Genomic DNA, 72,089 nt, shown 5'->3' with positions numbered 1-72,089 from the left:
CTTCATCTGGCACACCATTGATCTTCACAGTGTTGCAAATCTCATTGAATGTGGTTAGATGCTCATATGGACTTTCATGTGATAACCCATTAAATTGGTTGCTCTTCACCATATCAACGCCGGTTTCACCTCAATGTTTGCAGCATTGACCCTCGGCCTAGCAATGCTATTAAAGTGATGGGGGTCAACAACACTGGTGTAATCCGCCAGAGAACGTCTACCATTGTTCTCTTCGACCATCTCTTCAGTACTTTGGTTAGATCTTTGTGGTGAGGGTTGTAGAAGTGTCTCCGGAGAAGGAAATAATTCTCTAGATGTTTAGATTCTCCTTCTCCGTCTACTCTCGTCCAATACTTCAAGAAGAGGTTCCGAAATTTTCTTGCTCCTAGTTCGAATTGTATCCTGCATACACAAGAAAACAGGACCCTAGAAACAATTGTTAGCACAAAAAGATAGAAAAGATAAACTAAAAAGATAACAAGATAAAAAGATAAACAAGATAAAAAGATAAAAAGATAAAAACAAAAAGATAAAAAGATAAAAAGATAAAAAGATAAACAAAAAGATAAAAAGATAAAACAAAAGATAAAAAGATAAAAAAATCAAGACAAAGCTAATCAATAATCACACAAATAGAATAGTTAAACCACGAGTCCCCGGCAACAGTTCCAAAAACTTGTTAACACTCGACAAGTGTACTGAATCGTATCAAGTAATATAAAATGGTAAGACAAAGTATCATTTCCCAAAGGACTCACGGCCTAGACAGTTATGTGATTTCTTGGTCTTACCATTTATTATTACTTTGGGAAACGATACTTGGTCATACCATTTATTATTACTTGATACGATTCGGTTACACTTGCCGATGGTTAACAAGTTTTTGGCGTCGTTGTCGGGGACTCGTGGTTTAACTATTCTATTTGTGTGATTATTAATTAACTTGGACTTGATTTTTATTTTTTATTTTATCTTTTTATTTTATCTTTTTGTTCTTTTTATCTTTTTAGTTTATCTTTTCTATCTTTTTGTGCTAACAATTGTTTATAGGGTTTTGTGTTCTTGTGTATGCAGGATACAATTAGGACTAGCAACAAGAAAACTTTGGAACCTCTTCTTGAAGGATTGGACGAAAGTAGAAGGAGAAGGAGGATCCGAACTTCCAGAGAACTATTTCCTTCTCAGGAAACACATTTACAACCCTCACCACAAAGATCTATCCAAAGTACTGAAGAGATGGCTGTAGAGAACAACGGTAGACGTACTCTAGCGGATTACACCACTATTGTTGGCCCTCATCACTTTAATAGCATTGCTAGGCCGAGGGTAAATGCTGCAAACATGGAGGTGAAACCAACGTTGATACAATTGGTTAAGAGCAACCAATTTAATGGGCTATCACATGAAAGTCCATATGAGCATCTCACCACATTCAACGAGATTTGTAACACTCTAAAGATCAATGGTGTGCCAGATGAAGCAATAAAGCTTAGTTTGTTTCCTTTCGCATTGGGAGGCAATGCCAAGTTATGGTTGAATTCTTTTCCAAAGGAAAGCTTTACTGAATGGGAAGCCGTGGTTTCAAAGTTCTTAAACAAGTACTTCCCACAATCTAAAATCAACAAAGGGAAGCAAGAAATTTCTTCTTTTAGACAAGGCATGGAGGAGACGTTAGGTCAAGCCTGGGATAAATACATGAGCTTGTTGAGAAAGATGCCCACTCATGGCTTTGATGAAGCAACTGTAGTCATTGTTTTCCTTGGAGGTCTTGGTTCACAAACCAAGTTGATGCTAGATGCCTCAGCTGGAGGTAATATTAAATGCAAGACTCCAGAGGAAGCCACTGAATTGATTGACAACATGGCTACTAATGATAATGGGATGCATAATGAAAGAGGAGCTTCAATTCAACAGAAGGGGGTTCTACAATTGTAATCTCAAGACGCCTTGCTTGCACAGAACAAAATGATAACTCAACAGTTGGAGAATTTGACAAAGACACTTGCTCAGTTGCCAAAGGAGTTAAAGAATGTTGCACAGGTTCAACAAAAATTTTGTGAACTGTGTGGTGGTGACCATATCAATGGTCAATGCGCTTTTCCAATGGAGGCTTTAGAAGATGTCAATTTCATGGCAATCAGTTTCCATACCGCCAAGGGAACTACAACCAAGGGTGGAAACCACACCCAAGCATGGGTCAAGGTCAGAAATGACAAGCTGGACAAGCAGGACAGTTTAATAGACCATAGGAACAACCATCAATATGGCAACAAGTATCTGCATTAAATGAGAAATCATCAAAGGTTGAAGAAACTCTTCAACAATTTATTCAGGTGACCATCTCCAATCCTAAAAGCACTGAAGCTGCAATTAGAAATTTAGAGATACAGATGGGCCAAATGGCTAAGGATTTGAAGGATATGCCTAATAAGTGTTTTGGGGCTAATACTGAGGTTAACCCTAGGGAAGAGTGTAAAGCTATTGTAAGTGTAGATGACAAGAGGGTGGATGAGAAATAGAGTGTTGAGTTGAAAAAAAAAGTGGAGAGAAAAGAAGATATAATAGGTGAGGATGAGAAAAGAGAGAATGAAAAGAAGAGGGGAGCGAAAAAAATTGAGAAAAGTAATAAAATTCTTCCTTATCCTAAGGGGAGTGAAAAGATTGAAAAAGAGAGATAATATGGACGCTTTAAAGATATCTTTAAGCAATTGGACATTACAATACCTTTGAATGAAACATTGCAACAAATTCCAGCTTATGCAAAACACATGAAGCAAGTCTCCACAAAGAAGAGATATTTAGATGAAAAGGGAGATTGTAGTGCTATTGAGAAGAAGCCACTTCCTCCAAAAGTGAAAGATCTAGGAAGTTTTACTATTCATTGCGTCATAGGGAAGGAGAAAGTAAGGAAAGCCCTAATTGATTTAGGATCAAGCATTAATTTGATGCCTTTATCTCTGCTTGAAAGGATTGGTGATCTTGAAGTCAAACTAACAAAGGTGACTTTGTTAATGGCGAATGGATCTTCCAAGAAACCTTATGGTGTGGCGGAAGATGTGATGGTTTGCATAGACAAACTAAAATTCCTGGTAGATTTTGTGGTGATGGAGATGAAGGAGGATGAGAAGGTCTCAATCATTCTTGGAAGACCGTTTATGAAAACGACAAAGGTAATAATCAATGTGGATGATGGGATGATAGTGCTTCAAGACCGAGGAGAAAAGGTGATCTTTAATGTCATCAAAGAGGAGCAGCAGATTCAAGAGAAGGAGGCTAGTCATAAAGCTGCATGTATGGATGCACCCGTGACTAGTTCAAAAGCTGCAAAGCCAGTCTTCAAAGGTAAATGTTGTTTCTTGTCACAGGTTAGGGAAGAAGAAAAAGATGGCAAAGGAAGGAAGGTGCATGATGACTTGATCCAGGCACAACTCAAACTTGGTACACCAGTAAGATTCAAGAACAAGTTGTGGGTTGTGAAAGACTATAAAGAGAATGGAGTGTTAGAAATTGAAGCTCCATATTCAAGGAGAGTCAAAAAGGTGGACCGGAAGCAGTTGATGAGTTGGTGTGATGAAAGAAAAAGGAACACCAATAGTGAAGATGGAGCATGAGCATATTGGGTCAAGCTAGTGACGTTAAAAGAGCGCTTAATGGGAGGCATCCTAGTGATTTGAGAACATTAATTTCTATGATTTTGGTTATGTAATTTTATAAACTTTGGGACATTGATTTATGTTGTTTGAGATTTCATGGTATAGCATCTAGTGATGGATACTAGGTGGTTGAGTATCTACTGAAGGATATCAGGTTTGTTTACACCTACTGATGGGTGTGGGTAAGAAAGATTTGCACTTACTGAAGGGTGCTGGAGGATTTTGGGTCAGGCTCGTGACGTTAAACAAGCGCTACCTGGGAGGCAACCCAGTTGATTCACTTTATTTGTGTTTGTTTGTTTTGATTCTGCTTTAGATGCATGATAGGGATGAAATGTATGAGTGATGTGAAAACATAAATGCATGAGGTGAGTGAGAGGCATGAGTATAAGACACCTAGGGCAAGCTAGGAAGAAGGAGAGGAGGTGCCGCAAATGCCGCTCAGCGAAAATTTCCGCTGAGCGCCAACACTGCAGAGTTGGGTGGACTGGTTTGGTTCAATTGGGCTCAGCGGGAATGGCCCATTTGGGTAATTTTATACCTAGGGTGCGGCTTTGCTTCTATTTTCATATCTCACTCTTCCCACACACTCTTAAGCACTCTCCAAAGAGTTCTTCTCACTTTTCCCTTCTTCCCCCATCACAAAACCTCTCTTCCACTCACTTTTGCACCAAGTTTTAATTCAAGTTTGGCATTTGGTGAGAGCATTGTTGTTGGGGGTTGACTTCTTCACATTCCTAGAGCATTTTTCACTCATTTAGCATCTCCACCCAAGTAAGTACAAGCATTATTTTTCCATTCTAGGTTTTTGAAAGCATGAATTGGTATGAACATGGTTGTCTAAGCATGATTCTTGAGGAATTTTGATTTTTATGCATGATTAGATGAATTAACTGTTGTTTGGAACGATTAAACTGCTGGATTTGGGTCTGGAACAAGGAAGAACACATGTGGGTGGAGATTAGGAGCATTTAAACAAGATTGTGAAAAATCTGTAGAATTGTCGCTCAGCGGAAATTTCCCCTGAGCGCAATTCTAACAAAATGTTTTTTCTTACTTCTTTTGGCTGCTGACTTGCTGTATAAGTTGCGCTGAGGGGTTTTGATTGCCCTCAACGGTGATAGGACTGATCTTAAGGTGTTGTTTGTGGTTTTCTAATGCTTAACAATATGCCTTGTGGTTTTGTGAATTGTGTTTGATGTAGGGATGACCTCTTCATCGGGCAAGAGAATCAAGACTATAGGATCCAAGAGGAAGGATAAGGAGCCAGAACGCTCCTATGCCAACAAGTTCCTATCTTGCAAGCATGAGCGCCACTTTAAAATTGTCCAAGATAGGAGGCTACTGATGGAAAGGAAGGCTGGACTAATACCTGACTTTGCTCCACAGTTTGGGGAGCAACTGAAGAACAGGAACTAGGGGAGGCTAGCCACTAACCCTGCACCAGCTAACATAGCAGTGGTGAAAGAATTTTCACCAACGCAAGAAGGTTCAGTGATCATCCTGCTGAGGATTATTTGAGCTATGTTAGAGGACACGCCATTCGGTATGACCCTGATTCCATTAATAGATTTTTAAATACTGAATGGGTTGGTGAACATGTCAATTTGCGCTCAATATGGAAGAAGGAGCAGACTTTGGGGATGTGGAAAGTGTGCTATGTGTGTCTGGTGGACACTTTAAGAGAAACAAGAATGGTGTTGTAGTGACCATCAGGAGAGTTGATCTAAATCCTCTAGCAAAGTATTGGATGGCATTTTCTCATGCTAACATCCACATGTCTCAGACATAACTGTCAGCAGGGCATTTCTCTTGTACTGTGTGCTTAGAGGGATAGCATTAACATTGGCCAAGTCATAGCTAATGAGATACAGGTGTGTGCCAACACTATGAATAATAAAGCACCTCTGGAGCATCCCTATCTGATTACACACTTATGTGAGCTAGCTGGGGTGAATATCTCTGCTCCACCATTTGAGAGGCCTAGGAAAGCTATTGATGAGGCCTATTACAGACAGTATAGTGGAGGTGATGAGGCAGCTCAGCCAGTACCACCACGCTGTCCTCGTAGAGGAAGAGGAGCCCCATAGGGCCACGCATCTGCAGAGACTCCAGAGGCAGAGCCATTTCAGATGAAGGACATGTATATGTCTCTTATAGATGCTAGGATGCAGTCCATCCACAGAGGGCAAGTGGCCACAGCAGAGATGATTATTGGGATGTATGATACACCCCCAGCACATAGGTGGACCATGGATGAGTTTCATAATGTGGTGGCATGGCCAGAGGAGCAAGCTCAGGACAGTAGAGCTTGAGCAGCTGAAGCTTCAACTATGGATGATGAAGATGCTTTTGAAGATGCTGAGGATGATGAAGAGGAGGAAGACACAGATGACAACATGGGTTAATGAGTGATGGACAAATTTATGATCACCAAAATATGATGTCACAAACTTGTTTTACAATCGGCAAGTATGACCGAATCGTTTCAAGTAATAAACTTGGTAAGACCAAGTATCGTTCTCCCAAAGGACTCACGACCTAGTTTAGTTATGTGATTTGTTGATTAGCTAAGACTTAAGAACAAAATAAGTGGAGTTTAATATGCAAAAGACGAAAATAAACATGTATGCATGAGGTTGATCAATGGCTAAAACAAAAGACAAGCACTTTCAATGAAATATATTGATGAATATGTTGTTGGGGGTCAATTTCATCTTATCCACTCTCATATATTTTAGGAATTCAACATTCAAGTCATCATTGTTAATGCCACTCTCTAAATTACCTTTCAAGAAGGCTTCTCCCTAATTACGAGTTCATACAATTCCTAGCATTCCTAATAATTAGTTTTTTTAGCACAGGAGCTTAAGGCAACCAATATACTATTGGGAGTAATTCCCCAGATCTAGACTTCCCCGTACGTTCCGTATCGACAAAATCAATAATCATGCATTGAATGAGTTAAACAAAGCAAGCATTAGGCAAAGAGGAAAAACCCTAACTAATGATGAAGGAAAGCATAAATCTTAGATTAAGATGCAAGCACAAATTCCATATATGAGAGCTTCAAAAGATTACATTGATTCCCCAACAAACATACAAGGTTTAGTTCACCATATTCATGGTGAACCTAGATGAACAATAATGAAAGAATGAAAGATAAAACCCTAGAAAGGTGAAGAGGTAGCCTGAGCATCCAAGATCCTCCTTCAAAGGGGTGGAAGAGAGAGTGTTTGCTTTGTTTCTGCCAAAGATACCAACCCTAAGACATCTAGGTCTTTAAATAGGACATAAAAATAATAGAAAACGGGTCCAGGCCCAAACAGATCATAAAATCGCATAAAACTGGCCCAAAACTCGTCTGGTTGACTTTTTTCGTATTCTGGTTGACTGGTTGACTTTTCTGGTTGACTGGTTGACTTTTCTGGTTTTTGATTGACTTTTTTGATTCCATCTCTCTCCTTTTTCACTTCTTTCACTAAATTCACCTTAAAACCTGCACAAAAACACTGAAATCAAGCATAAACCTGTCCAGCTCTCTTATTTATGAAAATATGGATAAAAACATGATTTCAAGCTAGTTTCTAAGTGTAAAGGTTGCTTTTTGTGTCAATTTTAAGCATGAAAATAACAGTTTTTCAACTGTTATCACAACCCCAAACTTAGAACTTTGCTTGTCCTCAAGCAAACAAGATGTAACTCAATCTTCAACCAATTCATATGGTGGTTCACTCATTCAAAAATCCTCTTTTTCAAGATAAGTAACAACTTCACTCAAACTTATGACCAAGAGTTCAATCAAGATGTGCACATGCTTTAGTGTTCACAAAGTCATTTAAATTCCAACAAATGCTATTTTTCATGAATGATCAATCAATTAAGCATGGATGTTCATGTGCTTATGAAATATTTCCTCACTAGGTAAAGTGTTTCACTCAACATACAAGTGTATAAGAGGTAAAGTGTTTCACTCATTCACTCCACTATCACAATGTTACATGAATCAACTTTGCCTTTCATTTTACCACAATCAAAAACATTCACAAGCATGCATCATCACAAGGACTTTTCAATGGCTTATAATGTGGCTGGGCTAACAAGAAAATTGGTTTTTCTAGATCACAAAATCCTTGAGTTAAGAGAATCATAACAACACAATTATTCTTATTCTTCCCAACTTGCCTTTGCATTTGCATTGAGCTTTGCTTCTTTTTCTTTTCTTTTCTTTTTCTTTTTTTTCTTTGCATATTCTTACTTTTTAGCTCTTAGCTCAATGCTTTTCCTTTTTCATGTTTTCCGAACAACCCCAAACTTGAACATTTATCAATACCACACAAGATCTTCTACTTAACTCAAGGTAAAGATTTTCAATCAAGGGTTTTCAGTGTATGTTCAAGGCTAAGGGTTCAAAGGATAGAACACAAAGTGTTCTCTTTTAGTGGGCTAATTTTATGAATTTGGCCAATAAAAAGGGTTCCAACAAACAGCCTTGATCATATGATGCAAAACAAGCAATTGATTCAATCATAGAAAACCTGGGCAAAGTCATTCATGCTTTCAAAGTAATAACATTCAATCATACCAAAAACTCTAGAGCTCAAAACCTCACATATAAGCTCATTCACATTTGACATACACATTCTGCTTAATTTCACAATCACAATCATGATATCCTGCATTTGTTCACAAAGCTTATAAATCACCTGTATAAGCATTTTAATGTGCACATCTATCTCAACATCAATCAATCACTAATCATCATCAAGCATTACTTATCACACAATCACAATTAATAGCAAATCATCATAACAAACCAGGTTTTCAATAGAGTACATCAAACCCTAATCTAAAACAAAAAATAAATAAGTTTAGAAAACTTAAACCAACAAAAGCATAAGCATATGATAGCATTCATCCGTAAATGCTATCTCAACTCCTCATCAATCTGAGTTGTCCTCTGTATCTTCCTCTTGTTGGATCTTCTAGTCTTGATTCTTTTTGCCCGATGAGGAGGCCATCCCTGCATCAAACATAATTCACAAAACCAAAAGATACATTGTTAAGCATTAGTAAACCACAATGAAGAAATCAGCCCCTTCAATGATGCTTTCTCCCAACCCCAAACTTAGATGGAAAACTAGTGAGCAAGTGAGTGGAAGGGAGATTTTCTAAAAAGGGATGAGGGAAAAGTTGTAGAGAACCTTTGTAAAAGTGTTTAGGAGTGTGTGTGCAGAGAAGAATCTGGAAATAGAGGCCAAAGCGTGACTTAGGGTATAAAAATACCCTAATGGGCTCGGGTTCCGCTAAGGGGCAACCTAAGCCCCTTTTACGATACCACCGCTCAGCGGCACTTTCGTGTTGTGTTTTTCTTCTTCCTAGCTTACCCTAGGTGCCTTCTACTCATGCCCCTCACTTGCTCCCTGCAATTAATTTATCAGATCACTCAAACATTCAATCCCTATCATGCAACTAAAGCAGAATCAAAACAAACAATACAGATAAAATCAATCAACTGGGTTGCCTCCCAGGTAGCGCTTGTTTAACGTCACGAGCCTAACCCAAAATCCTCCAGCACCCTTCAGTAGATGCAAATCTTTCTTACCAACACCCATTAGTAGGTGTATACAAACATAGTATCCTTCAGTAGATACTCTTCCGCCTAACATCCATCAGTAGATGTAAACCCTGTAACAAACTTATAACCAAAACAAAAATATCCAAAGGTTCAAAATTACATCACCAAACCAAAAATTAAAAGTTCTTAAATCACTGGGTTGCCTCCCAGCAAGCGCTCTTTTAACGTCACTAGATTGACCCAATAAAGCTCATGTTCCATCTTCTTTTTCTTCTTTCTACTGAACTTCAGAAATTTGATCAAACCAGGAACCTGTTGCAGTGTATCAATCATAGGAACTTTAATCTCCAATTTCTTGAAGATTTCCATAAAGCACTTAAATTTCTTTTCCTTCCTATGATACTTCTTTGGATGAGGAAGAGGTTTTTCATATGATTCTTTCTTTTTTTCTCTCGTCCTCTTTTTCTTTTCTCTCACTTTCTTTTTTTCTTTTCTTTTTCTACTCACTTTCTCAATCTTCACACAAATTTTCTCTTCTTCTTTCTCTTCTCTCTCTTTTCTCTCTTCTCTCTCTTCTTTTTCCAACTCAACTTTTTCAACATTTACACTCACTAGCACTTCACACTCTTCCCTGGGGTTAACCTTAGTATTAGCCCCAAAATTTTTGTCAGGCCTTTCTTCCAATTGCTTGGTAATCTGACCCATTTGAATCTCCAAGTTCTTAATAACGGCTTGAGTGCTCTTTTGAGAAGATTCAATTTTCTGTATGAATTGCTGAAGAGTTTCTTCCAACCTTGTTGATCTTTCATTAAGTGTAGACATTTGTTGCCATAAGGTTGGTTGTTGTTGTTGTTGCTGTTGTTGCTTGTGAAATGGCCCTGATTGTCCAGCTTGCCCACTTTGTCCTTGACCAATACTTGGGTGTGGTTTCCACCCTTGATTGAAGTTCCCCTGACAGTATGGAAATTGATTGGCCATGAAGTTAACATCCTCTAACGCTTCCACTGGAAAGACACATTGACCATTTATATGGTCACCACCACATAATTCACACATTTGTGGTTGAACCTGTGCAACAGTCTTTAACTCTTTTGGCAGTTGTGCAAGTATCTTTGTGAGATTCTCCAATTGTTGAGTTAGTATCTTGTTTTGTGCAAGCAAGGCATCATTGGATTGCAACTGTAGAACTCCTTTTTGTTGAATAGGAGCTCCTGTTTCATTGTTCAGCTCATTATCATTAGTAGCCATGTTTTCAATTATTTTCGTAGCTTCCTCTGGAGTCTTCCATTTGATATTACCTCCAGCTGAGGCGTCAAGCATCATCTTGGTTTGTGAACCAAGACCTCCAAGGAAGATTAGGACTACTTCTACCTCGTCAAATCCATGTGTGGGAGTCTTTCTTAATAGGCTTTTGTATCTGTCACATGCATGACCTAGTGATTCCTCCATTCCTTGCCTGAAAGATGAGATATCTTGCTTTCCTTTGTTGACCTTGAAGAATTGAGTGCCCATATAGTTAAATTCTTGACCGAATTGCATCCTGCAGGCATTAGGCACAAAACCCTAAAAACAATTGTTAGCACAAAAAGATAGAGAAGATATAAAATAAGAGACAAGTAGATAAAAGATAGAAAGATAAAAGATAAAAATAAAAAGAATTGTTAGCACAAAAAGATAGAGAAGATATAAAATAAGAGATAAGAAGATAAAAGATAGAAAGATAGAAGATAAAAATAAAAATAAAAACAGAAAAAAAAAAAAATAAAATAAAAATAGAAAATAAAATAAAATAAAATAAAATAAAATAAAATAAAATAAAATCAAATCAAATCAAATCTAATCTAATCAAATCAAATAAAATCTAATCTAATCAAATAAAATAAAATCAAATCAAATCAAATAAGATAAAATAAAATAAAATCAAATCAAATAAAATCAAATAAAATCAAATAAAATAAAATAAAATAAAATCAAATAAAATCAAATAAAATAAAACCAAATCAAATAAAAACGGAAAAAATAAAAACAGAAAATAAAAACAGAAATTCAAAATTAAAGTAAAAGATAATCAATAATCACACAAATTAACCAGTTAAACCAGAGTCCCCGGCAGCGGTGCCAAAAACTTGATGGACAAATTTATGATCACCAAAATATGATGTCACAAACTTGTTTTACAATCGACAAGTATGACCGAATCGTTTCAAGTAATAAACTTGGTAAGACCAAGTATCGTTCTCCCAAAGGACTCACGACCTAGTTTAGTTATGTGATTTGTTGATTAGCTAAGACTTAAGAACAAAATAAGTGGAGTTTAATATGCAAAAGACGAAAATAAACATGTATGCATGAGGTTGATCAATGGCTAAAACAAAAGACAAGCACTTTCAATGAAATATATTGATGAATATGTTGTTGGGGGTCAATTTCATCTTATCCACTCTCATATATTTTAGGAATTCAACATTCAAGTCATCATTGTTAATGCCACTCTCTAAATTACCTTTCAAGAAGGCTTCTCCCTAATTACGAGTTCATACAATTCCTAGCATTCCTAATAATTAGTTTTTTTAGCACAGGAGCTTAAGGCAACCAATATACTATTGGGAGTAATTCCCCAGATCTAGACTTCCCCGTACGTTCCGTATCGACAAAATCAATAATCATGCATTGAATGAGTTAAACAAAGCAAGCATTAGGCAAAGAGGAAAAACCCTAACTAATGATGAAGGAAAGCATAAATCTTAGATTAAGATGCAAGCACAAATTCCATATATGAGAGCTTCAAAAGATTACATTGATTCCCCAACAAACATACAAGGTTTAGTTCACCATATTCATGGTGAACCTAGATGAACAATAATGAAAGAATGAAAGATAAAACCCTAGAAAGGTGAAGAGGTAGCCTGAGCATCCAAGATCCTCCTTCAAAGGGGTGGAAGAGAGAGTGTTTGCTTTGTTTCTGCCAAAGATACCAACCCTAAGACATCTAGGTCTTTAAATAGGACATAAAAATAATAGAAAACGGGTCCAGGCCCAAACAGATCATAAAATCGCATAAAACTGGCCCAAAACTCGTCTGGTTGACTTTTTTCGTATTCTGGTTGACTAGTTGACTTTTTGGTTGACTGGTTGACTTTTATGGTTGACTGGTTGACTTTTCTGGTTTCTAGTTGACTTTTCTGATTCCATCTCTCTCCTTTTTCACTTCTTTCACTAAATTCACCTTAAAACTTGCACAAAAACACTGAAATCAAGCATAAACCTGTCCAGCTCTCTTATTTATGAAAATATGGATAAAAACATGATTTCAAGCTAGTTTCTAAGTGTAAAGGTTGCTTTTTGTTTCAATTTTAAGCATGAAAATAATAGTTTTTCAACTGTTATCAATGAGGAGCTGAGATAACATTTATTGATGGATGCTATCACCTCTAGAGCAGGATTTGTTATCTTTTGTTTTGTACTGTGAACTTATATGCTTCAGTTTTTAGAATAGGGTTTGATGTACTCAGTTTGAAACTTTTTCTGCTATGATGGTTTGCTTGTGATTTATGCATGATGAGTATTGCTTGATGATGGTTGGATAATGATTGATGTTGAGATTGTGCACTATATGCTGATATACAGGTGGTGGTTCATGAGTTATGTGAACAAATGCATGATGTTGTGATTGTGATTATGATGCTAAGCAGGATGTGTATGTGGAATGTTGAATGAGCCTATATGTGAGGTTTTGAACTCCAGAGTTTGTGCGAATGAATGCTATTACTTTGAAAGCATGAATGACTTTGTCCAGGTTTCTATGACTGAATCACTTCCTTGTATGTATCATATGATCAAGGCCATCTGTTGTTACCCTTTATTAGCCAAATGCATGATTTTAGCCCAATAAAAGAGAGCACAATGTGTTCTATCCTTTGAACTCTTAGCTTTGAACATGATAGAAAATCCTTTTTCAAAAGCTTTACCTTGAGTTGAGTTGAAGATATTTTGTGGTATTGATAAATGTTGAAGTTTGGGGTTGTTGGGTGGTTTAAAAAGGGGGATATGAAAAGCATTGAGCTAAGTATGTGAAAAGTAAAAGAAAAAGGAAAAGAGAAGAAAGAAAAAGAAAGGTTCAATGCAAAAGAAAGTTGGGAAGAAGGAAGTATGGTTGTGTTTAGATGATTCACTTAACTCAAGGATTTTGTGATCTAGAAAAACCAATTTTCTTGTTAGCCCAGCCACATTATAAGCCATAGAAAAGTCCTTGTGATGATACTTGCTTGTGAATGTGTTTGATTATGGTTAAATGAAAGGCAAAGTTAATTCATGTGACATTGTGATAGTAGAGTGAAGGAGTGACCTCTTATACACTTGTGTGTTTTTGAGTGAAACACTTTATCTAGTGAGGAAAGATTCCATGAGCACATGTTTACATCTATGCTTAGTTGATTGATCATTCATGAGAATAGCATTTGTTGTATATTATTTGATTATGTGAACACTAAAGCATGTGTGCATCTTGACTGAATTCTTTGTGTTGAGCTAATTTAAGTAATTACTTATCTTGAAAGAAGGAGTTTTGAATGTGGTGAACCATTGTATGGATTGGTACAAGATTGAGTTACATTTTGTTTGCTTGAGGACAAGCAAAGTTCTAAGTTTGGGGTTGTGAAAACAGTTGAAAAATTATTATTTTTAGACTTAATTTTGACTTTAAAGACAACCTTTAGGACTTAGAAACTAGCATGTAATCATGATGTTGCTTATGTTTTGGAAATAAGAGAGTTGGATGGGTTTTATGCTTGGTTTTCCTTGTTTTTGCAGGTTTTAAGATGAATTGAATGGAAGAAGTGAAGTAGCCATAAGTTGGAGTCAGAAAAGGAACAAAAAGTGCATAAAAGAAGAGCCGCAAGTACCGCTCAGCGGAAATTACCGTCGAGCGGCACTTTGAAGTCTCGTAGTCACCGTTGAGGGGTAAAACTGCAGCTGAGCGTCAAATAGAAGAACCACACTTACCACTGAGCGGTAATTACCGCTGAGCGCCATTTTAATGGGCCTTGGGCCACTTTTCTGTAATCTTTAGGAGTCTATATAAGATTTTAGTCGACCTAGGGTTAGTATCTTTTGGCATAACAAAGCAAAATCACAGTTTCTTCATCCCTTGGAGGAGGATTTTGGATGCTCAAGCTCCAATCTTCAAGTTCTAGGGTTTTATCTTTCATTCTTTCGTTATTGTTCATCTAGTTTCACCATGATTATGGTGAACTAAACCTTCATTGTTGTTGGGGAATCAATGTAATCCTTTGAAACTCTCATATATTGAATTGGTTCTTTAATTCATATGCTCTCTTTCATTAATTGTAAGGATTTTTCTTCTATACTATGCTTTGTTTAACTTATTCAATTGCATGATCATTGATTTTATTTGTATGGACACATATAGATAAATTTAGACATGAAGAAACTCTCCCAATAGTAATATTGCCTATACATTGGGATAGGAGGATTGGTTGCCTTTAATAATTTCTAGTGAGACAAGACATTGTAAACTAGTGATTAAGAGTAGGCTTTCTTCACCAAGACATTGGGTTTAAGGTAAATTAGAAAGTGGCATTAACATTAATAAAGAAATATGAATTCTTGAATACATGAGAGTGGATAGGATTAATTGAAAACCCCAACAACATCATCATTCTATAATTTCAATCACTTTTGCTTCTTTTGATCCAATTGATCAATACATGCATTCATATTTAATTTTCAGTATTTGCATTTAAACCTACAGGAAGTTACTCACAAGTCTAATTTAATCAACAAATCACATAACTGTTTAGGCCGTGAGTCCTTTGGGAAACGATACTTGGTCTTACCATTTATTATTACTTGATACGATTCGGTTACACTTGCCGAGGGTTAACATTGGATGATGCTGCAAGAAACTCTCAAGGCTCTATTCTTGAGGTTGAGTGGAAGAAGAAGATGAGGGTCCAGCTACAGCTGATACAAGAAGGCCTAGCACCATAGGACCCATCACAAGAGGGATGGCCAAAAAGCTCCAAGATGAGTATTCTCCCCAAGGTCAAATACTATTTGCTATTTTTGGATGGAAAATTGGAGAACAAGAAGATGTTACAAATTTGCCAAAACATGGAGAAGGGTAAAATAGACATTTCCACACAAGAAGGGGTGTGCTTATCCTTCTATGGGGTGGCATTAGTAATTGTTTCTTTTCTCCACATGTAAAACTCATTTGTCACGTGTTTCATAAGGCTTTCTAGAAGCCACACATTTAGCACATGGTTAGCATTTCAGATCTAAAAACGTGTAAAAGGCTTGCTTAAGCTTTGAGATTGATCTATAAAATCTCATAGGCAAAGCTTGTACCTCACTTTTGATGAATTGAGAGAATAGATTTGCTGATGCAATTTCCAGTGTCTTCTCCCACCGAAAGTCACTCCTGTGCTTCCTACCAAACCTCCTCTAGCTTCCTTCCATTGATGAAGGCTGTCTGAGCTAGCTCCATTTCCCCAAAGCACCTCATCCAAACTCTTCTTCCACATATTCATCCGCTGCTACTGCACAGTCTAGACTGTTTTCATCTTGTTCTTCCGCTGTCACTGCCTTTTTTCCCTGGAAGCTCACGGATCTGCAGAATAGCACCAAAGCTGGAGCTATCATGTGGTATTCAGACCCTGGTTCGAAATGCACCAGTGAGCTAAGTGTTTCTTTTTAAATTCCACACTGTCATCATGCTCTTTTGCTGTCTTTGAATCTGTTTCATTGTTCTATTCATTTTCTGGTGTTATTAGGTTCTGTTTGAGTCTGTTCTTGTGTGCTCGTTTTATTTTGATTGTGTCTCATCATTTTAATCGGTCCATTTGTGTTGTTTGAGTATTTTTTTTGTTTGAGCATCTTTTCCTGTAATGTTCAGTCATGTGTGTTTACATTTCTGTCTTCAAATCTGGTTTAAAAATTGTGTGCTCTGCTATATCTGAATAAACTGAAGAAGTTGTCATTATCTGCACATTAAATGAGCCATGACAAACTCAGTGGGAGCTCAAGTGCATGATTTGTGACACCAATTCCAGTTTCAGAATTTTGAGGAGTAGAATAGTTTTGTGTGTCTATTTGAAAGAAATTGGTGAATTAGATCTGTGATTGAATGCCCAAACTGAGTTAGTACTTGATGCACATCATCTAAGCACTGAATTGCTTCTGCAAAAGGATTAGTAGCATCATTGGAAAACTCACATTGCATCTAATCTGCAGTTGGCCGAACTGCACTGCTTTGCTTAGTCCAGTATTTTTTTATTATTCTGTTTCAGTATTAGATCACTGCTGAACATCTTTGCAACTATTTCCAGCGCTTTTAACAAGTTTTAAATGTTGTATATGGACACATTTCAGTGTTCAAAGGTCGTTTGATTCAGTGCACTAAAATCTGGGTGGTTGAGTTCTTCATTTTGCTGCATAAAAAGGGTTGAATGAGTCAAAAATCTGTTATCATAAGTCTCTGCATCAAATTTCAGTATCAACACGTTTGATTTGATGAATTAAAATTGGTTATGCAAAGAAATTTTACATTGAAATAACCCTGCACAATTTTATTCTCTAAACCACCAGTTTTAGTCTTCTTTTGTTGGTGCAAGCTGCATACTACAAAGTTATTTGTACAAACTGTTTTGGTGCAATCCAATAATCTAAACTTGTTAGCAAAAGCTTGGTCAAACGTATTCAATGTTAAAAACAATATAACAGAAACAAATATTGCAAATTAAAAAGCTGATTGGCCAGTGCAAGTTGAATCTGCAAAATTTGGTGCACCAAACTGATTGTTCATTCAGACAATTCATCAAACAGTTTTGATCAATTTCTAATTGTCTCCGAATTTGAGTCCATTGCAGCTTGTTTTGATTTCTTGCTTTATTAATATACTCTAGAACTTTTCCTAGGTTCTTTTTGTTGTGCCTCCATGTTTGCATCTCCTTTTCTTGCTTTATTCTCAGTCATTGGCTTTCTGGCCTACCACCTGTTTGATAAAAGGTGTTGTAGTGCAGTATTTTTCCTGAGACAATTATGTGCAGTTGCTTCATTTCCTTTTCTAATCTCCTGCTGATTTATAATCTGTTTGAGGTATAATTACATGGGATTGGGCTATCTAGAAATCCTTCATCATTGGTAGCCTCCTAGGAAGTGGAGATTCGACGGAAACACAAGGCATGGTGACTACGGTGCTGCAGAAATTGACTTGCTGGAAACATAGCTGCTGCTGATACTGTAATAGCAGTTTAATTGCTGCCAATTAAATTCCGCCTAACCCGCAACTGTGAGCCTTGCGTGATTGCATCCAGAATCACTCAGTTTTATTTGAGAGAAGCAAAAGTTGCATTGTCAAACCTTTTTTCTCTTTTCCTTTTTGCAAAGTCTAATTGTATTAGCAACTTTCTTTTTTTTTTGTGTGTTTTTTTGTAAGTTGGCCATTTCAAGCAAGTGAAGTGGAAGAGCTCATAAGTGTTCTTCCCTCATTTGCTAACTTGACTAAAAGTATCATCACTTTAAAATTGGTAGACGGTGAGTGTGTCTTAGATCCAAAGTCTAAGCCTCACCTAGGAGACCTCACTTTAATTGCTTTTCCCATTCTGGATTAAATAGTATATATCTTGTGCGAATAGGAAGCTCTCTTAGGGGTCCGAATTTAGAGTTTAGGTTGTGTATTTTCTTTGCTTTGTGTTTTCTTTGTTGTCTTTAAGACTTAAGTGGATTTAAGAGTGATTTTGATCTAAGGACTCTAGTAAGTAGCCAAAAGCATATTTGGCAAGGATAAGGCTTGGTACTTAAGCATTCCTAGTGAATCACCTCCCTTACCTGGAATATTGCTTTCAAGCGAAAATCTCTAGTCTTTACTTCAAGAATAACATTTAAGTCCATCATAATGTCTAGAAGGCATTCTCCTAGGATTAGTGATAGTGAAAAAGAACATTTTTCTCTTCAAACTTTAGTTAATGAATTCAAGGAAATAAGAAGAGAAATGAATGAAGAGAAAGCCAATAGAGAGCTTCAAAATGCTGTTATTCAAGATGAGTTGAGATTGATAAGGAAAAGTAAGTCTAGGGGAAGTCAGAGTGAAAACTCTCAAGAGGGAGGGATGTCTTTGAGTCTGGGTGATTATTACCCTCATCAGCCTTCTACTTCTAGGAGGCATAGGAGAAATTCTCATGCACCCCCACCCCCTAAAGAAGTCAATGTTGTGTTGCCTCACTTCCATGGGAAGGACAATGTAGAGGCTTATCTTGATTGGGAGATGAAGGTAGAATAATTGTTTGAATGCCACCAAGTGAGTGAAGAGAGGAAGGTCTCTCTAGCTACCCTAAGCTTTCAAGGGTATGCAATGTATTGGTGGACTGCCTTGGTCCAAGAGAGGGTTAGACATCAAGCCCCTCCCATCCACTATTGGAATGATCTCAAGTCTGCCCTTAGGAGGAGACACATTCCCTCCTACTACAATAGAGAACTCATGGATAAACTCCAAAGGTTACAACAAAGGTCTATGACAGTTGAAGAATATAGACAAAAGATGGAGTTGTATATGATGAGGGCAGGCATAGTAGAAGGTCCAGAAACTACTTTAGCTAGATTTTTAAGTGGGCTCAATTTTGACATAAGAGATAGGGTTGAACTTCTACCTTATAGAGATTTGAATGATCTTGTTCAAATGTGTATAAAGGTAGAACAACAAAACTTGAGAAAATCTTCTTCTAAAAGAATTCAAGTTCAACCTACTTTTGAAAAGAAAATTTTTAAAGAAAAAGAGCCATTTAAACCTCTAGCCAAAATAGAAGAGAGACCCAAGAAAGAGACACCCTCACACACCAGAACAAGTGAAATCAAATGCTTCAAATGTCTAGGAAGGGGTCATGTAGCTAATCAATGTCCTACAAAAAGAAACATCATTTTGAAAGGCAAGGACATTTATAGTAGTGAAAGTGACACCCCAACTAGTCAAAGTGAGAGTGAGGAAGAAGAAAGGGAAGAGGAAATATATGCTGATGATGGACAACTTCTCATGGTGAGAAGGATACTTAGCAACCAACCAAGTCTTGAACACCTATCACAAAGAGAGAACATCTTTCACACAAGATGTAAAATTCAATAAAATCATTGTTCTCTCATTATTGATAGTGGATCTTGTTGCAATTGTTGTAGCACAAGGTTGGTTGAGAAGTTGAAGCTTGATATTATACCCCATCCAAAACCTTATAAACTTCATTGGCTAAATGAAGATGGGGATATAATAGTCAAGAATCAAGTGAAGTTGGCATTTTCCATTGGGAACTTCAAAGATGAAGTTTTATGTGATATAGTTCCTATGGAAGCATGTCATGTGTTATTGGGGAGACCATGGCAATTTGATCATCAAACTATCGATCATGGCCTAACCAATACCATCACTATCCATCAAAAGGACAAGAAGTTTGTGCTTCATCCTTTGACTCCTACCCAAGTGGCTAAGGATCAAGCACAAATGAAGTTGTCAAGAAAGCAAGAACATGATCAAAAGAAAAAGTCAAAAAGAAAGAAGGGTATAGAGATAAGTGTACCACCTAAGGTCACTCAACATGAAGTTCTTTTAAACAAAAAGACTCTAATCAATACACTTCAAGTTGAGCAACCTTCATACCTTCTTCTTTGTCAAGGGACACTTACATGCATATCTAGTGATCCAAAGACTTCAACTCCTTGTCCACCCATTCAAAAACTTTTGAAAGAATTTGATGATCTATTTCCAAAAGAAATTCCAAAAGGGCTTCCACCCATAAGAGGAATAGAACATCAAATTGATTTTATTCCAGGGGCAATTCTTCCTAATAGGCCAGCCTATAGGACAAACCCCCAAGAAACTAAGGAGATTGAGACACAAGTCCAAGAGTTGCTAGATAAAGGCTTAGTTCAAAAGAGTCTAAGTCCATGTGTTGTACCAGTGTTGCTTGTACCAAAAAAAGATGGGAAGTGGCGCATGTGTTGTGATTGTAGAGCTATCAACAACATCACAATCAAGTATAAACATCCCATTCCTAGGCTTGATGATATGTTGGATGAATTGCATGGAGCACAAATATTTTCAAAGGTAGATTTAAAAAGTGGCTATCACCAAATAAGAATTAAAGAAGGTGATGAATGGAAAACTGCCTTTAAGACCAAGTTTGGATTATATGAATGGCTAGTTATGCCTTTTGGTCTTACAAATGCTCCAAGCACATTCATGAGACTTATGAATCATGTCCTTAGGGATTGCATTGGGAAGTTTGTAGTTGTCTACTTTGATGACATCTTGGTATATAGTCAAAATTTGCAAACTCATGAAAATCATTTGAGAGTTGTTTTAACAATTCTTAGAAAACACAAATTGATTGCAAACTTTGACAAGTGTACCTTTTGTGTTGATAGTGTCATATTTCTTGGATTTGTGGTCACCAAAAATGGGGTTCATGTGGACCCAGAAAAAATAAAGGCCATCCAAGATTGGCCTCCTCCAAAGAATGTAGGAGAAGTAAGGAGCTTCCATGGGTTGGCAAGTTTTTATAGAAGATTTGTTCCTAACTTCTCTAGTCTTGCTTCACCCCTCAATGAGTTGGTGAAAAAAGATGTTACATTCCATTGGGGGGAGAAACAACAAAAGGCTTTTGAGCTACTCAAAGAGAAGCTCACACAAGCACCCATTCTAGCTTTGCCAAATTTTTCCAAAACTTTTGAGCTAGAATGTGATGCTTCAGGATTTGGCATAGGTGCAGTATTATTACAAGAAGGACACCCAATTGCATACTTTAGTGAAAAACTTCATGGTGCCTCTTGTAATTACCCCACCTATGACAAGGAACTCTATGCACTTGTGAGGGCTCTTCAAACTTGGGAACATTACCTTGTTGCCAAGGAGTTTATCATTCATAGTGATCATGAATCACTTAAGTATTTGAAGAGTCAACACAAGTTACAAAAGAGGCATGCTAAGTGGTTGGAATTCATTGAATAATTCACTTATGTTATTAAATACAAGAAAGGAAAATCCAATGTGGTGGCTGATGCTTTGTCAAGAAAAATTAATCTATTAGCTACATTGGGAGCTCAAATTCTTGGATTTAATAACATTCTTGAATTATATTCACAAGATCTTGATTTTGCTCATATCTATGAGGAATGTCTCAATAAGCCTCAAGGAGGATTCTATGTGAAAGAGGGGTATCTTTTTAAAGAAGGAAAAATTTGCATTCCCCAAGGTTCACATAGAAAACTCCTTGTTAAAGAGACACATGAGGGAGGATTAATGGGACATTTTGGGGTAGAAAAGACCCTTGGCATGTTGAAAGAAAAATTCTTTTGGCCTCACATGAGAAGGGATGTACAAAGGCATTGCTTTAAGTGTATAACTTTTTTAGAAGCTAAATCTAAATCAATGCCTCATGGACTTTATACTCCTTTGAATGTTGCTTCCACCCCTTGGGAAGAGATAAGTATGGATTTTGTGTTAGGTCTTCCCAAAACTTCTAGGGGTTTTGATTCTATCTTTGTGGTGGTAGATAGATTTAGCAAAATGGCTCATTTTATACCTTGCCACAAAGTAGATGATGCAAGCAACATTGCAAAGTTATTCTTTAGAGATGTGGTTAAACTTCATGGGTTACCTAAGGTAATAGTTTCGGATAGAGATACAAAATTTCTTAGTCACTTTTGGCGGACCTTATGGTCTCGATTAGGGACTAAGTTATCTTTTTCTACTACTTGCCATCCTCAAACAGATGGTCAAACTGAAGTAGTCAATAGATCTCTTTCCACTTTACTAAGGGTAGTTCTTAAAGGAAATCACAAATCTTGGGATGAGTACCTACCTCATGTTGAGTTTGCCTACAATAGAGTAGTTCATGGAACTACTAAATTGTCTCCTTTTGAAGTTGTTTATGGTTTTAATCCTTTGACACCCATGGATTTAATACCCCTTCCAAATTCTATTGATTTTATTCATCAAGATGGGGTATCTAAGTCTAAATTTATCAAAGATTTACATCAAAGGGTTAAAATTCAAATTCAACAACAAAATGAGAAATATGCCAAGAAACATAATAAGGGCAAGAAAGAATTAATCTTCAATGAAGGAGATTTAGTTTGGATTCATCTTAGAAAGGAAAGATTTCCTCAACTAAGAAAATCCAAACTCAATCCTAGAGGAGATGGACCTTTTAGAGTGATAAGGAGGATTAATAACAATGCATATCAACTTGATCTTCCTCCTGAATATGGTGTTCATGCTACCTTCAATGTATCTGATCTTAAACCTTTTTCAGGATTTGATAGTGAAGATGAAGACCTTTTGGATTTGAGGGCAAATCCTTCTCAAGAGGGAGGGGATGATACAAGAAGGCCTAGCACCATAGGACGCATCACAAGAGGGATGGCCAAAAAGCTCCAAGATGAGTATTCTCCCCAAGGTCAAATACTATTTGCTATTTTTCGATGGAAAATTGGAGAACAAGAAGATGTTACAAATTTGCCAAAACATGGAGAAGGGTAAAATGGACATTTCCACACAAGAAGGGGTGTGCTTATCCTTCTATGGGGTGGCATTAGTAATTGTTTCTTTTCTCCACATGTAAAACTCATTTGTCACGTGTTTCATAAGGCTTTCTAGAAGCCACACATTTAGCACATGGTTAGCATTTCAGATCTAAAAACGTGTAAAAGGCTTTCTTAAGCTTTGAGATTGATCTATAAAATCTCATAGGCAAAGCTTGTACCTCACTTTTGATGAATTGAGAGAATAGATTTGCTGATGCAATTTCCAGCGTCTTCTCCCACCGAAAGTCACTCCTGTGCTTCCTACCAAACCTCCTCTAGCTTCCTTCCATTGATGAACGCTGTCTGAGCTAGCTCCATTTCCCCAAAGCACCTCATCCAAACTCTTCTTCCACATATTCATCCGCTGCTACTGCACAGTCTAGACTGTTTTCATCTTGTTCTTCCGCTGTCACTGCCTTTCTTCCCTGGAAGCTCACGGATCTGCAGAATAGCACCAAAGCTGGAGCTATCAACAGCCCTACCATTATTTAACAAATCCAAATACTGCCTCTGAGAGGCCTCAACAGATACCCGGGCAACCTCCTTTTGTTGCACTGTTGCAGAATTTTGTTGAACTAAAGCAGTATTTTGTTGTTGCATCGCACTAATCACTGATTCCATCATCCTCATCATATCAGGTGCATCAGGATTAGTGGGTGGGGGAGGAGGAGGCCTAGGTGCCATCTTCTGCTTACACAGAGAGAAAAGCCATCAGTCCAACTCAAAGAGACAAGGATTACTACTAGACATAGCTAAGAGTACATAAGCACAAGCAAGACACACTCAAAACCTACAAGATTCCTAAGGAAAGAACGGCTCTGATACCATTAATGTAACATCCCAAAATATAGTATAAACTATAGAAGAGAGACATCACATACATGATAAGATAGGACAATTATCCGGCTAATATAAAGAATTTCCTTTATACTCATCCAAAAACAACTATAAATTTAAAACTTCATATGTACAATAGGATACTCAAAACTATCTACAAGATTAGACTAAATTAACTACTCTGCAGCATCCCCTCCATCCAATGCCTGCTCCAGAGACACCTCTTCTCCCGCTGCTCACACCCAAAGGATGATCATTGCAGAAGAAAGAACACCAATACATACAAAACACAAGCACACAACAGGGTAAGCTAGTTTAAACAAAGATTAATCATATACTCATTTACTAAGTTTCATACAATCATACTTATTCATTCACATCCCATAAACTCTTCACACATGACACCACACTGACTTTGACTGTCCGGACTTAGAATGATTGTCGAGCTATGACGGGTTGTGCACTCGTGGTGGTTTATACTGCTTTGTAAAGCCATTGCCAATGGGTTTCACCCTACCACACTCATAAGACCTCCTGCTACTCCTCACGACATGGATCAATCCTCTCTACTTGAGAATGAAAGACCATTGGAGTTTCAGAATAACCACCAAGACTGAGCTCCTCCATTTATTCTAAACATACTTGAATCTCAACAAGAGAATTCACTTTGAATCATAATATAGGGCACCACCATGTAACCTCTCCATGAGGTTCATGGAATTACGTCCATCAACCATACTTTGAAATCACCAACTTTCAGTTTGGAACACAACTTACAACAATAATTAGTGATATAACATAATACAACTCAAACATACTTCATAAGGCACTCAATAGTTCATTTAAAACAACTTAAAACCAAAAGAAAAGAGTGAACTAAACCTGAACCATTCGCACAACGCACACATTTGCAGAGCGAGACCAGAGGCTTCTCGCACAGCGACCCAACTCGTTGTGCGAATCCTCAGATAGAGACCCACTCCTCAAGACCATTCGCACAACGGTTAAACTCACTATGCGAATAAACTCCGTATTGTATCAGACCCTAAACCCCTCGCATAGCGCCCTAAATCGCTATGCGAGAGCCCCAAACAGTGGCTCAGACTCCCTAAACACTCGCAGAACACACCTATTCAATGTTCGAATAAATTGACAATAGTCCCAGACCCTAACCAGTCGCATAGCGACCCGATTCGCCATGCGGATCATCAAATAGAGAAGAACCCTCTCAACCCATTCGCACAACGCACTCATCGCTGTACGAATGCCTTGGCAGAGAAAATCTTACCAGGATGACTCGCTATGCGAATCTATTCGCACAGCGAGTCTGCATAATTTGCAGAACGTAATTCTGGAGAATTATGTAACTCAACCACAAATTACCAATTCTAACTATTTTTTCCAACTTCAAACACCTCTAGATTGTTTTATAAACCTAATTAGACTTGACTAAGTGATTCTAAACCTTCCTAACATTAATCTAAGTTGATTATGAACCAATTCCTACTCTAAAACATCAAATTTATCAACTTAGGGACCCAAAATCAAATCAACCACTTTGAACCTGTTGTTGACCACTTTGATGACTCTAACCAGTCACAATTGACTTCCAAAAGTTGTCCACACAGTCTAATTGAGTCCATAACCCCTAACTCTCAAATTCACTACTCCACTTCCTCTAAAAAGACTAAAAACATACATAATTTACTATACTTTATATCTAATTAACAATACAACATATTTCTTACATCAAGTACCTCTAATATGTTCAATCACAACAGTTAAATTCATCTAAATTAGTTCATAAGCATCACACTATAGTTTCACAGATTAAACATTCCAGCACATACCACTCAATCTACTCAACATATAAATAGTGACCCAAAACAGTATGCCAATTCATAATTTATCATACATACATATCATGCAACCAATTGAAAGAAAGTATCTAGCTCCCCTTACCTCAGAGACAACCTGCCCAACTCATGAGATTACTCCAACAATACCTTGCACCGTAAGGAAACTCGATAGAATCCTATAAACCACCAATTGGTGATAGAGAATAGCTCTTAAAACCTAATTTGAGCTGAGAATTGAAGGATAAAACTACAAGACACATGCAACTAGCAAAAATTGATCCAGGTTTAAGAACATGCGGAGAATTGGGAAAAATAGCTTACCAGCTAAAATCAAGAAATTGATCGATCAGTTGTGTAGCCCTCTACGCCTTGAACGTTTGGACACCTCTGATCGTCAATCAGACAACTCAGTTGAGAGAAATCCTAGAAAGAAACGAGAGAAAGATGAAGTGTTTTAAATAATAAACCGAGCTTTAGAAAGTTCTATTTATATTATCAAATTATTTTTAAATTAAAAAATTTGTCTTATTATTTTAATACACCTATCTACTTCAACACTCTATTTTCTAGATGCTTGCACAACATACTAACTTTTAATAAAGTTTATAATTGTTTATTCATTATATCTTTAAGATTTTATTTGAAAATATCTAATTGGAACTTGTTTATTTTACGCTATGAAAGTACGAAAATGAATATGTCAAACAAATTAGAAAAAATACACTTTCTGTGAAGTAAAAGGTTAAACCTATCATAAAATTTATTACTTTTTATGATAGATTTGACATTCACCATCATAAAAAATAATAGAGTCTATGATGATTAAAATACCGCATTTCATAAAAAAATTAACAAACACAAAAATATGACATATTTTAATGTTTTCACTGTTACATATATTCTAGAACTATATTAAAAAAAAAGAAAACTTTCTTATGCATTTTTCGTAAAATATTCAGACTTTTTATATCATAACAATTCTAAAACTAATATAAAAATTCTGTTTTAACCGTCACAAAAATTGATTACTACATTAATAAAAGATTATCAACAAAAAGTTAAGATCAATATTTAAAATATATGAAAATTTATTGAAGTTTATCTAATGATATTATATATAAAAATTTAAAAAGTAATAATAGATAAAAACTAAAATTATTTATAATTAATAATAAAACATAAAAGTTATTATTATTATTTTATCAAATATTTTTTATTCTTTTGTGTTCAAGAATTTCATGGAACAATCTTCTTTACATGGCAAATTTTTTTCATATATTTTATATTAAAATGTATTTATTTTAATACTTTAGTATTTTTCTTTTTTATTTTTACTTAATATTTTATAATAACTTATACAAGTCAGTTAATTTAATATTAAATGTAACATCCTGAACATCACATGAATAATGACAAAACAAGAACTACAAATTTGGTGAATAAATATTTTCACCTATATAACAAAAATAACTACCTATACTACAAGCTTCTCTTTCCCCCTTCAGCTGCTCCACTGAAAAGACTCCATCCCTAAGCTCACACCATTAAGGTGATCATTGCAAAGGAGAAACAACATACAAAGACAAACCACAAAAAAGCAAGGGTAAGCTAGTGTAATTTAACAATCATGTTAACATACAATTTAATAAACAGATACAACACTCATACACATGCATAAAACTTATATACACATATTGACCGACCACTTTACTTTGATTGTTCGGACTGGTATGAATATGTAGGTTTGGCCGTTCGTGCACTCGTGAGTGTAGTAATTGTAAACCCATCAGTTGCCACACGAGGTTAGCCCGTTATGCCTCACCTAAGGTCTATCCCCTTAGACTAGGGCCTCCTGTTATTCTTACGACATGAATTACCCATCTCTACTTGAGAATTGGTAATCATTAGAATGTCAAGATGAACGCCGTGGATTTCACTGTCCATATTCATACTTTACAACCACTCTGATAACCAATTAATGAGACATTCCTCCTTGGAATTCTCTTTCATACCAGTTTGAACATCATACCTCATTTGAATATTAATACAATTTCTCATACATAGTAGATCAATGCAACTAAAATAAGCAATCAGAGCCAAACCATGAAATCAACATTTGAATACCAAATAACATTTCGTAGAAGAAGACTGAACGAAACAAAACACAACCCTTGAGTATGATCGAACGAAAAAGATCAATATAACCTACGAACAAGACCGAACAGGAAAACACTCACAACACGCGAACATGACTGAACGATCATTTAACGAGTAAGGCTTAAACATGAGCCTAACACAGTTTGAGAATCGAACACTATAATTAAACCGAACACTTATAGATTACGCCGAACACTTAGAACTTAAATCGAATACTAAGAAGTTAGATAGAATCCTTATGGCCTAGACCGAACATTTAGATTGTAAACCGAATAATATCATAAAACCGATTACCAAAGCATGACCGAACGATTATTAACAGAAGACCCAAAAGAAGTCGAACGTAGTTAAGACTGAACACCAATACAAGACCGAGCACTACTAAGATCGACCACCCACATAAGACCGAACGATCATGAATGGGTAATAAGACTAAAGAGACCGAACCCAGTTAATGATCGAGTACTTGAACATGACCGAGCAGTCAACAACGAACGCTCAACTTTCTGCATAATTTTGCACACTACAAGAAATGCGTTAATTACCGAAGGCTTATTACCGAAGGCCTTTAGACCGTCGGTAAATAACGTTTTCCGAAGGCTTGTGAGCCGCCGGTAATGTATTCGATTAATTAGGGCCAAAAATAAGATATTCCCATTCTCAAATTTATTTCGCACCAAAGTAATAATCTTCGTCTCCTCTCAAAGCTGGCCACGAAAACCCCCTTCCCCCTTTGCTCGAAACCCTTCGCCCACAAAACCCTTGTCCTTTGCATCAATCCTAAGCACGAAACCTTGGAGGAGTGATTTGCAGTCATCCCTGTCCCAGCTGCCAGTGTGGTTTTGGGCTGTATATCGCAACGTGGTGGGTTGGGAGGCTCTATTGGAGTTCAATCATGAAGAGAGGGTTAGAAATAGACTAATGCAAGTGATTGTAGAAACTAAAGAGTAAAGAAAGGTGCGAGTGCAAGCTAGGAAGCATTTCGGGTTGAGTGCGAGACGGGTGAGGTTACGGAGTTTGGAGGAAACATTTTGCGGAGAGGGCAAACACATTTTCCAGGTATGGAGAGCTCTTAATTTCTTGTTTGGATTAAACGTAATGGATGAAATCTGGTTTGAGTTGGACGAAACTAAAAATCAAATTTGTATCTTTTGAGTTTAGAATATTGTATGATGGCTGGTGATTATTGAATTTAGTTATACTCTTAGTTATTGTGCTGATAAGATTAAATGTAACCAAGTAGTGCAAATGTTGTAGTTGCAAGGGATATTTAGGAAATAAAGATGCAGAGAAGTTTTTGTAATATGGTCATGAGCATGTGATTTTGAGGACTAAGTTAATATGTAGGAATGTTAAATACTGATGCATGAATGTATCATATTTGGGTAATGGGGTTAAAGCTATTTGTTAATTTGTTTGGACTATTTAATAAGAGAATGAAAGTTTATTTTGAGATACTTAACTGCTATTAAGATCAATTCAAAAATAAATCTATAAAAATCATTCAAAAACAGAGGTAAAATCCATTTAAACAAATTTTGAATGACTAAAGAAAGCTATAAATCAACTTAAAAATTAAAATCTTCAAGAATTCAATACTCAAAACCTACCAAAGCACTCTAAAACTAGGCTAAACAAGGTAAAAGTAAGAACTAAACTAAAACAGAAACAAACTTGTAAAGAAACTTCCTAATAAAGTCTTAAATGTCTAAAGAAAACTAAGAGCACTTCAAAAGTCACTAATTCTAAGAGATTCTAAAACTCACTAAAGAAAGCCTAAAAGTACACTCAAACTAGTATAGAAATGAGGACTACACTAATTGCAGTGCAGTAAAATGCACTGCAGCTTTGTAAACAAGTTTTAAATGTTAAAAGCAAGTTAAGAAACAACCTAAAACCTACCTCTCTACAAAAACTCAAAAATTGACTATTGAGAACCTAAAACTATGCTAGAAATCTCAAATCATGAAAAATTCTCTAAACTAACAGATGAAGTTGTAATGTAACTATCTAAACATGTTTTAAATGGTACAAGACTATTGAAAACTATGGTAACTAATGAAAATAGGAAAGAAATCAAAATCTGCTTATGAAAATCGGAAAGATGCACTAGAAAGGTCAAAAGTTGCAAATTGCACTAAAGTAACCTAAGAATGTGCAATGTTCTTATCCTAACAAGAGTAAAGTAGTCAAATGAAGCTAAGAAAGATGTCAAATTGTATCAAGTAGCTAAATATCAAAATTTGGCTACTTAAAACCTAAAAAGTGTACTAAATAGGTGAAAAAATGGGAATTCACCTAAAGTAACCTAAGAATGTACAATCTTCATATCCTAACAACTTTAAAGTACTTAAATGAAACTAAGAAACATGTCAATTTCAAAGTAGTACACAAATCTCAAAATTAAAGTACTTAAAACCTAAAAAGTGTTGTAAATAGGTGACAATTTCGAAATTGACCTAAACTAACCTAACAATGTGTAATGTTCTTAGTCTAACAAGTTTAAAGAACTTAAATGAAGCTAAGAAAGATGTCAAATTGTATGAAGTAGCTACATATCAAAATTTGGGTACTTAAAACCTAAAAAAGTGTACTAAAAAGGTGAGAAATTAGGAATTCACCTATGGTAACCTAAGAATGTGTATTCTACACATCCTAACAAGTATAAAGTTGTGAAATGAAGCTAGGAAAATACTCAAAAGCAATAAACTACCTAAAACTCAAAGTTTGAGTAGTTAGAACCCAAAAAAGTGTACTAAAAGGGTGAGAAAATGGCAATTCACCTAAAGTAGACTAAGAATAACTAATGTTAATATTCTAACAAGTCTAAAGTAATGAAATGACACTAGGAAACTACTCAAAAGCAAACAAGTACCTAAAACTGAAATTTTGAGTAGTTAGAACCTAAAAAAGTCTACTAAAAAGGTGAGAAATTTGCAATTCACCTAAAGTAGACTAATTTTAACTAATGTTAATATCCTAATAAGTCTAAATTAGTCAAGTGAAGATAGGAAACTACTCAAAAGCAAACAAGTACCTAAAACTCAAAGTTTGAGTAGTTTCAACCTAAAAAGTTCACTTAAAAGGTGACAAATTGCCAATTCACCAAAAGTAGAGTAATTTTAAGTAATGTTAACATCCTAACAAGTCTAAAGTAGTGAAATGATGGTAGGAAAGTGGTCATAAGCAAAAAATTCCCTAAAACTCAAAATGACACTACTTAAAACCTTAAAAAATGTAGTAAAAAGTACCTAATTGAGTCATTACAGGTCAAATTTCGTTCTGCTGTGATTTTGTGATATTTGGAAGTTTAAACAAGTCCAAATTGATGTATTAAAGCTGTTAGAACCATTGATATGAAGTTAGAATGACCTATATGCAATTTAGTATGTCAAACCATCATATTTGAGCCATTTTTGGAACTTGCAAAGTGAATCTGAGTTGCATTTCTGTTTTATGCATAATTAGAGTTCAAATAAGTGTATTTTGATGACTTAAAACTGTTAAAATGATTAGCAAATTGTTAGAATGGCTTAGGCACAAAATCACTTTCAAAACCACCAATTTTGAGTCAATTTTGGGAAGTAGAAAGGTGATTTTGAGTAGCAGTTTGGTTTTGAGTTAAATTTGAGTTCTAACAAGTTTCAATTCACCAAACAAAGTTGTTGAATTGGTGAAAAGCAAAGAATAACCTAAAACTCAAAGTTTGAGTATTTAGATTATAAAAAGTGTACTTATAAGGTGAGAAATTGTCAATTCACCTAATATAGTCAACATCCTAACAAGTATAAAGTAGTGAAATGAACCTAAGAAACTAGTCAAAAGCAAAGGATTAGGTAAAACTCAAAGTTTGAGTTGTTAGAACCTAAAAAAGTGGTTCCAAGTTGGTGAAATGCTGTTGAAAATCAAGCCAAATTGCTACTTTTAGAGCTACTTCTTTGTCCAATTCAGCAACCCTTCCATTACCTAGTATGCTACCCCCTTGGAGCAAGAATTCTGGACCTTGGACGCCTCACCAAAACGTCACAACACCCCACCACACACTAAACCAGTCACAGCAAAAATCTACACTGCACCAGATTTTAATTTCAAGTAACAGACTTTGTAGCACAATTTGAAGGCCAAACAAGTGGATTTCAAATGATTTTAAGCCTTGAATCAATAGAGGGACACAAAAGGAACCTAGGAGAGGCACTAGATCAGATTAAGCACGCAAGAAAAGTAAAAAACGAAGAGCCAAAAGTAGTGCAGTAAGGTGTTTGATAAAAATGCAACTGTTTGATGAAAGTCTCCAAAGAAGTGCAGATTTTGTGATTTTCGGTTTTTGGGGTTCAAAACTGGATTGCTTGGTTTTCAAATGATTTTTATGATTGGATTATACTTTTTTGATCATATAATTCCATTTTCAAACATGTAACCAGCTCTTGCCAACCCATAATTGAAATTTAAAGAATGTACAAAATTAAACACACTAAAAATGAAAACTGCACCAGAAAAATGGTTTTAAAAGTGTGCTTTCAAATCCAAAAATGAGTGGCAGTGTTTCTAAAGCTCAAGTGATGATTCAAGCAACTTTATATCATCAATTTAAAGGTGTTTAAACATTGAAACAACAAGGAATCACACTACACTCAAAAATCACTAATTCACTTCCAAATTTAAGCAAAATTGATGGTTTAGGAAGTGATTTTGCATGTAGGCTCAAATTTGACGAAATGAACAGTGCACACAGGTTTGAAATGGTAAAATAAACTTGTTCAAACATTCACAATGGACAGAAACAACCAGATGCTTCAAATCACACTTGCTATAGCCAATTATGCAGCATTTTAAACCCAAAATTAGCACTAGAATTGAAAACACACACTGGAATCAAACTGTACAGCATAAACAAAGCTAAAGGAAGTCCTAATTCACCAGATCTAGGTACAAAATCTTAGCTAGGAGATTTTAAATGGCCTAAGACACAACAAAATTCTGATGCAGTTTTGGTGACATTTTCATACATATTTGTCTATAGTAACTATGATTTGTTGAATCTTGCTGTGTTTGTGCATATACAATGTTTGAGCAAGTTTATTTTGCCATTTTAAAGTTGTGTGCACTGTTGAAATGATCATTTTTATGCCTATATGTAGAATCATGTCTTAAACCATCAAAATTGGCTTTAAAATGGAAGTGAACCAGTGAATTCACATTACAATCTGTTTTCAAACTGTTTGAGAGTGTTTAAATATCTTTAAAATGATGATAAAATTCTGCATTGCTGCATTGCTGTATTGCTGTAAAATTCTGCATTGCTGTAACGCTGTAAAATTCTGCATAAAATTCTGCATTGCTGTATTGCTGTAAATTCTGCATAAAATCTTTGCTGTTTTGGTGTAAAATTATGCAAAAATAGCTTACTATTTTGCTGTATAACCTGCATAAAAATCTGGTTGTTTTGATGGTATATTCTGCATAAAAATCCTTGGCTATTTGACCATGTGGGAAGAGGATGCATGTGGAAGGATTTCTTATTTTATTTCTATAAGGTGTGGGTGATGTGTTTCAATAGAAGAGCCACAGTGTGGTGGTGATGTGAAGAAAACAGAAGAAGAATAGACAAGAGTGTGTGGTTGTGAAACTGTAGAGTAATGGTGTGTGAATAAAAAGAGAAAGGAGATAGAAGAGGTTATGGCAGCTGTAAGTGCTAACTTTAGTTCAAAAATATACAATCTGTGAGTTTTTTTTATTCATGTCATCCATAATGAATTTCCTACCATTCTAGCTCTGCATTATTGAACTTGATCATTCTTGACTATTGAGGTTGAATTTTAATTATTTGTTATGATTGGTGTTTTTGCTTCTGGTTCAAACATTCCTGTAGACATAGTGAGGGCAACACGTGAATGTAAACAAGGTATAACAACAACCCAACCTTTTAACATTTAAGTACAGTCAATTTCATTACACCAATTCATGATGTAAGAAGGTAATATACCTATGTTGATGTTGGTTTTAGTTCTCTTCAAGTTGCAGTAGTAAAATACATAATCCAGATTGAGGTTTATATCTCTTAATTTTATTGTATAATATCTCTTAATTTACAATCATATGTTTAACACTCTAGCATCACATTCTGCAGCAGCCCAGCGCCCTGTTTTTTTTTTCGCCCTTCAGAAATTACCGAAGGCTTTTGGCCCTCGGTAATTACCGAAGGCTTTTGGCCCTCGGTAATTACCGAAGGGCGAAAGCCCTCGGTAAATGTTAGCGACAAGGGATTTACCGAGGGCTCTTTGGCCGTCGATAAGCCTTCGGTAATTACCTTTTACCGACGGTTTTGGGCTGTTTCCGAGGGCTTCTGGCCTTCGGTAATGCCCATCTTTTTTGTAGTGGCAGAACTTCTGCAGAATTATGAACAAGCTAGATTTTACCAAAACTAAACATTTTTCCTAACTTCTAATCCTCTAAACATATATCATACACATCTTTACATTTAACTAAGAGTACCTAAACCTTTCTAACATCATTTAGAGAGTTTCATCTCAGATTTGAGATTCAATTCTGCAAAATCATGAACTCAAGGACCGAAAACCAGATTTCTCTGTTTTAGTACAGTTTTGAGTGACTTAAGGATCTCAACAAGTCGTAAATAACTTACCCAGATTCTCTATACAGACCAAACTCACACCGAACACAAATTCCCCAATTTCACCATCACACTTCCTCACAATTCACTCGGCTATTGAACCAAAATTATGCAGAAACCCAACCCTCATGAACATAGCATCTACTAGTCCACACAAGCATCACCGAACATCAAATCATTCAATTTCACACACATGCAGAATCATCAACAACATTTTCATACATCATCAACCAAACAATTAAATTAACTAGCTTCTGTAAGGACCTGAAAAATGGGCCAAGAGCAGTTGGGCCTTATGTTGAGGCAGTCAGGCCCGTAAAACTAAGGACATCATGACCTTAGAAGGGACCTTTCAAAATCTGAGTTCATTAGCCAACTTTCCCTTCTCTCTCTAGAACTCTTATTTTCCCTAACCTTGCTATGCCTTCTCTCTACCATTCCCTCACATTCAGCCATTGCATGTTGGATTAGGTGGTGCTCAAGTGACCGCGGCGCAGTGAGCTTCGTAACCATCCGATTAGATTTTCCTTCTTCAACGGGGTTTGGTCGGGTCCTTGCTGTGTGAGGCACTATTAGAGCATTCTAGTGGACTGTACTGCTCAACTCCAAGGTAAGGGGAGCTAGAATACTTCTTTGAATTGCTTGCATGAAGTGTATGTATATTGGATTCTGAATTGGTGCACTGTTTAGAGTTATATTTTTGCGTTTTGGGTATGTTGTAATGTATGTGTGGATATGTGAAATCCATGAAACTGTGTTGAGCTGTTTGGAATTGATTTGGATGTGTTTGAATTGCTATAATTAACCAATTGGAAGTGATTTAAGTGTGAAATCTGGTATATTTTTGGTTGGATAGAAATTTGGAGTTTTGTGGTTTTAGGTCACTTTGAGAGGAAGTGATGTAGTGATTTTGGACATTTGAGGTCTAAAGCGCAACTGGGCTGTTGGGGCAGTCTTAGCTAGTGTATTGTGACTTGTTTGAGTCACTAAATTGATCAAAATAGGTGCAAAGCAGTAGGATTGGGTTTTGGATCCCTAAGTTGGGAAAATTGGTGTTTTAGAGTTGAAATTGAGTCTTAATCACTTTAGAATGGTAGTAGGAATGTTTAGAATCATTTAGATGAGTTTAATTAAGTATAAAACAAGAATTAAGGGTGTTCAAAGTTAGTAAAAATGGTTAGGAATGGTTATGTTAGGCGTTGTTCATAATTCTGCAGAAATTTTGTAGAATTATGCAGTTTCGCCAAAAGTGAACTGATAACCATTCGGCCATGCGCTATTGAGTGTTCGGTCTTAGCGTTCGGTCTTAAGTAGCGTTTGGTCTTAGTGCTCGGTCTTAAGTAGTGTTCGATCTTAGTGCTCGGTCTTAAGTAGCATTCGGTCTTAGTGCTCGGTCTTAGGTAGCGTTCGATCTTGATAGTGCTCGGTCTCAGGTAGCGTTCGGTGTCTATGGTAGCATTCAATCTTGATAGTGCTCGGTCTTGGGTAGTAGTTCGGTCTCTCAAGTAGCATTCGGTCGTAGTAGCGTTCGGTCTTAGTGGGTGGTCTTAAGTAGCGTTCGGTCTTAGTGGGTGGTCTTAAGTAGCGTTCGGTCTTAGTGGGTGGTCTTGGTAGCGTTCGGTCTTAGTGGATGGTCTTAAATAGCGTTCGATCCTGTCTTTGGGAAGAGAGATATCGTTCGGTCTCCACCATTCACAGGGTGTTCGGTCTTGCTCATTATGTGTTGATGTTTTCCGTTCGGCCTATATTCCTATTTATTCCAGTATGCTATTTTACTTAATTGTTCCAGTTGTTTTAAGGGCTTATGTATGCATTATCATGTTGGTGTTTGATGGACAAATTTGTAAGCACCAAAATATGATGTCACAAACTTGTTTCACAATCGGCAAGTATGACCGAATCGTTCAAGTAATAAAACTTGGTAAGACCAAGTATCGTTCTTCCCAAAGGACTCACGGCCTAGTTTAGTTATGTGATTTCTTGATTAGCTAAGACTTAAGAAAACAATAATTGAAATTTTAATATGCAAGACGAAAATAAACATGTATGCATGAATTGATCAATGGCAAAGACATAAGATAAACACTTTCAATGGATTAAATGAATGAATATGTTGTTGGGGGTCAATTTCATCTCATCCACTCTCATATATTTTAGGAATTCCTCTTTCAAATCATCATTGTTAATGCCACTCTCTAATGTACCATTCTAGATGGCTTCTCCCTAATCAAATAGTTCATACAATTCCTAGCATTCCTAATGATTAGTTCATGTGTGCAGGAGCTTAAGGCAACCAATATAATGTTGTCAGTAAAATATTGGGAGAAATTCCCCGGATCTAGATTTCCCCGTACGTGTCCGTATCAACAAAACCAATAATCATGCATTAGAATGAGTTAAACAATGCAAGCATTGAGCAAAGAGGAAAAACCCTAACTAATGATGAAAAGAAAGCATATGTCTTAATTCAAAGATGTATTCAACAAATCCATATATGAGAGCTTCAAGAGATTACATTGATTCCCCAACAAACATACAAGGTTTAGTTCACCATATTCATGGTGAACCTAGATGAATAACAATGAAAGTATGAAAGAATAAACCCAATAAAGGTGAAGAGGTAGCCTGAGCATCCAAGATCCTCCTTCAAAGGGGTGAAAGAGAGAGTGTTTGCCTCGTTTCTGCCAAAGATACTAACTAAAGGACGTGCAAGCCCTTAAATACTAATCTAGAGTTACAAAAGATTATAAAAGTCCAAGCCCAAAAAGTGCCGCTCAGCGCCATTTACCGCTCAGCGGTGGTTACGCGTCTTCTTTCTTCCCCTCAGCGGCCATTTGCCCCTCAGCGGTTCCAACGCCACCTCTTGAGTGCCGCTCAGCGGTAGTTTGCCGCTGAGCGGTGCCTTCGACTTCTCCTTTTTGCACTCTTTCTTGTCTTTTCTAATGTCCTCTCTCTCATTCTTCACTTCTTTCACCAAATTCACCTCAAAACCTGCACAAAAACACTCAAATCAAGCATAAACCTGTCCAGCTCTCTTATTTCTGAAAATATAAACAAAATGCATGATTTCAAGCTAGTTTCTAAGTCTAAAGGTTGCTTTTAGTATCACTTTTAAGCATGAAAATAACAGTTTTTCAACTGTTATCACAACCCCAAACTTAGAACTTTGCTTGTCCTCAAGCAAACAAAATGTAACTCCATCTCCAACCAATTCATATGATGGTTCACTCATTCAAAATCCTCTTTTCAAGATAAGTAATAACTTTACTCAAACTTATGACCAAGAGTTAATTCAAGATGTGCACATGCTTTAGTGTTCACAAAGTCATTTAAGTTCCAACAAATGCTATTTTTCATGAATGATCAATCAATTAAGCATGGATGTTCATGTGCTTATGGAATCTTTCCTCACTAGGTAAAGTGTTTCACTCATCACACAAGTGTATAAGAGGTAAAGTGTTTCACTCATTCACTCCACTATCACAATGTCACATGAATCAACTTTGCCTTTTATTTAACCACAATCAAATACATTCACAAGCATGCATCATCACAAGGACTTTTCAATGGCTTATAATGTGGCTGGGCTAACAAGAAAATTGGTTTTTCTGGATCACAAAATCCTTGAGTTAAGAGAGTCATAACAACACAATCTTCTTATTCATTCCCAACTTTCTTTTGCCTTTGCTTTTGCATTTGCATTGAGCTTTGCTTCTTTTTCTTTTCTTTTCTTTGCATATTCTTACTTTTTAGCTCTTAGCTCAATGCTTTTTCCTTTTTCATGTTTCCCCAATAACCCCAAACTTGAACATTTAACCATACCACACAAGATCTTCTACTTAACTCAAGGTAAAGATTTTCAATCAAGGGTGTTCAGTGTATATTTAAGGCTAAGGGTTCAAAGGATAGAACACAACGTGTTCTCTTTTAGTAGGCTAACTTTATGAATTTGGCCAATAAAATGGGTTTCAACAACACGGCCTTGATCATATGATGCAAAACAAGCAATTGATTCAATCATAGAAAACCTGGGCAAAATCATTCATGCTTTCAAAGTAATAGCATTCAACAATAATAACTCTGGAGCTCAAAACCTCACATATAAGCTCATTCACATTTGACATGCACATCCTGCTTAATTTCACAATCACAATCATGATATTATGCATTTGTTCACAAAGCTTGTGAATCACCTATATAAGCATTTTAATGTGCACATCATCTCAACATCAATCAATCAATAAGCATCATCAAGCATTACTTATCACACAATCACAGTTAATAGCAAACCATCATAACAAACCAGGTGTTCAATAGAGTACATCAAACCCTAATCTAAAAACAAAAACAAATAAGTTCAGAAAACTTAAACCACAAAAGCATAATCATATGATAGCATTCATCAGTAAATGCTATCTCAGCTCCTCATCAGTCCGAGCTCTCTGTATCTTCCTCTTCCTCTTCATCATCATCTTCATCAAATGCATCCTCCTCCTCAGCTTCATCTTCATCCATGTCTCGGGCTGAAGCTTCAGCTGCTTCAGCTCCTCCATGCCATGGTTCTTCTGGCCAAGCTACCACATTATGGAATTCATCCATAGTCCACCTGTGTGCTGGAGGGGTATCATACATCCCCACTATCATCTCAGCCGTGGCCACCTGCCCTCTGTGGATGGACTGCAACTGAGCACCTATAAGAGACATATACATGTCCCTCATCTGGAATGGTTCTGCCTCATGAGTATCAGCAGAAGTCCTGCTCTGTGCTGACCTTCTCTCTCTACGAGCCTGGCGTGGTGGCACTGGCTGGGCTGCCTCCTCACCTCCACAGTACTGTCTGTAATAGGCCTCATCTATAGCTTTTCTTGGCCTCTCAAATGGTGGAACAGAAGTGTCCACCCCAGCTAGCTTGCAAAGGTGAGTGATCAAAGAAGGATGTCCCAGTGGTGCTTTGTTGTTTGAGGTGTTAGCACACACACTAATCTCATCAGCTATCACCTGCCCAATATTAACATTCAAGTTTCTGATAGCATAGTAGATGAAGAGTGCCCTGCTGAGAGTAATATGTGAACATGGCTGAATGTTGGCATGAGAAAATGCCATCCAATACTTTGCAAGAGGAGTCAAATCTGTCCTCCTAATATTAACCACTGAGCCAGATCTATTCCTTTGGAAGTGTCCTCCAGGTATGCACAATACTCTCTCAACATCCTCAAAGTCAGCACCTTCCTCCATGCTAAGAGCAAACTGGCATTGCTCACCAGCCCACACAGTATCCAGAAAGTTATTGATGGAGTCAGGATCATACCTGATAGCATGGCCTCTAACATAGCCCAAATAATTCTCAGCTGGATAATCACCAATCTTCTTTGCATTGGTGTAAAATTCCTTCACCACAGCTATGTTGGCAGGTGCTGGATAAGTGGCTAGCTTTCCCCAATCATTCCCTAACACTTGCTCTCCAAATTGAGGAGCAAAGTTAGGTATCATTCCAACCTTTCTCTCCATTAGAAGTCTCCTGTCCTGAACCACCCTAAAGTGCTTCTCATGTTTCCTAGAGAGGAACCTGCTAGAGTGGGGTTGCTCTGGTTCCTTTTCCTTTCTCTTGGTTGCCATGGTTTTCATTCTTTTTCCTGATGAGGATGCCATTCCTACATTCAAAACACAAGCAAAACCACAGAACATGATGTTAATCATTAGTAAAACATAGAACATAACTCCTGTCGAAGCTAAACCACCGCTGAGGGCCAGAATTTCCCCTCAGCGCCACCAGCGCCACATTCCAACATGCAAAAATCAGAAAAAACCAAATCTGGCAAAGTGCCGCTCAGCGGTAAATGCCGCTCAGCGGTGATCTGCAGATTTTTGCAAATCTCTTTTTAAAACTGTCCTAACTCCACCCTAATGCAATTTTTAGTTTTCCAGTTTATAATCAAGCAGTTTAATCGGTTCAAACATCAAATATATCATCAAATCATGCATAGAAACTAAAACCCCTAAATATTCATGCTTTGACAATCACATTCAAATTCAAGAACCCTAGAATGAACAAAATGCATTTTACTTACTTGGGTGGAGATGCTAAATGATATGAGAATGCTTCCAAACTAGAATACTCTCTTCCAACCCCAAACTTTGATGGCACACTAGTGAAAAAGTGAGTGAAAGAGAGATTTTCTAAAGAGGGAAGAGTGAAAAGATGTAGAAAACCTAAGAGAAGAGTATGTGGGAGTGTTTGTGCAGAGAAGGACTTGAAAGACTGTAAAAACGCGCAGCTTAGGGTTTAAAAACACCCCAATGGGCTCGGGTTCCGCTAAGGGGAACTTAAGCCCATCTGCGATAGTACCGCTCAGCGGTAATTGCCGCTCAGCGGCACTTTCGTGATGTGCCCTTCTCCTTCTTTTCTTGACCTACGTGCCTTCCTAGCATACCCCTCATAGGTTCCCTGCAATTCAATGTTAAAAATGCTTATGCAAATCCTAAAAATAAACAAACAGAAAACAATCAATCAACTGGGTTGCCTCCCAGGTAGCGCTTGTTTAACGTCACGAGCCTGACCCAAAATCCACCAACACCCATCAGTAGGTGTTTCAAACTTACCAGCACCCATCAGTAGGTGCAAAATCTTCTCACCAACACCCATCAGTAGGTGTTACAAACCTAGCATCCTTCAGTAGATGCTTAACCACCTAGCATCCTTCAGTAGATGCTATATCCAACAAAATAAATACAAAAATAATGTTCACAAATTAAAAATTACAAAACCAAATCAAAAGTTTTTAAATCCACTGGGTTGCCTCCCAGCAAGCGCTCTTTTAACGTCATTAGCTTGACCCAGTAAAGCTCATGTTCCTTCTTCTTTTTCTTCTTTCTACTGAACTTCTTCAGAAATTTGATCAAACCAGGAACCTGTTGCAATGTCTCAATCATAGGAACTTTAATCTCCAATTTCTTGAAGATTTCCATAAAGCACTTAAATTTCTTTTCCTTCCTATGATTCTTCTTTAGATGAGGATGTGATTTTTCATGTGATTTCTTCTTCTTTCCTCTCATCTTCTTTTTCTTCCTTTTTCTCTCCCTAAATTTTCTCTTTTTCTCTTCTTTTATTTTTTTCTTCCTTTCTCTTTTTCTCCTCAACTTCTTTATCTTCACACAAATTTTCTTTCTCTCTTTTCTCTCAACCAATTCTTTTTCTTTTTCTTCATCTTTATCTTTCTCACTCAACTCTTCTTTCTCTTTTCTCTCTACCCTTTCCTCATCTCCCTCTAATTTTTCCTCATCAAGAATCTTGTCACTTTCAGTGATACTGACTTGCCCTTCCTCCTTAAGGTTAACATCAGTATTAACATCATCATTTAATATCTGACTAATGTGACGAAGTTGCATCTCCATTCTTTTACATGATTCTTCAATGCTTTTCTGAGTAGAGTCGGAATTTTTCAAAAATCGTTGAAGGGTGTCCTCCAACCTATCCAAACTTCCTGATAGAAAGGGTTGTTGCTGCCATTGTTGTTGTGGTTGGTTCTCAAATTGTCCAGCAGCTTGCCAAAATTGGCTTCGATCCATGCTTGAGTGAGGTTCCCACCATTGGTTGAGATTACTTTGGTAGAATTGAGTGCCCCTATAGTTAAACTCTTGACCAAATTGCATTCTGCAGACATTAGGCACAAAACCCTAAAACAATTGTTAGCACAAAAAGATATAGAAGAAAATAAAGATTGAAAAGATATAAGAAGATAAAAGATTTAGAAGATAGAATGAAGATAGAATCAAATAAAATATAATAAAACCTAATCTAAAAAAAAATAAAATCTAATCTAAAAGATAAAATAAAATAAAATCTAACCTAACCTAAAAGATAGAATAAAATCTAATAAAATAAAATCTAACCTAACCTAAAAGATAAAAATAAAATCTAATAAAATCTAACCTAAAAATAAAAAACAGAAAAACAGAAAAACAGAAAACAGAAAAATAAAATAAAAATTCGAAAATAAAATAAAATCTAATCTAAAAAGATAAAAATCAAATCTAACCTAAAAGATAAAAATCAAATCTAAAAAAATAAAATCTAATAAAAACAGAAAAAATAAAAACAGAAATTCAAAATCAAAGTCAAAGGTAATCAATAATCACATAAATTAACCAGTTAAACCACGAGTCCCCGGCAACGGCGCCAAAAACTTGATGGACAAATTTGTAAGCACCAAAATATGATGTCACAAACTTGTTTCACAATCGGCAAGTATGACCGAATCGTTCAAGTAATAAAACTTGGTAAGACCAAGTATCGTTCTTCCCAAAGGACTCACGGCCTAGTTTAGTTATGTGATTTCTTGATTAGCTAAGACTTAAGAAAACAATAATTGAAATTTTAATATGCAAGACGAAAATAAACATGTATGCATGAATTGATCAATGGCAAAGACATAAGATAAACACTTTCAATGGATTAAATGAATGAATATGTTGTTGGGGGTCAATTTCATCTCATCCACTCTCATATATTTTAGGAATTCCTCTTTCAAATCATCATTGTTAATGCCACTCTCTAATGTACCATTCTAGATGGCTTCTCCCTAATCAAATAGTTCATACAATTCCTAGCATTCCTAATGATTAGTTCATGTGTGCAGGAGCTTAAGGCAACCAATATAATGTTGTCAGTAAAATATTGGGAGAAATTCCCCGGATCTAGATTTCCCCGTACGTGTCCGTATCAACAAAACCAATAATCATGCATTAGAATGAGTTAAACAATGCAAGCATTGAGCAAAGAGGAAAAACCCTAACTAATGATGAAAAGAAAGCATATGTCTTAATTCAAAGATGTATTCAACAAATCCATATATGAGAGCTTCAAGAGATTACATTGATTCCCCAACAAACATACAAGGTTTAGTTCACCATATTCATGGTGAACCTAGATGAATAACAATGAAAGTATGAAAGAATAAACCCAATAAAGGTGAAGAGGTAGCCTGAGCATCCAAGATCCTCCTTCAAAGGGGTGAAAGAGAGAGTGTTTGCCTCGTTTCTGCCAAAGATACTAACTAAAGGACGTGCAAGCCCTTAAATACTAATCTAGAGTTACAAAAGATTATAAAAGTCCAAGCCCAAAAAGTGCCGCTCAGCGCCATTTACCGCTCAGCGGTGGTTACGCGTCTTCTTTCTTCCCCTCAGCGGCCATTTGCCCCTCAGCGGTTCCAACGCCACCTCTTGAGTGCCGCTCAGCGGTAGTTTGCCGCTGAGCGGTGCCTTCGACTTCTCCTTTTTGCACTCTTTCTTGTCTTTTCTAATGTCCTCTCTCTCATTCTTCACTTCTTTCACCAAATTCACCTCAAAACCTGCACAAAAACACTCAAATCAAGCATAAACCTGTCCAGCTCTCTTATTTCTGAAAATATAAACAAAATGCATGATTTCAAGCTAGTTTCTAAGTCTAAAGGTTGCTTTTAGTATCACTTTTAAGCATGAAAATAACAGTTTTTCAACTGTTATCAGTGTTAAAGTGAAAAGTATCAGTATTGGACGTAATTCCATGATCCTCAAGGGGGATACATGGTGGTACCCTCAGTGTTTAGAATGAATTGCATGGTAGTTCAGTCTTGGGGGTTATCCTGAAACTACAATGGTTGATCATTCTCAAGTAGAGAGGATTGAACCATGTTGTGAGTAGTAACAGGAGGTCCTAGTCTTGGGTGCTTCCAGTATGGCCCAAGGTGAATGATAACGGACTAACCTCGTGAGTGTGGTAGGATGAAACCCATTGACAATGGCTTTGCAAAGCAGTAGAGGCCACCAGGAGTGCACGACCCGCCATAGCTCGGCAATCATTCTAAGTCCGAACGAGTCAAGTTTAAGTGCAACAAGTCATGTGGGTGTAGTGTACTGTATCTGTCTTTGATTGCATATTGCTTGTGACTGCTATAACATGATTTTTATATCTAGATCACACTTGCTTGTGTGATTGTGTTTGCTTGGGTATGCTTTTTTGTGCAATGATCATCCACTTGGATGTGAGCCGAGATGGATGAGGTGCCTCTGGAGTAGGGTTTGGAGGAAGATGATGTTGCTGCTTAGTCTCCTTAGGATTCTATCAGTTATTCCTTATCTTTGAAAATACTCTAGTATGCTTAAGTTTTAAATTTTGACTCCTTATCGGATGACTGTAAGCTTAACAAACTTTATTTACAGTCTACTCTAATTGTTCTCTTTTATTTAAATGTGGACCTACTATGTTATATGCTTCTATATAATCTGGGATGTTACAGCTTCCCTTACCTCAAAGCAACTTGACTAAACCTCTCCACAATTTTGCTAAACTGCAAGTGATCCTAGGACAACCTACAGATTTTGGGTTGGTGAAAGGAAACCAACCACCAAACCAGAAACAGAATCAAAACCCAAATGAAGAACCGATGAACACATGCAAAAACGAACAGTGCTTGCATGTACCAGAAATTGCAAAAATTTCAAGAATCAAAGAGAGACAAACTTACCGACTCTAAACACGAAATTGATCGATGGAAAAGGAAGCCCTTGATCTCAGGATCGCCTAGGGAGGTTCTGATCACCGATCAGATGAACCAATAGTGAGTAATTTTAGAGAGAAGGAGGAGAAAAGGTAGAAGATATTGTTTTTAGAGATATAACGTACTAATATAATGAACTGAGTGTTTTAAAACTTCTATTTATATTGTTAGCTTATTTTAACACTAAGTGGTTAGTTTTATAATTTTAATACATCTATCTACTCTTAACAGTCTATTTTCTGAGTCCTTACATTAAACATTTTATAATTTTTTTTATATATAAAACAAGTGTTATTGTTCTTTGTTAGGAAGAAAAAGTGTTTTGTGAATTCAGAGGAAAAGGATGAAGGGAAATTGTTGATGAAACGGTGAAGATAATCATAGGACGGAGCGAACACGCCAGCAAGGTCACCTCCGACCACCTTCCCCTGCCGACCCCTCCCTTCTCGGATTTCGATGACGCACCCATTACCGGTCTCCTCGACACTGATGACGCTCATTACAACATGTCATTATTTGATTGGAAACCATTATTATACCCTACACTACTTGAAAGAAATTAGGTGGTAGATAAAAGACTTAATGGCTATTCAATCTTTTTCTTACTTAAAAGTATGTTAATTTTAAGAAAAACCCTTTAAATTTTTATGTTTTAAATCTTTCATTAGAAAATTTTCATTTTTCAGATTCCTTAAAAAGTGTTGTTTAGCATTTGCTTAATCAGAACAACCAAACACAGGCATAAATGAGGCAAAGAAGGAGTGTTTATGAATTGTCCTCCATGTCAGGCAGATTTTCACTTATTTATTTGGATAGCTCCAATAAAGATTCTATTTCCCTTAAAAGGTTAAATGTATCACTCATTGATATAATAAGGAAATTCATCTCTTCCTTCAGCACCTTTATAACACTATTGTGCCCCATGGTTAGACTTGTCATATTAGTTCATTTTATAGATTTTAATCCTAGTCCATATGGGTAGGACCAAAAAAACCCCACAAAACTAAAAAAGCTCTTATTAAAAAAATCCATAAGATCAAATATTCACATAGTTCTATGGGTTAGAGCCAGCCCATAAACCTTCCTTTTTAGAATGAGAAAAATATAATAATAAATCAAAAATTTGGAAATAATTAAGTAAAAGTCCAAGAACATACCGTTGTAATAAATCGGGAATCCATATCATAAATATAAAATAAAACACATTGTTCATAGTGCACCAAATAAAATAAAATATTCCAATTTCTACTTTGAGTCCAATCATTGAGAAAAATGATCCACATTCAAATTGTCAATATCCTCCGTGATATCAAATGGAAGAAACATATATGCAACTTTGATAGATTTGGCAAGAGACAGTGCAACACATACAACAACTCCTCTAGCAATGACTCCAAATAGATCTAAAACTATTACCTAGGGATAACATAATTAAGAGGGAGAGTTGTGCAACAGACTTCTCAATGATGTTAACACTTTCTTGAAGACCTCTTGTAAGACCATTGTAAGTAAGAGATTTTCTCAGCACAAGTCATGATGTCTATGGGCTCACCAGGCATAGAAACAGGTGTCTGGATGCAACAACTACCTCTTCACTACATAGTAAAAGTATTCTAAACAATCAATAGAAACCCATACAAGAATCTTAAACTCACTGAGGAGAAGCTACTAAAAAAAAGTAAAGCAATACACATAATATCAGAATCATGTGAACATGTTTTACCACCAGCATCTACAAGAATTATTCTCATATTAATATGTAATACATTATTTAGTTTTCCTCACCTCCATAATTTCTAATCAAGACTAAGGGGCAGCGCTTTTATTCGATTCTCGGCCAATCAAGTTAAAATGATGAGCAGTGCTTACACAATCAGTCCTTGCACATTCCTCTAACCCATTTTAATTTTTCAAAAACAACTTTCATTGATAAATGACGCAACAAAACGCCAAAACTGCCGGGAAGTATAGTAGACCATTATAGATGGTAGACCATTATAGATGGTAGACCATTATGGATACTTCAATTCATTCATTTTCAACACAAAGAATCATGTTAGGAGTGAATCATAGTGGAAATTAGAACAAATACTCATCCAGCTTCAACATGAAAACCTAAATCCAATTAATTAATTTAAACAACGGGAACTATTTCAGGTTTAACCATCAATGCTTTAAAATCGAAAATCGAAACTACCAAACCTCAAGGAAAGACAACTAAGAACAAACATTGTAATTAGTATGTATATCCTCACTACCAAACTTGCCATTATGAAGAAACCATTCTCAGGCAATAATAACATGATAGGTATTTCTACTAAATATTGAATAAGAATTAAAGGGGCAGAAAGTTGCATTCATAAACCAATTAAAAAGATTGCTAAGGAAAAATTGACTTATTAGAAACGGTTTCTGTTAATTCATAAACCTCTAGCAGAATTTTGCAGGATTTCAAATGGTCCACTAAGACGGCTTATTGGAAGGTGACTTTATTTTATATTTATGTGATGAGTTCGTGATGAGAAAGGTATTCCCCATTATACTACTACCTATCAACTTAATTTAAATATTCACATAAGCTTCATCCCCTCCCTTTTTTCCCATACAAAGATAAATGGTCATTGAAATAAGAAGGAACTCTGAGAGGCATGAAAAAGTGTATGTTTATGGTGTCTTGCTAACTATTATGGATTCCAAAACCGAACCACCAATCCATTAGAATTCAAGTTTGGTGGGGCAATAGGAAATTAAGCAAAATAGTGGAGCTTTCTGGTATGTTTCCAAGTGAAGCAAAGAAGTAGGTAATGCAGATATGCAGCTGAGAAAGTTGTAGATGAATGAGTGAAATCCAAGCGAAAGATGAAAACTCAACTATGCATTGAAAACGTACCTTATAGAACAAGAATTATAAACTCAACTATGCATTGAAAACATATCTCACGGATCTCATAAAAGGAGTCACTAAGTACAAGTTGGAAACTCTTCTCTCACCCTCTCCTCTCATTCAAACCTCCTATATTCCTCATGTATTTCCTTTTTCTCTCAACAAAAAGCTAACAACATGCATCACAAAGTCAAAGTAATTCTTCCCCTCCCCACTTTTTTTTTTCTGAGATATAAGTCCCTCCAAACTCTAGTCTACTCTCTGGTTGACTCAGAATAAGATCACACATTCACCTTAAGAAACTATACATTTAAGCATGCATATGTTCTTATCTAGGTATCTACATCTCAGAAGATCATGGTTCCAAATGGGAAAAAACTCACGAAGAGACACACACCATCTCTTAACTCTACATCTTAATATATTATTTTCCTACAACCAACCACAATCTTCTTATCACCAAAATTATAAAGCACTTCTACAGCAAAAAAGATAAATCATGGTCTACAAACTTTAAACTTGAATTGGTTTTAGTCAATGCAACAATTAGTAGTGTTTTTTATCATCCCAGAAGGATACATAATAAAATTGAAGGAAAAAGTATGCACTTGTGCCTAAAAGACAAGATAATTTAATATTTCATTAACGAGAGCTTAAAATATGTGCTTAAAATATGTCAGGTTCTTTTTTCTTGGAATATTGATAATAGTTCCAATTCCAAAAATACTAAAGCCCAAACAAGGAAAAGAAATCATGAATATACTTTTTTATTGCTAAAATAATCACCTTAGCTCCAAGATATTCAAGTATACCTCTATAGGTGCTTTCTTCTTTTTGAACATGACTAGTAAATTCAATTCAAAAACTTCCCCTTTGCAAAAAACCTATTTATTGGAATTATAGTAAACCATATAACAGAAAAGAATAACAGAACCAACTAATCTGTTACACTTCTTATCTTTTCCATTTCCTATAATAATGCTATGGACCATTTCAACATATAAATTTTATCGTACTCCTATTCAATGAAACCTCAACTTTACCAGAGGTGGTCTATTCATTGCTAAAATCACTAATTATAAGGATTTTCCAAAGATATTCTTAAACCCCACAAAAGGCAAACGATTAACTAAAACGCATCCCACCCACACATCCTAACCTCGTCGACGATTTTCCAAAGAAATCCTAACCTTAAAAATTCTCCTCGATCGACGTTGCAACGCTTATACCACCGTGTACTGGGGTCGAATGTTGCTGTCGAGCTCCACCGCGTGTGTTGCTATCAAGCTCCAGCTGCTGACGAGCTCCACTAGTGGTAGTTGAAGAAGGTTGTGAGCATAAGTTTTGGGGGTCAAGGCCCTAATTCAATGCCAACCCATTTAATGGGGGATTTTGAGACAAGAGGCTTTGAAAACACACCCTACAGTGTGGGTCAAAAAGATGGAGTTTAGCTCTGTGAAAGTACAAGACTAGCCTTAGGACTCAAAGATAGATTGACAGCTCTCCCCGTGGTGAGCTTTGAAACAAGGTACAACCACCATAATCACTCTTAAAATCAACGGGAGAAAAAGTCACAATAAATCTACAGTGAAGAGTGTTTATGCAATCTTTCCAAAAACACAAAATTACGCTAACGTGTTCGTTCCGTCACATTCTATGATTATCTTCACTATTTCATAACCGATCTTTCTTCTTCTTTTTTTCTTTGAATCCACAAAATACTGTTTCTCCACAACAAAGCAAAGTGGCAGTTGTTTTAGTAAACAAAATAACACGTAATACATTGATATTGCAGCTCATCAAACCCTTAACGGCAGTAAAAAATTAACAAAAAAACCTATCTTTTACATATTTTAAAAACAAATTATTTTAAAAACCAAATTAAGATTTCTATACAAATGCAAGAATGAAAATTTTAACCTAAAAATAATTAATTGATATGACTATATACTGTTGAATGAATAAAGAAAGTTTACACCAAAATAAAGTTATAAAATAAAAATTCATTATTAATTATTATATATTTCTTATCTTAATTATATATATATATATATATATATATATATATATATATATATATATATATATAAATTTAAATAATACTCAAAATAAATCTTCCATATTATTTCTTATGGAAAGCAAATTAGAACTTTAGAAACTGTAAGACATTAATGTTCTTATAATTAATGTTTTTCTAAAATAATTAATACAAAACATTATAATTACGATTTTTACTTTAGAAAAAAGGGAATGGAGTATTTTCTTATCACCTCATTTGGTTGAACTAAAAAACACTAATGAATTTGTCATACACGAAAGATAACTTTTTTATTTCAACGTATGTAAAACTTACAATGCATCCGTGATATATAGAACAAAATTGTGAGTTGACGCGTGGCTCTCACTCTTGTGTGTGTCCCTACCGGAGAAGAAGAAGAGAAACTGAAAGATAAGGAAGCCAAACTCAGCAAAGCAATTAACAAAGGACTCGTCTTTCCCTTCTACCAATGGCTACTTCCATTAACAGGTTTTTCCCATATCTCTCACACGCGCCCTTTTTCATCACATTCAATTTAACTCGTGAATTTCTCGTTTGAAGCAGTGTTCTTGGGTGGAAATATTCCTCCTTTTTCTCACAATCCAATGCCTTCAACGTGGTTTCGCCTCCTTTCAAACCAAAATCCCCACTCTCCAAGTTTTCTCCCACTTGCTCTGCCGCCTCCTCTTCCTCTGGTACCTTTCGTTTCTTCCTTCACTTTGCCTTTTCAACTCAAATCAGGAACTGGGTTCATCTCTTTTTTTCTTAATTGTGCTCAATTTCAGTTGGGGTATTTGGGGGCGGTTGTTTTGAGGGGGAAATGTTGTTGCTTGGTCTATATGTGACACTCTGCAATATGCCAGCACCTCTCATTGTGTGGTGCTAGAAAAGGGTATTTCCGATAACAAATGAATTATTTGTGGGATTGTAGAATTTGACTGAAGCAATAAAGAGGAAAAGAAAACGAATATGGTTTTTTTTTTTTTTTAGAAGAATACAGTTATGTGGCTAAGGTTTTAAATTATGATAGCCTGTTCCAGTAGTGTTTTTTTTTTGTCCATCCTTGATATTGTTGAAAATCGGGGATAAATGAAGCTGATGTGGCTTCAGTTGCAGTCGCAGATACCCCAAAAGCCTATTGCAATCAAATTTGAGTTTGCAAACTGTTTTTTTATAACCTTGTCTGTTCCTAAAAGCTGTGTAACTTAGTTTTACGAATTTGCAAATTCTTGAAAAGGGAGGAGGAACCTGTATTATTCAAACAATCCTGTTGAAGAGAGTGTCATGAGCTTGTGTTCAGCCTTTGATTTTTGTGTTTCATGATAGACACGTCCATGCAAACATGCAGAAATTGGTTTGGATGATTTTTCTTTTCTATTTTATTTAGATCCACTATTGGTTAAGGCTGCCAGGGGAGACCCTGTTGGTCGTCCTCCAGCATGGATGATGCGACAGGCAGGAAGGTACATGGCTGTTTACAGAAAGCTTGCTGAGAAATATCCATCCTTCAGAGAGAGGTCAGAAACAACTGACCTCATTGTGGAAATTTCTTTGCAGCCTTGGAAAGCTTTCAGGCCTGATGGAGTCATTATCTTCTCGGACATTCTTACACCACTTCCTGCATTTGGAGTTGATTTTGACATAGAAGACATAAGGGGACCTGTTATACATTCCCCCATTCGTTCTGAAGAGGGATTGAAAACTTTGCATCCAATTGACCTTGACAAGCTTAGATTTGTTGGAGAATCACTTAACATACTGCGCCGAGAGGTAAAATTTATATTGACACATCAATCACGTCATGGCCATCCTACTGATCATGTGTCTCCCTTACTGATTCTATTTTATTCAGGTTGGTGGTCATGCTGCTGTTTTGGGTTTTGTGGGAGCTCCTTGGACAATTGCAACATACATTGTGGAAGGGGGTACAACACGCACATATACAACCATTAAGAGCATGTGCCACACTGCTCCACATGTATTGAAGACTTTGCTTTCTCATTTGACGCAGGCAATAGCTGATTATGTTATTTTCCAAGTGGAGTCTGGGGCTCACTGCATACAAATATTTGACTCATGGGGTGGACAACTACCACCTGATATGTGGGAACGCTGGTCAAAGCCTTATATTAAAGAGGTAAGTGGGAAAAGTATCCTCATTTCTTTCTTGGATGATGAAATTTCATTTTAATTTTTTAAACTTTTCAATTTGGGATTCTTGTTATATTAAGCCTCCACTTTTGCTTTTAACTTATAACAGCTTTGACTTCAAGTTAGTTCTTTAGTTGGAGAAAGGAAAACAGTATGTAGCTTGCTGAGGTTTGCAACAATAAGCAGATTTTGCGGTAGACTAAAGCTACACTGCTCTAAGCCTCCTTGATTTGTATTTTTTGGTTCACTTGGTAGAAATATGACCAGATTTAAACCTCTTAAATGTAATTTTTCTGGGCTAAAAAGAAAATCTTTGTAACATGTATGAGAATAAGTTCAATGGATTTCAATATTATGACTCTTACTTTCTGGGGAGGGGGGAATCCAAATCAGATGATGCAACTTTACGTGCTCCTTTTAATATTTTATTAAGATTACTATTGCTGTCAGTATCATTTTACAATACACAAACTCAAGGTTAGATACTATCTTACCCTTCTCCAGTTTTTGGCTTTTTGTCATGTACTGCTTTCTGAATGTCCAGATTGTAAATTTGGTCAAGAAAAAATGCCCTGAGGTACCAATTGTTCTTTATATAAATGGAAATGGTGGCCTTCTGGAGCGTATGAAAGACACTGGAGTTGATGTTATAGGGCTAGACTGGACAGTGGATATGGCAGATGGAAGAAGAAGATTGGGTAGTGGGATTGGTGTGCAGGGAAATGTGGACCCTGCCTACTTATTCTCCCCTCTTGCTGCCCTGACTGAAGAAATTCAGAGGTTGGTGACATAATTTCCTGGTGCTTTGGTATTCATGACGTAATTCCATAAGTTCATATATAATATAACTAGACATGTAGTCATTCACTTTAGTCCTTTTTGTTACAAGCAAATGTCTAGGTTGCATATTTTCTGTTCATGATCTGGTGTCTAAGATGTGGAGTTCAACCACCCTCGCGATTTGCTTAATTAGCGGTGGCGGATTTGAAAATAATTAAACAGATAACAGCAGCAACTAACAACAAAGAAGCAGGGGAAAAACACTCTTTACATAGCTATGTTATTGATCTTATAGTCTCAATAATGAAGTAACTCAAATTAGACTTGGTGACTAGGTTGATGTCAGTTGTGTATCAATGAATTATCTTGACTTCTTCATATGATAATTATTTGTCAGGGTTGTGAGGTGTGCGGGGCCCAGACGGCACATCCTTAATCTAGGGCATGGTGTTCTTGTTGGCACACCTGAAGAAGCTGTTGCACATTTCTTTGAAGTAGCTAGGAGCTTGCAGTTTGACGCACTTTTTCAAAACAATGCGGCAAAAGACCCTAATCTAGTAGCATAAGCACGATGCCTCAAGTGTTGCTATTTGTTTTACATTGTATTGGAGTTATTTCAAGATCTTCTCCAAATGAAGGGTGTAGGTTAGTCCTTTCTTTGTCTTATGCTGCTATGATATGATCAAAAGTCTGAGCATTTACACATTTCTGTACCGGCTAACTAGATGAAGTTGTGATTTGACGTTCTAATGTATTTATAATTGATTTGATAAATTAACATTAGTGTTCCTTCCAACTGCATAATTTTTGTAAATTCCTCTAGACTTGCGGTGACACCTGTCCTTGTACTATTAGTTTATTTCAAAGAATTAATTAATATAGAATTTTTTATGCCTTGTCTGCTCAAATGGTACCTGACCTACGTTTTAACATTTGTTAAAATTAACTTATATGGAACTAAAAGAGTCTTCAATAGAAAGCTTCCTAATAAAATTTTGAAATAGAAAGTGATATTTTTTTATATAGTATTTTCCAACATGCACACTTATGTTTCTGAAAATTGTTATTTTGCTAATCTATTTAAACTGTAAGTTGCTTGGGCTTATGATATTTGTTTTTAACTTTGTTCAGAAAAATGTGCTTAACAAGTTACGTGACATCTGATAAGCTTTTTCATTTGCAAAAATAAAAAATGGTATTTAAAGAAAAAGTAAAGTATAACAATTTCATAAACACACTGTTAGGAATTTGGGTAAGAATCCTAACTTTCTACCTCACTCGCACACTTCAATAACACTCACAACAAGAATTGGTAATGAATCGGCTGTATTCACATCAAAGAATCAAGAATACAACTGGGAAAAACCAGGAGCTTAACCTCCTTCAGCAGGTCTGAACCAGTCTACAACTCAGAGTACAAAACTGTCTACTTGTAACTACAAAAGAGATCCTTTTTATAGACCTTTTCCCACCCCCTTAACTGCTCAACAGTTAAGTACTCATCTTTATTTCTTTACTATCTTACTCCTTTCATAAACCCTCCATGTCCTAACATTACTCCCCCCTTGAAGATCAACCTTGTCCCCAAGGTTGAACTCTGGAAAATGCTCTTGCATTGTTATCTTGTCTTCCCAAGTTGCACTATCCGCCCCTCCTACTTGCCATTCAACTAGAACCTGCTCCCGCCTGTCCTCCCCTTGCTGTTGGATCCTTCTATCCAATACCTTGGTTGGCTAGCAAGATGGCCCCTCCATCTGCAAATCCACTGGCCGAAAAAGCCGATATCTCCATTCGTTGTGGCTCCACTTCAACCTCCTCCTCTTCATCTTCCGCTAATTACACTACCCGTAAATTCCTCTCAGGGCATTGGTGCCCAGGGCTGAAGGCCCCCCCCCCACATCTAAAACACCTCCCTTCTTCCCTTCGTTTTAGAAATTCTAGGTAGGGAAAGTTTCGCGAGTTCCTTCCTCTACTATCACTTCCCACGGGGCTTCCTCCTCTCGCCGAACTACTCCCTGCCGCGCTGTATCGTCTCACTGATCTGACGCTCTCGGTTGGGGTCGTTCTTCCTGGGTTACTCCTAATGGGTTCGGTTTTCACCACCACCGCCCCTCCTCCTGTCGTTCGACCCCAAGATTGGGTATTCTTGGGTGCTGTCCAACTGTTCAGACCTAACCCGCGTAGCGCCTCTTCGACATCCCGCGCGATTTTCACTACTGCCATAAGATTTCACGGATCGTGTGGCCGTATTTGGCACCGCAACTCCTCTCTCAGTCCCGCCAGGAAATATCCCAATAATTGGTCGTCTAAAAACGCCTTCGTCTGTCCAGCCAATGCTTCGAAATCCTGTACATAATCCTCCACGGTGCCCATTTGCGTCATCGCCTCCATTCTTTCAAAAATCCCGCCTCGATGGCGACTTTCAAACCTGATCAACATTGCCTCCTTAAGCCCCTCCCATGATCGGTCGCTCACTTTATCCTTCCAAAACTTAAACCAATAACCGGCGCTTCCCTCCATGCTAATATGGGCCAATTCTATCTTCTCCGCCTCCGCCACCTTCTTTAATTCAAAGAATTTTTCGGCCCGGTTGATCCAGTTCAGAGGGTCGGGTCCTTCAAAGGTGGGTAATTCCACTCTTCGCCTCCAATTGGGTAGGTTCTCTGATCGCTCCCCATCTCTCTCCACCTCTGCGTCGTCGCACAGGTCCCTCCAATTGCCGTTGACTGAACCCTGGCTTTCGTCGAAGTTCTCATCGGCATGTTTGGTGCGCGCACCCATCAACCGCATAAGTTCTTGGATATCCTTGCACATCGTTATCGAGTCTTGTCGGTTTGCTGCTGACTCCGCCTTCAATCCGTCTATGGCCATTTCAAGATGTTCCATTCGTCCTTCAACTACGTTCATTCTTCTGTCAATTCGGTTCTCCAGAGCATGTAACTTCCCTTCCATCGTGTTTTCCCTCCAATTTGGATCTGGTAGGTCGGACCACTTTGTTAGGAATCTGGGTAAGAATCCTAACTTTCTACCTCACTCGCAAACTTCAATAACACTAACAACAAGAATTGGTAATGAATCGGCTGTATTCACATCAAATAATCAAGAATACAACTAGGAAAAACCAGGAGCTTAACCTCCTTCATCAGGTCTGAACCGGTCTACAACTCAGAGTACAAAACTGTCTACTTGTAACTACAAAAGAGGTCCTTTTTATAGACCTTTTCCAGCCTTCTTAACTGCTCAACAGTTAAGTACTCATCTTTATTTCTCTACTATCTTTCTCCTTTCATAAACCCTCCATGTCCTAACACACACCAAAATAAAAAGGCTTAATACCTCTTTTTGTCCCTTTTTATAAGGGAAATGTTCAAGTTCGTCCTACCTTTTTTAAGAATTTCAATGTGATCCCAAGTTGTGAAAAAAGTGTCCAATTAAATCCTTTTTGGTCACGGCGTTAAATATTTAACGATCCAGCTGACAGCGTAGAGTGATCTGTGCAATGTGGTTGTTTACCTTCCTAACATGGCAGTTGACGTGGCAGTGGCAGTGATTAAAAAATTCTGAGTTAGGGTTTGGGTATTTTCTCCCATCCTTACTTCTACAGTTTGGAGCCAATTGGATTCGAAGCTGTTACAGGGCACAAACAACGTTTGTTTTGTTTAGTTTGGGACTTTGTGTACCCTTCTGCCCCGGGTGGCATTGATACCCCATGGTCAAACAACGTTTGTTTTGTTTAGTTAGGGATAGAGGGGTTTGGTACTTGGAGGGTGTGAGAAAGAGTGAGAAAGAGCTAGGGGAGCAACTTTATTCTTCCTCATATATGTTTTCGGGTTCGGGGACAACCCCAGCCCTAGGGAAAACTCTCCTGCCGTGCAAGTAGCAGTGGGGTTCTCTTTGTTCTCCCTCTTTTCTCTGTTCGAGCTTGACGTTGCAGGAGATCCTCATCCTCTCTGTTCTGGTTCGCGGGCGCAGTGGTCATGACCGTAGCATCTCTAGCGACTACGCAGCACAGGGGTTTCTGTTCTCGCATTTCTTTTGACTCATGATTGGTTTTTCGAGTTAGGGTTTTCTTTTTACAGGAACTCTTCTTCTTTCCAAAATTCCTTCTTTTGACTCTTCTTTTTACACTGTCACTGCCACGTCAACTGCCACGTCAACTGCCACCTTATGAAGATAAACAGCCACGTTGCACAGTGTCAGCTGGATCGTTAAATATTTAACGCCGTGACCAAAAAGGATTTAATTGGACACTTTTTTCACAACTTGGGACTACATTGAACTTTTTAAAAAAGGTAGGACGAACTTGAACATTTCCCTTATAAAAAGGGACAAAAAGAGGTATTAAGCCAAATAAAAATTAAGAAAATCGAGTGATTTAACTGAGTATGGAATCGTTCATGTTGAGAGAAAAATATATTCAATTTTTGTGCTTTCAAGATCATGAGGGTGTTACTCATTACTTTTAACAAAGTGGGTTTTCAAATAAATTGGAACAGAGTTTTCTTAAATAAAGAACATAGTGAAAAAGTATAACATGCATTATTTTAGGTTTATTTTTTGGGTTTAACATGGGGAAGGGTGCATAGAAGAGTTTGCTCATTGTGTTAAGTTCTGTTATGAGCCTTTTCTTAAAGGTACATGCAAATCCAAGAGTAATTTTAAGCACATAGGTGAAGTGTTACTGCATGAACACAGGGATGGTTCCTGCCTTATGCTTTAGAGCCTCGTTTACTGTCTTGAGAGCCTTGTCATATGACAAAAATCCCATAAAATTGAACTTGTAGCCATCCGTTGTGATAACCTGCATGTGTTTTTCTGATGGATTCAATCCATTTGTAAGAGAACAGACTTTGCTCAACTGGTCCAGATTCACTATCACCTACGTATTCCCCAGAAAAAAAAAATCAGTACTCCTTACCAGAAAGTTCATCTCATTAAACACTTGTCTCACTTTGATTAAAGAAATGTATGAATCTTCTGGTTTAGTTTAAATGGGGTCTGTTTTTTTTTTTTTTGTAACATAATGAATAGTGTGTGAACATCAATCCTTCAAAAAACTAATTCAAGTGAATTGCTTGAAATCATGACAAGGCAATGAGGAAAACAAGAACCTTATAATAAATGCATTGATGCTGCTGCTGCAGGGAGAATGGATGATGGCATAGTGGATGGTCACTGCAAAATGCTAATCTTTTAGTTGATATATAAAGCGTTCCAATCACAGGCTTGGAGTCTGTGGATAGGTAGCAAGCATATGGCTGTAAGAGTTTCTCTCCTGGGAAAGCCCCAAATGTTTGCTGAAATAGCTTTTCAGGACCTCCTGATGCAAGTACCTTTGTTCCTTGAATAAGTTTAGCAATTGCAGCATCAGCTGGTTTAGAACTAACCCTTACTGGCACACAAAATAGATTACAGTTAAGTCAGAACAGGATCTCAAACACTTAAATGGGTCTCATCATAATTAAATAACCAAGGCCTAGGATGAATTAGCTCCTATCTTATGTGAGCCTTTTAATTAAGTATTTCATTCTTTATTTCAGGAAAATAAAACTTAAAAGGTTTGTAAATGATGTTTGAAAATTAGATGAGGTATTTCCAAACATTTAAATTTTATAAGTTAATTTTAATTCATGAGACTTTTATAGGATCGTGGAAATTTTTTTCGTTTCTAAATAAACTCATCATAGGCATCATAGTCATCACATGAAAAATCTATTAAAATAAATAAATATCTGAATTTAAAGCATTAAATCACTTATACTATGATTTCTTTCATGAAAAAAATGAGAAATTTTAATCTTTATATGCTTAGAAAGATGTAAACACCAAATAGCATGATACAAACTCAATAGAGCTTAGAAAAAGTTTTCTTTAACAGAAAATATATATTTTTTTATTTATTTATTTTGATACTATACCATTGCTCATCCTACAAATGAATTGTTTAACTTCATGAGGACTCAAAATTTGGTATGTCTGTATAAAAATTAGGCCAACTCAATTAGTTGAACTTTAACTAACTTGACTGGTTTAGTATGCAAGAAAGTCTGAAGCGAGCCTTTGTTATTTATTTATTCATTGTGTGTATGATATGGTAAAAGTAAAAAATATCATGTATTCAACTTCGAAGTGATGGTGGACAAGTTTACCAATATTTCATGAAAGAAACAAATATTACAAAGTTAAAGAGGGCAATAATCTTTCCATCATGCGACTGAGAAAAAAAAGGCAGAAGAAAACTCACAGTGATGAAGTATATTGTTAACCATGGTCTCAGCTTGTTTAGTTGTTTCTTGAACCTTCTTGCCATAATTATTTATTGCACCATATATTTTATCCCTCGAATTGGAATCTGAAATCATGATGGGAAAATCAGTGAAACAAAAATAAATTTAGTTACTGAAACAGAACCTCTTGAAAATTTCTCACGTCTGTCAGCTGCTGCCGGGGAAGGGGGAGCAGAGGAAATATAAACATAAGGATTGTTGCTTTCAATGGTAGTTGTACTTGTAACAGTAATCTCTGTGTGATAACTCATAATTTCCCTGTTTGGAGAAACAAGTGAGCTTGACACTAGAAGGTACAAAGTTTGATAAAAGAACAAATAGATAGGAGAGGAACAAGTAGAGTTGGCAAAGTTAGAAAAGGAGGGCTGGGATGCAGGGAGAATAGCTAGAGAAGAATGTGGGGCCAATATAGTCATTCAATATGAATCCAAATTTGGAGAAAAATAGAAACGGAAGATAAGAATATGAAATAGATGTGTAAGTGATACAGAGAACAAAGGAATCATAGATAAAGTTGTGGAAATATATTGTAAAAGTAGAATAACGTTTTCTTACCAGAATGGTGTAATTTTACACTGAATTTATGTAAATGGACAAAAAATTTAAATTTTACAATTATGGATAAGTTGTGTCACATATACATGATTTTGTTGGAAAGAAGTCGTAGGCATGATTTATACATCCAATTGTTAAGTGATTGTTTAGACTTTCCAATTGATTAAGCATAAGTTGAAATTTTACAATACTAAATCATTGTTTAGACTTTTCATTAGTCAAACATAACTTGAATTTTTATAATGTTAAGCCATCACTTATTAAACTTGTCAATTGACCAAACAACCAAATTGATGGTGAGATTGAGAGAAGGACATCATAAATGAGTAGGGTGACAACCAACTTTAATGTGTTTGTTACGGTTGACATCAAGTTGGATAATACTAATATTATTAGCATGAAGACGAGTTGCTTTATGTTTTGGAAAAAACTTCCAATTATCTATTAAACTAAACAATCTTAGATAAGTATGAGATAACATGTTATTTAGACTTAGTACAGAATTTTGAAACATGAAATTTTTTTTCACTCTTCTAAAAGATAAGGGTATAACCAAGAAATATACTCCTACTATAAACTAAACGACTAATGGCTAACCTAATCAACATAATTATGAATTAAAGAAATTTCTCCAAACATGGTTATTAACAAGAGGAATAGTTCCTTCCAAATCAAAATTTCAATATTTTGAATACATATCAAAATGCATAATGCAAAAGATCAAAAGTAACTTTGATACGTAATTATTTCCGTTGATTCATATACTAAAAACATTTCCAACTCACCACTTGAATACCAATAATTTTCTCCGTGTATAAGTCATTGCTATATTAGTATATACTCCTATCAAGGGAAAACAATTTTTAACCATGAGTACATCTATGATAACTTACATTGTCATTTATCCAATGACATGCTTTCTAAAACTCTATTAGTAGAATTTGGACACAAATGATTGACATAAAATCGCAATAAATTAAACTATTAGCAAGAAAAATACAATAATTATTGAAGAATGCAAAAAGTGAAAAAATACAACTAACAAAAAGTCAAGATCAATGCATCTAGAGAAAAAGTAATAACCTATCGACATATATGAACAAAATGTCATAAAAAAAGATGTAAATATAAAATAAAAGATTTGTAGTTGTTACAATGAGAAAGGAGATAAAAAGTATTCATGTAACAAATATATATTTAAATTTATATACATAAAATATATTTATTTTCGGATATTACTCAAACAATAAATGAAGAATGTAACATCCCAAAAATACAATATAAAACCATATCATAGAATAGTCACAATTAACAATATTACAGTTCTGAAAGAAAAAGGAGGTACATTTATGGCCGAATGGCCTTACAACAATACTCCAGAATTTAACTTTACAAATTGAAAGACTAAACCGAACGGTTCCAAAACTAAGCTTACACCGAACGGTTATACAAAAAAGAACTAATTCTAATAATCGAACGGTCTTAAGGTTCAACTTTAACTTCCACTTCTTCCAAAGCCTCTTCAGCAAACACTCGCCCCCTTCTTGCTCACATCCACAGGATGATCATTGCAACAGGAAGAATAACCGGACGAACAACATGACAAGACAGAAAAGTAGGGTAAGTATATGTAATTTAATTAATTCAGTAAAACTTATAATTCACACAATTCTGAGATAAACCAACAGGTCAATCATGCAACAGCCAATCATACATTCCAACCATAACCATACAATAATACATGCGATGACCGACCACTTTACTCATGCAACTTTCAATCATGAAACTTTCAATCATCAATTTAGACTTGCTCAAGCTTTCCAAAGGCACAGAAACAACAAATTCCAAAAATCACCTTTGCTATATCAAATTATGAAGTAAAATACATCAATTAAACCAACCAAATTCAGTTTTCCAGGGATTCAAAGATGGACAGCAAAGAAAAATGACTCAAAGAAGGGTCAATACACAGAACTAAGCTAAAATTACAGTGCTTAGTATGATTAAACTCAGACTGGCAAAGCAAAGAGTGATAGCACGGTGAAAAAAACTAGAATAAAGTTGAAACAGTGGAATGCTAGTGTTTATGCACAACCAAGCTATGCAAATTGCATTTCATTGCTTGTAAGGATTTGCTACACTTTTAGCATCATTCAACAACACTAAACAATGTTGTACCACACTTCAGAATCAAAGGAAAACAGCTGAAACAGATTTAAGAGTTTCAAACCAGAAACAAAAAAATTCTGCAGTAGAATTCATTAGAATTAAAATAGATTTGCTTCTTTGGTGCTTCAGCTTGTATCACCAAGGCTAGAACAAGTCTTCATTGACTTTATTGATAGATATACAACTTATCCAACTGATAACAGTTGAAAAACTGTTATTTTCATGCTTAAAATTGATACTAAAAGCAACCTTTATACTTAGAAACTAGCTTGAAATCAAGCTTTTCTTCATATTTTTAGAAATAAGAGAGCTGGATAGGTTTATGCTTGATTTCAGTGTTTTTGTGCAGGTTTTAAGGTGAATTTAGTGAAAGAAGTGAAGAAGGAGAGAGATGGAATCAGAAAAGACATAAAAAAGTGCAAAAGGAGAAGCCGCAAGTACCGCTCAGCGGCAGTTTACCGCTGAGCGGCAGTTTACCGCTGAGCGGCACTCAGGAGCTCACGGGAGGACCGCTGAGGGGCAAAATGGCCGCTGAGGGGAAGAAACGACTCACGCACTTACCGCTGAGCGGTACTTTACCGCTGAGCGGCACACTTATGGGCTTGGACCTAGATTTTTTGTAATTTTAGAATAGTATATAAGCTTTAGGACGTCCTAGGGTTTGTATATTTGGCAAAGACGAAGCAAACACTCTCTCTTCCACCCCTTTGAAGGAGGATCTTGGATGCTCAGGCTACCTCTTCACCTTTCTAGGGTTTTATCTTTCATTCTTTCATTATTGTTCATCTAGGTTCACCATGAATATGGTGAACTAAACCTTGTATGTTTGTTGGGGAATCAATGTAATCTTTTGAAGCTCTCATATATGGAATTTGTGCTTGCATCTTAATCTAAGATTTATGCTTTCTTTCATCATTAGTTAGGGTTTTTCCTCTTTGCTTAATGCTTGCTTTGTTTAACTCATTCAATGCATGATTATTGATTTTGTCGATACGGGAACGTACGGGGAAGTCTAGATCCGGGGAATTTCTCCCAATAAGTATATTGGTTGCCTTAAGCTCCTGCACTTGATGAACTAATTATTAGGAATGCTAGGAATTGTATGAACTTGTAATTATGGAGAAGCCTTCTTGAAAGGTACTTTAGAGAGTGGCATTAACAATGATGATTTGAATGTTGAATTCCTAAAATATATGAGAGTGGATAAGATGAAATTGAACCCCAACAACATATTCATATATATCTTTCATTGAAAGTGCGTGTCTTTTGCTTTTGCCATTGATCAACCTCATGCATACATGTTTAATTTCGTCTTTTGCATATTAAAATCCAATTATTTCGTTCTTAAGTCCTAGCTAATCAACAAATCACATAACTAAACTAGGCCGTGAGTCCTTTGGGAGAACGATACTTGGTCTTACCAAGTTTATTACTTGAAACGATTCGGTCATACTTGTCGATTGTAAAACAAGTTTGTGACATCATATTTTGGTGTTCATAAATTTGTCCATCACCAACACTCCAAACTCAAGCAAACCAAAATAAAAAACCAGTTGAATAGAAAACCAAACTGAAACAGAATTAAAACTGCAAATATGGAATGCACAAGACTAAAACATAACTGGAATTGAAAAATAAAGTTGGAAGAGACATAAGCAATGAAGTTTTACCGATTATAATGAAAAACAAACATAAACACAAACTGGAAACACGAAATTAGAACTGGAAACCCAAATACAGCTTAAAACAGAAATGAAAAAAGAAACAGAAACAGTGAACTGGAAAACTGGAAACAGACAGCACAATGTGACACACAAATGAAGTTGAAAATGGAAGGAATGACTTAGCTATGGGTGCGTGGATGACCACAGCTCATTATACCACTTGATGGAGACTAATCCCAGCTGGAATCATGCAGGCAGAAGCTCCAGACCAGAAGAAATCAGCAGTGGAAGAAGGTGCAGCGAAATGATGAAAAAAGTGAAGTATATGAAGTGTTTTAATGGAGGAGAGGTGTATGGGTGAAGCTTCACAGCTTAGAGGGCCTTCCTATAGAGGAAGGAAGCTTGAGGAATGGAGAAGAAGTAGTAAATCATAGGTGACTTAAGAGCACCAAAGCTGGAAAGCAAATTCTGCAGCATATCATTAAGCTCAAAAGTGAGAAAATACAAAGAGGAGGCCCTCTTATTTATAGGTGAAGAGGAGCCTCATTTCTGATTTAATTCCCTCCTAAATTCAAATTATTTAACATAGGAGGCAGGTCCATTTTGATCCAGCAAGGTCCATGCCTCATTCCAACTCAGCCAGCAAGGTTCATGCCTCATTCCAAGTCAGCCAAGTCACATGGAATGGTCTTCTCTCGGGTGAAAAATGCTTTTGTATTTCCCTTCCGCAAGCAAGTTCCCTTTTTGGCTCCTTTGCTTTCCTTTATTGAATTAACTTCTTGGATGGCTCAATCATGGTCTCCAAGCTTTATTAGTCCCTACAAAACAAAGTATAAGTGCTTTAGTTAAAAAAAGAAGGATTTTTATAAGTAACCTTCCATAGAAGTAAAATGTTAGGTGATCCTTCTTCTTCTTGAATCTTCCTTGCCATGGCTCTAGTAAGAGGTCCAATGTGATTCCTTGATGGTCTTCCATCAGACCCTCCCTCTTGAAAAGGATTTGTCCTCAGATCTGCTTCATCCTGTTGATCATCTCCTGTGAAAGGAATTAAATCGCAGATGTTAAAAGTAGGACTGACACCATAACTTTCAGGAAGATCTAATATGTATGCATTATCATTTATCCTTTTGATCACTTTGAAAGGACCATCTCCTCTTCGACTAAGTTTGGACTTTCGTTGAGAGGGAAATCTTTCCTTTCTCAAATGAAGCCAAACTAAGTCTCCTTCTTCAAAAACTATTTTCTTTCTCCCTTTGTTGTTATACTCTGCATATTTTTAGGTTTGTTTTTCAATTTGGGTTTTAACCTTCTCATGTAATTTCTTGATAAACTCTGTTTTAGATACACCTTCTTTATGAAGAAAAGAAGATGATTCTGGAAGAGGTAGTAAATTAAGAGGTGTAATAGGGTTTAAACCATAAACAACCTCAAAAGGAGAAAGATTAGTAGTCTTGTGAACTACTCTATTATAAGCAAATTCAATATGAGGTAGATGATCATCCCAACTTTTATTATTACCTCTTAATATTACCCTTAACAAAGTAGATAGAGATCTATTTACTACTTCAGTTTGCCCATCAGTTTGTGGGTGACATGTGGTAGAAAATAGAAGTTTACTTCCTAACTTTTCCCATAAATTTTTCCAAAAATGGCTTAGGAACTTAACATCTCTATCAGACACTATGGTTTTGGGTAAGCCATGCAATCTCACTATTTCTTTGAAGAAGAGTCTAGAGATATAGCTAGCATCATCTACTTTGTGGCAGGGTATAAAATGTGCCATTTTACTAAAACGATCTACTACCACAAATATAGAATCATACCCCTTTTGAGTTCTTGGCAATCCTAGAACAAAATCCATGCTTATGTCTTCCCAAGGGGTATTAACTATGGGAAGAGGTGTATAGAGTCCAATGTGATTCCTTGATGGTCTTCCATCAAGCTGCCACCCGAGGTTAGTCTGTTATACCTCGCCCAAGTTCATCTTATGGACTAGGACGTCCTGCCATTCTCACACATGATTTACTCCTCTCTACTTGAGAATGAGTAATCACATAATATCAGGATAAATGCCAGGTAAGCATAACCACATTCATACTTTACCATTCAATAGCCAATCCTGAGATATTCCTCCCTGGAATACTCCTTCATATCCATACTATTCCATTCATATCACATTTTAAATACCATCATACTTCATCATCAATACATTCAAAACGAACCCAGAACACAAGATCCCATCTTAGAACAGAACTGAAAGAAATAACCTCCATCTTAGAAGCAAGCTCGAACAAGAGAATACTTTTTAGACTAACGTAACCAAACGCTTAGTGTAAGACCGAGCGGTCTTTCACTTATCCACAGAACAGGACCAAACGGTCCATACTAGGTAAGACTCATCAGAAGCCGAACACTTATTGTAATACAGAACGTTTACTCGATGCTCAATAGTTATGACCAAACAGTCTTTACTACACAAAACTCCAGGAATGTACGAAATACATATAATTAGACTTAACCGAAAATCATGAAAGCTTTTAAACGAAACCTAAGAACTTAAACCGAACACTACAAGCTTTAACTGGACACTACTTAGTTGGACCTAACACTCCTAGTTTCAAATATAAGTACCACTAGTGTAGAATTGGCCTTTGACGTCACCCAATAGACGTCCATCCACAAAAACACCAACGTAAATAATTGACCGGTGGCATATCTGTAAATAAGTGGGACTGTAGACGTCCGTTGTGGGGGGGGAGGGGGGGGGGGGGGGGGCGGACGCCTATAATATTATAGACGTCGGGGCCCCTCCAACGGACGTTTAAGAGGCTGAAGCAATTAACTCTTCAACTTCCCTGTCAGCCTTTTAAACGTCCGTTCTGGGGGGCAGGACGTCTATAATATTATAGACGTCGGGGCTCCTCCAACGGACGTTTAAGTGGCAGTTTGAAGAGTTAACTTTTTCAGCCTCTTAAACGTCCGTTGGAGGGGCCCCGACATGTATAATATTATAGACACCCCCCCCCCCCCACAATGGACGTTTAAGAGGCTGACAGGGAAGTTGAAGAGTTAATTGCTTTAGCCTCTTAAACGTCCGTTGGAGGGGCCCCGACATGTATAATATTATAGACGTCCGCCCCCCCATAACGGACGTTTAAGTTGCTGATAGGGCAGTTGAAGTGTTCAGCCTCTTAAACGTCCGTTGTAGGGGCCCCGACGTGTATAATATTATAGACGTCCGCCCCCCAGAATGGACGTTTAAGAGGCTGACAGGGAAGTTGAAGAGTTAATTGCTTCAGTCTCTTAAACGTCCGTTGGAGGGGCCCCGACGTCTATAATATTATAGACGTTCTGCCCGCCCCACAACGGACGTTTAAGTTGTTGACAGGGTAGTTGAAGAATTAATTGTGTTCAGCCTCTTAAATGTCCGTTCTAGGGGGCCGGACGTCTATAATATTATAGACGTCCGCCGCCCCCCCCCCCCCCCCCCCACAACTGAGCTTATACAATGAAGAAATATATTCTAATTATAATTACATATAATTTATTTTCAACAGAGGATAAGTATAATATTTAAAAATTTAAGTATTATTGAATACCTTAACTAAGCTGATTACGAAGTATAAATAGGAAACTATATGTAGACCGAACGCTTATTTACAAGTATAATAATAGAAAATCGATCGATCATTAACTGAAATGCTCCAGAGAAGGAGAATCCAGTCTAGACCGAATGCCCAATGGAAAACCAAACGGTCACGAATGACTCTTGGCGATAATTACAGAATCATGCAGAATTCTACAGACTTAGGATCAGACCTTATTCCTACCTAGTTCATGCCATTTCTAAATCATCAACACATACAGATTCACAACCAACAAACTCAATATTTAATATCAACTAAATAACCAAACAGAACATCATTCAAACATGCAACCATTCACAATCAGAGAATCATAATTAAATTACAAGCTTTCCTTACCTCGAAACCCAAAAAGCTACTATGCTTCTACAGTATTGCCTACACCGTCAGAACGTTTATACCCTCTTACAAACCCCTGATCGGTGAAGAGGAACCCATCATAGAATCAAAGACAGAAACTAGATTCAGAGGAGAGTTTGATGAATACATGTAAGCTGAACAGTGCTTGCATGTAACAGAAAAATACATAAATCATAAAAGGACGAAGGGTTTTAACTTACCAATTCCAAACAGCCACTTGATTGGTTTAAAAGAGAGAGCTTGGCACCAAGATTATTTAGGTGCTGCCTGAATGATGATCGGAGAAAAGGAAAGATAAGAGTTTGTAGAGAGAAGGAAAAGATTGTAGAGAGAAGGAGAAGAAAATGAAGAGCTCAGAAGGTTGGAGAAGATGAGTGCATGCAGAAAAGTGGCACAAAATTTGAAAACTTGACTTATAAACTACCGTCAAAACCGATCGTCCACTCTGCAGTCCATACCTGTCTTCTACTTTCTGAATTTCAGAAACCCTTGCACCTACACCTGGCTTCCACTAACACAGGATTTTTAAGGGTCCTGACAAAGAAACTCTCTACTTTTCTTGGATTCTTAATTAACACTTGTCTACCTTCACAAAAATACTTCAACCACTCTAAACAATAAAACGAAAGCTTGAACGAATTTGCGTGAAAGCAATTTATGAATGTTGAACTATGCGCAATAAAAGAAAATACTCTGAACTAATCTGTATATGGCTCATTGTCGAGGAAATGAGAAATAAAGTAACTATTAAAGTATTACTACAAATGTGATGGCGAATATATTCAAGATATAAAGAACACATTATAAAAGAAAGATGCTGCCAATTTAGAATTTGATGCTAAAAAGCAGTCTCAAAATTATAATTTGTATATTTGCACTTAAACAAAATTTTTGCTCTTACAACACATTATTAAAATAATGTCTTCCTCTTCATGTAACTTATGATTGAATGTATTTAAATTAAATTACAAATAAAGTTTCTCAGCTGTTGTTTACTTAATGAAAAAATTATGTTGATGAAAAATAGAAATGACACAAGGTAAAACTCTTAAATTATTAACATAAAAAAAGTTGACAAATAACTTTATTTTTGAGATATCCTAATTTTATATTGAATAAAAATTCCAAATATTCACGGTTCTTGTTGTATCAGAACCTATTCCCCCATTGTTAAAGAAAGTGGATGCCCAAAAGCAACTTGCAATTCATCTTCAAAATCAGTAGCTTATTTAAAAGGGGAAGAGTGTATATCTAAAAAACTTACTAAATTATAATAACCACTTTTAAATTAATTCTTCATTTTTATACTAACTTTTTATTTTTATTTTCCTTCATATTATTAAAAGGCTCGTGTTTGAAACTTGCTCTACAACCTTTGAGTAATAAAATGATACAAAAGGTAACACGGAAAAATTGGGCAGAGTAAGGTAAGAACGGGGGATAAATCAGCCCTTTCAGTGAACTCATAATTAGAATAAATCAATCCCTGAACAATTAAGTTACTCAAATTCAAGTTAAAAAATATTATAGTTGAAACAAATAATCTATGCAAGAGAGTGAAGATTGAGGTCAAATAATATATTCAAGGAGGAACTAGATTATTGAAACAAATACCTTTTATATGTTAAAAAGTGGTATTCCCTGCAAAAATCCTAGTATACGTGAAAACAATATTTAACAAAAATTTATAAAAAAACATCAATACTTATGCTGTATTCACTTAGGGGAGATTGGGGGAGATGATTTGGGGGAGAGTGATTGAATGAATTTGAGGAGATTTGAAGGTAAATTTTTTTGTGTTTACTTGGGTGGATTTAGAGGTAATTGAGAGTAGATTTAGAGGTAAAGTTTGTGAGAATTAGTGTAGGATTTGATTGATGTGATAATTTAAAAAAAATTGTTTAATTGGTAGAAATTAAAGATTACCAAAATGCCCCTAGTTATTAAAGTGATATAAAATGATAATTGTTAATGTTATATTTAATTGTAAATATGTTTATAAAGAGTAAAAAATTAAAAATAATGTTGAAAATTAATTTTTAAAAAGTAAAAAAATTATAATTTTTTAAAATGAATTTATTTTTAATTGTAGTATTTGTTTGTAATATAATTTAGTTCCAATAAGTATGAATTTATTGTTATGGAAGTGAGATTTATTAATTTTGAATACAACCGATAATTAAACGAAGTTATAACACATGACATAAAATAAAAAGTGCGAACATAAGTGAATTTAAGAAAAATAATCATCTAATACATTCACGGACAAGTAAGGTACTTAATCATCTAAATGGTGAAGAATTAAGTTAACATTCTGATTCAGGTGAGCAAATTGTCGGTTCATGTCGATGGATAGGTTTGCCAAGTTATCTTCAATACGCTGAACCCACACCTGCATTTGTTCCATACCCTGCATTCTGTGTTGCAAGTCTTGAACCCCCTCCCACATTTGAGTCATCATATTAGGATTTGATTGATGTGGAGGAGGTTGCACAGGGTTCTCATGGTGGTGTGGTTGGTCTTCTTCTTCATCATCACCAACATCGTGTTTGCAAACACCGTTTACATTAACAATATTCAACCTCTTCAAAGAATTAATTGAAAAATGACGTATGGTCCCAATATGAGTGTTGAGATTGGCATCAACATGTACTCCACAATATTGCATGATTTGGGTGATAAGGACATCGTATGGTAGGGGTGTGTCACCGGCCTTGCATTTAAGCATATGCTGCATGATGTGATGAGGCCAATTGATAGCTATATTATTTTTAAGCACCCATAACATGGAGATATCCTCCTGCAATAACTTTGCAAGATTTCCAAGTCGTGGAGTGAACATGTGCACAACAACATAATGCAGAAGTCTATCATTAATATTCAAACAACCAACTGTTTTAACTCGTTGACCCTGCATTTCTGGTCTAACCATAGTAACTAATGCCATATCCCGATCATATGGAAAGTCATATGAGATATTTGAATAACACAATTTTTGACCCTCATACTTCATATTAGCAACATTCAACCAATCAGCAGGTTTCAATCTAATTCTTGTCTTGTTGAGCTCATTGAGCAAATATCCATTTCCAGAAATCTCCAGATTTGAATAAAAACTTTGATCAAATATGGATAGAAGGGTGCCTGCAATGTCAGAACCACTCCTTGAAATAGAAGATGATGTTGAAAATATAAGGTTGAACTAGCAAATGATTCGAAATTCATTATTTTTGGGACAACAATATTCCTTGTGTAGAAATCAGCTGCATAGTTTTCCATCTGATGGTTGTGACTGAAGAAACGATGCTGATCTAATTGTTCTTTAATAGATGGTCTGACATAGGTTGCAGCTTCTGCCTTAGTTACGATCTGTTTTCCCTTACGACTTTTTCTAGGCCTTTTGGTTGATGATGAGGCCATTTCACAATTTCTTCAACAAAACCATAAATAAAAACAATACCAAGTTAAGTCATAAAAAATTATTGAATATTAATAATAACAATAAGCAAAGACAAACCATTAGATCATAACCATAACCATAACTTAAAAGTTGAAGATGGATTAAAACCAAGAAGTCACAATTATAAAACAGGTACATTGAACATATAATAGTATAATTGTAATACAACTAATCATTGAAGACATCCCTAACAATGACCACCCGAGATCATTTCACATAACTTATTCCACCTCTTGTGTGGTGGAAGTCCGATCAACCTTTTAGTACATGTGGGGTTTCCACATAAGAAATCATAACATTGCTCGAGCAAGTTTTCATTAGCAATTTTCATAGCACTCAACATTTCACAAATGTTGCCCTCTGTGTATGTGTACGTCGAGGTGCGACGGAGTATTTGATTTCTATCTTCCATTGTTGAGACTTGACAGATGGCTGCATCATAAATTACACCAAAATGAACATTTGTAGAGCCAAGGACATTTGTGAAACCATCCAGGCTGGTTGTCAACTTATCAAATTGAGCATCTATCACATCGACCATAGGTGCCTTCCTTTTGGAACTGTGTGAAGATGAAGTTCCTCCGAATGGAACGGAAGCACAGATTGAGTCTGCCCTGGACTATACTCATCCACATATGGAGGAGGTGATGGTGGAGTTGGGTCTCTATACCCCAGATAGATAGGCTCTTCAGGAATGTACTCCATATTCTGATTAAGATCAACCTGTACACGAGGCCCAACCCGTTGTCGACGTGCTTGACGAGCGGTCCGAACACCACTCCCAATAGCTCGATCCGCAACCCATAATTCCATCATTAAATCGTAGTGTCTGATACTATTAACTCTCCACTTTGATGCACTTGGCCTCGACTGAAACAACATAAATTAAACAGATAGTGGTTGAACTTATGTCTTTTAAGAATCCACCAAATTTGAATATTTAACAAATACCTGAATGAGGTCATCCCAGACTTTGTCCTCAACTTCAAATCTCAGACTTATGCCGTTCCAGGCAAATCCACTCAATCCAGCAAAGAGGTCATGAACCTCACGCCATCTGTCTTTTAACACCTTTTGACGATTTTTGACATTACTTTTACTAACATTAACATAACCACAACTATGAAGGTTTTGAACCATGTTATTATAGGCTTGGGTTGTCCAACTTCCATCAACCCTGTTACCCAAACGGGTTTCCTCGATCAAAGAATGCAAAATCGTAGCATCCATGTCCTTTGTCCATTTAATGAACTCTCT

At 36.4% G+C, this 72,089-nt stretch overlaps 2 protein-coding genes, 2 long non-coding RNA genes and 1 pseudogene across 6 annotated transcripts; 2 read left to right on the top strand and 3 right to left on the bottom strand.

The window, feature by feature from the left end:
- The first annotated feature begins 1,341 nt into the window (after positions 1–1,341).
- On the top strand, positions 1,342–2,519 carry LOC148195860 (uncharacterized; annotated as a pseudogene).
- Positions 2,520–46,052: 43,533 nt separating this feature from the next.
- LOC148195859 (uncharacterized) lies at positions 46,053–49,478 on the bottom strand. Its single transcript, XR_015780767.1, has 2 exons — positions 48,915–49,478; positions 46,053–46,435 (listed from the first exon to the last, which is right to left on the bottom strand). It is a non-coding gene; the product is annotated as an uncharacterized LOC148195859 (long non-coding RNA).
- Positions 49,479–50,091: 613 nt separating this feature from the next.
- Positions 50,092–53,489, top strand: HEME1 (Uroporphyrinogen decarboxylase). 3 transcript variants are annotated; one of them, XM_047326956.2, is made up of 6 exons: positions 50,092–50,251; positions 50,327–50,457; positions 51,150–51,532; positions 51,615–51,899; positions 52,458–52,693; positions 53,091–53,489. In XM_047326956.2, exons 1-6 carry the CDS (start codon positions 50,232–50,234, stop codon positions 53,257–53,259), a joined length of 1,224 nt encoding a protein of 407 aa, XP_047182912.1. In that variant the 5' UTR covers positions 50,092–50,231; the 3' UTR covers positions 53,260–53,489. The 3 variants fall into 3 exon arrangements, with proteins under 3 accessions (XP_047182912.1, XP_047182911.1, XP_087950411.1); XM_047326955.2 differs by having other exon boundaries at positions 50,131–50,251; positions 50,324–50,457; XM_088094285.1 differs by lacking the exon at positions 50,327–50,457 and having other exon boundaries at positions 50,146–50,251.
- A 3,724-nt stretch (positions 53,490–57,213) lies between these two features.
- Positions 57,214–59,543, bottom strand: LOC124849100 (GEM-like protein 2). Its single transcript, XM_047326957.2, has 4 exons — positions 59,123–59,543; positions 58,938–59,045; positions 57,805–58,085; positions 57,214–57,572 (listed from the first exon to the last, which is right to left on the bottom strand). Exons 1-4 carry the CDS (start codon positions 59,394–59,396, stop codon positions 57,372–57,374), a joined length of 864 nt encoding a protein of 287 aa, XP_047182913.1. The 5' UTR covers positions 59,397–59,543; the 3' UTR covers positions 57,214–57,371.
- A 1,266-nt stretch (positions 59,544–60,809) lies between these two features.
- LOC148195858 (uncharacterized) lies at positions 60,810–68,076 on the bottom strand. Its single transcript, XR_015780768.1, has 3 exons — positions 67,573–68,076; positions 67,352–67,427; positions 60,810–64,403 (listed from the first exon to the last, which is right to left on the bottom strand). It is a non-coding gene; the product is annotated as an uncharacterized LOC148195858 (long non-coding RNA).
- Positions 68,077–72,089: the final 4,013 nt, after the last annotated feature.

Source organism: Vigna umbellata, chromosome 7 (genome assembly GCF_029865625.1).
Source record: "Vigna umbellata cultivar VRB3 chromosome 7, Vumbellata_1.0, whole genome shotgun sequence".
In the NCBI taxonomy this organism is placed as follows: domain Eukaryota; kingdom Viridiplantae; phylum Streptophyta; class Magnoliopsida; order Fabales; family Fabaceae; genus Vigna; species Vigna umbellata.
The sequence above is the reverse complement of the archived record's forward strand: the minus strand, read 5'-3'. Positions and strand labels throughout refer to the sequence as shown.

What these genes read in the sequence shown, in the direction of transcription:
- HEME1 (XM_047326955.2), top strand. Translation starts at nt 50,232, where the DNA reads ATGGCTACTTCCATTAACAG. An exon ending in TGCCGCCTCCTCTTCCTCTG is followed by an intron (nt 50,458 to 51,149) that starts GTACCTTTCGTT and finishes TATTTTATTTAG; the next exon opens with ATCCACTATTGGTTAAGGCT. An exon ending in TTAACATACTGCGCCGAGAG is followed by an intron (nt 51,533 to 51,614) that starts GTAAAATTTATA and finishes TATTTTATTCAG; the next exon opens with GTTGGTGGTCATGCTGCTGT.
- LOC124849100 (XM_047326957.2), bottom strand. Translation starts at nt 59,396, where the DNA reads ATGACTATATTGGCCCCACATTCTTCTCTAGCTATTCTCCCTGCATCC. An exon ending in TAACAATATACTTCATCACT is followed by an intron (nt 58,086 to 58,937) that starts GTGAGTTTTCTT and finishes TTTGTGTGCCAG; the next exon opens with TAAGGGTTAGTTCTAAACCA. An exon ending in ATCAATGCATTTATTATAAG is followed by an intron (nt 57,573 to 57,804) that starts GTTCTTGTTTTC and finishes GGGAATACGTAG; the next exon opens with GTGATAGTGAATCTGGACCA.